The 50,751-nt window shown below is 31.6% G+C and overlaps 8 protein-coding genes and 1 long non-coding RNA gene across 16 annotated transcripts; 3 read left to right on the forward strand and 6 right to left on the reverse strand.

The window, feature by feature from the left end:
* The first annotated feature begins 1,781 nt into the window (after window positions 1-1,781).
* LOC137829832 (probable LRR receptor-like serine/threonine-protein kinase RFK1) lies at window positions 1,782-4,603 on the forward strand. 2 transcript variants are annotated; one of them, XM_068636789.1, is made up of 5 exons: window positions 1,782-2,020; window positions 2,142-2,205; window positions 2,296-2,366; window positions 2,523-2,594; window positions 4,344-4,603. In XM_068636789.1, exons 1-5 carry the CDS (start codon window positions 1,905-1,907, stop codon window positions 4,405-4,407), a joined length of 387 nt encoding a protein of 128 aa, XP_068492890.1. In that variant the 5' UTR covers window positions 1,782-1,904; the 3' UTR covers window positions 4,408-4,603. The 2 variants fall into 2 exon arrangements, 1 of the variants encoding a protein (XP_068492890.1); XR_011084091.1 differs by lacking the exon at window positions 2,296-2,366.
* A 2,206-nt stretch (window positions 4,604-6,809) lies between these two features.
* LOC137829837 (NADPH-dependent aldehyde reductase 1, chloroplastic-like) lies at window positions 6,810-8,343 on the forward strand. The gene is made up of 4 exons (XM_068636796.1): window positions 6,810-7,143; window positions 7,273-7,649; window positions 7,723-8,081; window positions 8,175-8,343. Exons 1-4 carry the CDS (start codon window positions 6,838-6,840, stop codon window positions 8,195-8,197), a joined length of 1,065 nt encoding a protein of 354 aa, XP_068492897.1. The 5' UTR covers window positions 6,810-6,837; the 3' UTR covers window positions 8,198-8,343.
* A 690-nt stretch (window positions 8,344-9,033) lies between these two features.
* Window positions 9,034-13,669, reverse strand: LOC137829835 (amidase 1). 7 transcript variants are annotated; one of them, XR_011084092.1, is made up of 10 exons: window positions 13,401-13,669; window positions 13,122-13,274; window positions 11,960-12,084; window positions 11,673-11,798; window positions 11,044-11,226; window positions 10,673-10,820; window positions 10,345-10,556; window positions 9,631-9,765; window positions 9,371-9,532; window positions 9,034-9,166 (listed from the first exon to the last, which is right to left on the reverse strand). XR_011084092.1 is itself a non-coding variant. In XM_068636792.1 (10 exons), the coding sequence occupies exons 1-9, from the start codon at window positions 13,508-13,510 to the stop codon at window positions 9,398-9,400; spliced, it is 1,284 nt and encodes a 427-aa protein (XP_068492893.1). In that variant the 5' UTR covers window positions 13,511-13,669; the 3' UTR covers window positions 9,034-9,166; window positions 9,371-9,397. The 7 variants fall into 7 exon arrangements, 4 of the variants coding, with proteins under 4 accessions (XP_068492893.1, XP_068492894.1, XP_068492896.1 ...); XR_011084094.1 differs by having other exon boundaries at window positions 10,295-10,556; window positions 13,401-13,629; XR_011084093.1 differs by having other exon boundaries at window positions 10,363-10,556; window positions 13,401-13,601.
* Window positions 13,670-14,289: 620 nt separating this feature from the next.
* LOC137829839 (uncharacterized) lies at window positions 14,290-16,560 on the reverse strand. The gene is made up of 7 exons (XM_068636799.1): window positions 16,363-16,560; window positions 15,949-16,043; window positions 15,547-15,626; window positions 15,411-15,466; window positions 15,171-15,283; window positions 14,857-14,921; window positions 14,290-14,780 (listed from the first exon to the last, which is right to left on the reverse strand). Exons 1-7 carry the CDS (start codon window positions 16,490-16,492, stop codon window positions 14,483-14,485), a joined length of 837 nt encoding a protein of 278 aa, XP_068492900.1. The 5' UTR covers window positions 16,493-16,560; the 3' UTR covers window positions 14,290-14,482.
* A 260-nt stretch (window positions 16,561-16,820) lies between these two features.
* Window positions 16,821-19,479, reverse strand: LOC137829840 (root phototropism protein 3-like). The gene is made up of 4 exons (XM_068636800.1): window positions 19,282-19,479; window positions 19,105-19,174; window positions 17,422-18,525; window positions 16,821-17,313 (listed from the first exon to the last, which is right to left on the reverse strand). The coding sequence occupies exons 1-4, from the start codon at window positions 19,419-19,421 to the stop codon at window positions 16,945-16,947; spliced, it is 1,683 nt and encodes a 560-aa protein (XP_068492901.1). The 5' UTR covers window positions 19,422-19,479; the 3' UTR covers window positions 16,821-16,944.
* A 5,413-nt stretch (window positions 19,480-24,892) lies between these two features.
* LOC137829841 (increased DNA methylation 2) lies at window positions 24,893-26,968 on the forward strand. Its single transcript, XM_068636801.1, has 2 exons — window positions 24,893-25,901; window positions 26,462-26,968. Exons 1-2 carry the CDS (start codon window positions 24,998-25,000, stop codon window positions 26,698-26,700), a joined length of 1,143 nt encoding a protein of 380 aa, XP_068492902.1. The 5' UTR covers window positions 24,893-24,997; the 3' UTR covers window positions 26,701-26,968.
* Window positions 26,969-28,989: 2,021 nt separating this feature from the next.
* LOC137828188 (nuclear transcription factor Y subunit C-3-like) lies at window positions 28,990-30,823 on the reverse strand. Its single transcript, XM_068634653.1, has 2 exons — window positions 30,557-30,823; window positions 28,990-29,952 (listed from the first exon to the last, which is right to left on the reverse strand). Exon 2 carries the CDS (start codon window positions 29,949-29,951, stop codon window positions 29,166-29,168), a length of 786 nt encoding a protein of 261 aa, XP_068490754.1. The 5' UTR covers window position 29,952; window positions 30,557-30,823; the 3' UTR covers window positions 28,990-29,165.
* A 5,303-nt stretch (window positions 30,824-36,126) lies between these two features.
* On the reverse strand, window positions 36,127-38,943 carry LOC137829842 (heavy metal-associated isoprenylated plant protein 34). Its single transcript, XM_068636802.1, has 3 exons — window positions 38,514-38,943; window positions 38,279-38,354; window positions 36,127-37,931 (listed from the first exon to the last, which is right to left on the reverse strand). The coding sequence occupies exons 1-3, from the start codon at window positions 38,541-38,543 to the stop codon at window positions 36,376-36,378; spliced, it is 1,662 nt and encodes a 553-aa protein (XP_068492903.1). The 5' UTR covers window positions 38,544-38,943; the 3' UTR covers window positions 36,127-36,375.
* A 5,356-nt stretch (window positions 38,944-44,299) lies between these two features.
* Window positions 44,300-45,111, reverse strand: LOC137829843 (uncharacterized). The gene is made up of 2 exons (XR_011084095.1): window positions 44,852-45,111; window positions 44,300-44,753 (listed from the first exon to the last, which is right to left on the reverse strand). It is a non-coding gene; the product is annotated as an uncharacterized lncRNA (long non-coding RNA).
* Between the last annotated feature and the right edge of the window lie 5,640 nt (window positions 45,112-50,751).

Raw genomic sequence — 50,751 nt, forward strand, 5'->3', positions numbered from 1 at the left:
CAACATATTTAGGACAACATTTATAATTAATCATCTATTTTAAAAATATATAATGTTTTTAATGAAAAGGTTACAAGAATCCCAAACACAAGACTTTTGGCAAAGAAAAGTTGTCTTAAAACTTCATATTACTTGTGAGCAGGTGAAAATATGTGATCTATTTAATGTTTTGGTATCTGCTTCATTTTAAGTGTTTTTATTTCTTTATATATATATATATATATATATATATATATTGTTTTTACGATTGTAATGGACATTTCTTTCTTCACCTCTATATTTTTATCCTTCATCCCATAACATAAATATGTAAATTTTCATTTTGTTATTCTCGTATGTATAATCTAAAAATTAATTATTATTCTGGTTTGTATAATCTAAAAATTAATTATTATTCTCGATTATATAATCTAAAAATTAAGGATTTTTTTTTAAAAATTTACAATTTAAAAATATTTTTAAATTGTACAATTTAAAATAATTTTAAAAATGTATAATTTGAAAATTATTTTTTCATTATCTAAAAGTTATTTTCTTTTCTTTCAAAAAGTATTATAAAATGCATTACACAACTAAGAAGTTATTTTGTAGTTAAAAATCATTTTTGAATTATAAAAAATAATTTCTAAATTATATAATCCAAAAAATTATTTTTAAATTATAAAAAATAACTTATAAATTACACAATTCAAAAAGGATAAAATGAAAATTTTCATATTTCTAGTGTAGAACGAATAGAAATATATGAACGTAGAGGTGGAGGAAGAAATTCCTCACTATATACATGCATTCTTTATTTTCTCTCTTTTACCATACATTTGCAATGATCCTCCTTATCATTAAGTTTTTCTCACACACAACTTTAGTTACCTCGTTTCACCTTGTACCTTTTATCACTATGTCAGAGCTTTCAAAATTATACTATGATCATACGCAATACACAATCATAACCTACATTGACTGATAAGAATCTACATGATATATATATATATATATATATATATATATATATATATATATATATATATATAATATGCATATAAAATATGTATGTATTACAATACTACCCCATTTTCTACAAAAATTGTCTAATAATAACTAATTTAGAAACTAAATAATAGTTTCTATAGTAACTAATTTAGATATCATTTTATAAACTAAAAATTATTGGATACTAAAATGGTATCTATTATTAGTAAAAAGTTATAATTAATTAGATACTATATTTTTGTTGCTAATAATAAAAATAAAAATAAAATTATTTTTAGAGACATTTTTTTAGTCTCTTATTAAGTATAATTGGAAATATTTTTTAAGTTACTTTTAATTTATTTTAGTGACTAATTTTTGGTTTATAAAAATAATTAAATTAGAAACTAATTTTTTAGTTTCTAATCTATACTTAATTTTTAGTCATTATTATTTAAATTTAGATACTAATTTTAGAGTGATTAAATTTTATAAAACTAATTATTAATTTATAAAATATTTTAAATTAATATGAATAAATTTACTAATTTATTAATTTTAGTATAATATTAAAATAATTAATAACAATTTAACAATTACAATTAAAATAGTATTTTAACTTTTTAATTTTACTTAAACATAAACATAAATTAATAATAAATTCAAAATATTATTTAAATTAAAAAAATTATAAATTAATTTAAATAGATATCCATACTTTCTAAAAACTTATTTAATTTTTTTAAATCTGAAGAAACAGTGCTTTGAATTTCTAAATTTATCTTTCTTTAACCCTTTCTACTCATCTTTCACTCAGCAAATACACTAACTCACAAACACACTCTGCGACGGCAACCGCAACGACAAGGCACCTTGCGGCTCTGCAATACTCTGCAACAGAGACGGCAACGACGACGGCAACACACCCTGCAGCAATGGCGACGACAACGCACTCTGCACGGCAACGACAATGCACTCTGCACGGTGACGGCAACGCACTCTCGCACTCTACAACAATGGAGTTTCTCTGCTCCGAAGAACCTCTTCAAGTGTCAGATTCGATTCGTGTTCATTCTCTCTCTTTGTTTTTATTTTTTTGCTTCGAAGCTCCGCGTAAGTTTACTTACAGTGTATCTTCCCCATCTTCAACCCTAAATTTATTCTGTGGACAGAGATTTTGCTTACAATTGCTTCACCGATTCAAGAGGAATGGGCTTCAATGAAATTAGCTTCAATGTGAGTCTGAGTCTTTTCCAACTACTGCAAACTTTTCGTTCTACAATTCTTATTTTATATTAGTTATATATTACGTAAAACTATGTGCAGTTCTCTTCTTGTGAATCCCTTATCTGGAAAATTCCAAAGCATCTAGGAAATTTTACCTCTCTTAGATACCTGTATGTTCCCAGCTTTAATTCAATTCCTTCCTATGTCCTAGATATTATCATGTTTATAGAAATCCTCAAGAATGAGGTATACTTTGAAAGTGTTATTGTGGTAGTATGTGGTTTATCATCCTTACTAACCTCTTCATTTGTCTTGTCTCCAATTAGGATGCTTGAAGCAAACCAATTTTCTGGTGCTGTTCCACCGGAGCTTGGGAAACTAATTAACTTGGAGACATTGTAAGACACCAATTCTTTCATTTTTAATATTATTATTATTTTTACTTTCTCTTAAGATATCATGTTTTCCTATGATTTTTTTCTGCAATTTTAACACTGAAGCTTTGATATTTGACCTTCTTCTTAATTATAACCCAACTACTTAACTCATATACTGCATCTCATGCATACAATTCATTATCACACTGCAGTAGAATAAATGATAACAATTTACTAGAACAATACCTAGTTTCATACAGAGCAGGCAACTTCTCCAAAGACTGTGAGATTCTAATTCTTTCTTTGTTAAATGATTTGACTATGCAATTTTTCTACTGGATAATTTTCAACCAATTTTCATGATTCCAGAATCATGTAATGTACACAATTTTTATAATGAAACTAAATATTTGTTTTTATGTTAAATTATTGACACAATGAATTAAACAGTAGCATGTAAGTTTCTTGTGGTTCAAAATTCTTTATCTATATTAATTTTCTGCAATGAAGGTTTTACTCTCATAGATTTGGAGTGTTTAGTATAACTCGATAGATTTTTTAGTCACTGAGTATGTGGTCACTGCAAAATAGAACTGGCATAAAAAATCATGATGAAATTATTTCCTAGCAATAGCAATTGCAAAATATAGACAATTCCCGGTTGATTCATCTTTATTCTAGAAGTAATTCATACTTTAAATTTATATGTGATTTACTAAATGTACTTAATATGAGAGAAACCTTAGAGAGAAAAACCTAAACTCAGTCATCTAAATCTCAAATGGTATTTCAAAGAACTTAGTCTGTCTAATGTGAAGCTAAAACACAAAAGAACTTACTTCATTTTGGGTTGTACACAAAGGACAATAGGATTTCTATTTCATTTTTACGCTTAGAACATCTCTAATATAGAGATCTTATGAAGTATCTTAAGTTTAAAACTAAAATATTATAAAAACATTATTGAAACAAGTTTATATAATATAATTGGAGGTCTTAAAATTAAGAACTCTGGCTTTTAACAATAAAAGACAATATTTCAATATCAACAACAATCTTTATAAGAAATTGAAATGCAGATAAAATATTATAACTAGGGAGTTCTAATAAAATGTCACATCAGAACAAACTTGTAAAAATTTAGCGTTAATTGCATAAAAAATGATGTAGTATATTCTTGAATTGTAAATGGTTTTATTGTACCATTCCACTAATCAATGCTTGTGGAATCAGAGTAGAAAAGCACTGAGAAAAACTGGGACGAAAGTATATCACTGGTTAACATGCCAAAAAATGCCAAAATTATCATGATGGGGCATTCATTGGTCTTCCTCATAAAGAGGATAGATGGAGCACTGCTATGTGTTGCTGTTTTTGGGGTTTCATCCAAAGGGCTGTCTTTTGTCTTTTTAGACCACCTACAAACAGTTCTTGTTATTACCCTCCCCACTTCTAGGGAAATTAATTAATTATTAGTTGTGAGTAAATTTGTACAATCTCCACTTAGTTCATCATCATCCCTTTGTTGCTTGATAGTACTAGATTGTTTAGTTGTTAGTACTAGAGATTATAAGAGATTCACTCAATAACAATTGTGCAAGAATATGAATTATTCATCATCATGGTATAATAATAGTAATGAGAAACAATCATTCATGAAATAATAATGCGTGTGTATGGTGATTTCTGTTATTTGTTCTTTGATCGAGGCTTTGTCTTTTGAGACTTGTACTTATATATATTTTTTTCTTCCCTCTTTCTTTTTTGTAGCATGAAAAGCAGATTGAGAACAGAAGAAAATGGAGAAATTGAAAAACAAAAAAAAAGGGAATAAATTAATACTCTGCATGCATGCTTGGATAATCCGAGTTAAACTCTTTGCTTTTTTTTTAGTTTAGCTCACGGATCCAAGTAGCCCGATTCATTAATTATCATGTTAAAACATGATGATAATATTCTATTGCCATGAATATTCTATTGATGTTAACAGTATAAAGAAGAAAAAAAGTATAAAATTTTTCTATTTTCTATTTTTTGTCCACCTGATATTAATTTGTGATATTCTTTTATTCATCTCGGTATACATCTAGGCTATTTTTTATTCTATTTAAGCAGTAATAACTACAGTGAAGAGAATGCATAAGTTATGAATAGATATTGTTCATCTCGGTATACATCTAGGCTATTTTTTATTCTATTTAAGCAGTAATAGCTACAGTGAAGAGAATGCATAAGTTATGAATAGATATAAAGAAAATGAAGAATATTAATTTTTTTCAATAACACTTCTTATTATATATTTCCATTTTTAATAAAAAGAAGTAGTAGTTGATGCCACTAAGCATAAGGTTATAAATAAATATAAAATATGACTTGAGATGATGAATTTTATAAATTTATTTTAAAATTAGTGAACTTAAATATATAAATAAATAAATAAATATTAAAGAGTAAGTAGGTAAATAAAATAATATTTTATAATAAATTATATTATTTAGAGACCAATATAGTGACCATTTTTTGGTATTTATATATTTGGTCACTAAATAAGTTTCTATATATTTTGGTTACTAAATTAGTTTCAATGAAATTGGTTGTTAATTTGGTTTCTATATAATTGGTTACTAAATTAGTTTCTATATATTTGGTCACTAAATTGGTTTTTATTTAATGGTAACTAAATTGGTTTCTAAATTAGAATCTAAATTGGTATCTAAAATTAGCGACCATGATTTTAGCCACTTAAGACTATTAGTTTCTAAATTAGTCTCTAATTAAGTTAGTGACTAATTTTGTCATTTTAGAAACCAATAATTTAGTTTCTAAAAACACTTTTTCTTGTAGTGCTAGTTTATTCTTTGAATTAAAAACATATCTCTTACCTATCAAAACATTTACTCACGAACAAAATGAAACAATCACAACTAGTCAAACAATCAATAAACTTAAAAATAAAATAATGATTCAAAATTAACAACTCAAAGGAAAATATCATGCTTAATTAGTAGACATATAATCACATAATTTTAACATATTCATATGTAATAAATAACACAATAAATAACACGCGCAATCAAAATATCTCTAGGAAGATACAACTATACCTAGATTCAGTCACTAGAAATAATAATTCTTTGGGAATTTATGAGTTATAGTTATAATTATTTTTTCCTTCTACCAAATCACTGTCAAGTGTATTTGTTTTATTACACTTCTCAAAGTATGTGAAATAAGTTTGTGTCGCAATCAATGTATTTTTTTGTGGATAACGACAACGCGAATAAATCCTAAATTGGTATGTGATAGTAAAATAATAGAATAATGTATACACACTTTTGACGCTCCAAACGTGGAAACGGTGGGTGGTAAGGGTATTATTTTAAATGTCATAATGGTGATGTGGTTTTAGAAGATAGAAAGGGGAAGAACATAGGTTTGAAAATAGTGTGAGAAGTTGTCAAGGCGATAAGTTCCTCCCAGATCACCAACGTTGTCGTTCTCGACCTTGACGCCGTTAAGAACCTCCGGTGTCTCATCGAAATTGTTATTGTCACGTTCGACGTGACAGCGCACCGGAAACAAATCTGGCGCTAACAACAAGGACCGCATGCGGTCACTGTTATGGATGATGGCGCGGAACTGGTCAGCGTGAAAACCGATCCACATGACTCTCAGAACACTGTCGGAAAGGCCAGTATAAGACCCTTCGTCGCGAGGATCGAAGGCGAAACACTCCGATCCAACATCACCATCAATCGAAACAACCTTCCACGTCTTCTGAATATTATAATGTGTTATTTTGAGTAAAAAAATATATTACATTAATTTTTACTAAGAACCGATGTAATGTGTTATTCTAATAAAAAAATATATTATATCGATTGTTACTAATAATCGATGTAATATAGCAATCTCACTCTACTACGTCATTATCACGTTGCAGCGTTAATTGTGTGTTAGTTCAGCGTTAAAAATGTGTCGGTGTAAGAAGGTGTTAATATATCATGATTGAAATATATTTATGATATGATGAAATCTATTAACATTTTAAAGCAACTTTTTTTTAGAGCGAGCACCTTTCAAAATAAAATTTGTTTTAGTAAAAATGTCACAAAGAAAATATGAAAAGTTATAATAAATGTTTAAGAAACATAGAGTAAATAAAAAAAGAAAGTGGTGGACTAAAAACATAAAAGGAAGATGTAGAGAGAAGCAGAAGCTTTTGTCGGTCGAGAATGTCCGTTTCCTCAGACGAGTCCAGTGCATGCGAGTGGAAGGACACGTGAAGACCTCCTTATGCCACTCTTCACCACGTTGCATCTTCAAATCCCTTTTCATCAACACATCACCCTCACCTCTTCCCACCTTCAAATACAATCCTTTATATATGCATGCATCTTTCACTCTTTTCTATCATCAACCTCCTTCCAAAACCTTCTTTCCAACAATGGCTTCTGCTGAACAAAAATTTCCCCCTCAGCAACAGAAAACACAACCTGGCAAAGAACATCTGATGACTCCACCACCCCAATTCACTAGCCCTGACTACAAACCTTCAAATAAACTCCAAGTAGGCACTTACATCTATAACCTTGTTTTCTATTATATTTTGTTTAGAATAAGATGGTGCGCATGGACGTTTTGTTTGTTTGGTGAACTGCTATTGATTCTGTATAGAAAATTGGATTTCCTTTTTCAGGGAAAGATAGCATTAATCACTGGTGGTGATTCTGGGATTGGACGAGCAGTGTCTAACTTGTTTTCCTTGGAAGGTGCTACTGTGGCCTTCACATTTGTGAAGGGGAGCGAGGAGAAGGATGCCAAGGAGACCCTGGAAATCATAAAGAGGGCCAAGACTGCGGAGGCCAAGGATCCAATGGCCATACCAACTGATTTGGGTTATGATGAGAATTGCAAGAAGGTGGTTGAAGAGGTGGTGAGTGCTTTTGGTCGTATTGACATTCTGATCAACAACGCAGCTGAGCAATACGAGTGTGGAACTGTGGAGGACATAGATGAGCCTAGGCTCGAGAGGGTCTTTCGAACCAATATCTTTGCGTATTTCTTCATGGCCAGGTAAAATAATAAATAATAAATTATGAATGATAAATGATGTGATAGAAAAATGATGTGTTTTTGTTATATATAGGCACGCTTTGAAGCACATGAAGGAGGGAAGCAACATAATCAACACAACATCAGTGAATGCTTACAAGGGACATGCAAAACTACTGGATTACACTTCCACCAAGGGAGCAATTGTGGCCTTTACGAGGGGACTTTCCCTTCAGCTGGTTAGTAAGGGAATTCGTGTCAATGGGGTGGCTCCAGGGCCCATTTGGACTCCATTGATACCAGCATCTTTCAAGGAGGAGGAAACTGCAGAATTTGGAGGTCATGTGCCAATGAAGAGAGCTGGTCATCCTATTGAGGTTGCACCATCTTTTGTTTTTCTTGCTTCCAACTCCTGCTCCTCTTACATAACTGGACAAGTCCTTCACCCCAATGGTAACACTGCTTAAATTTCACCTCCAACATATCTAATTATATAGTACTCCACTCTAGTTGACTTACTAATTAACATTGCATGTGAATTTTCAGGTGGAACAATTGTCAATGGTTAAAGTGCATCAGTGATACTCTAATGTAGTATGGTGGTACCTTTTGTCTGAAACAGCTTCTCTCTCCACTGTTTTCGAGTTGGGGATGTTATCCACTTTTGAATCTAGAAGCTACCCTAATAAAATAAGTTTCTTCAGTATACCAACAACTTAAAGATCAGTATACCACAATTTGATTAATCACAAAATTTCTGCGCCTTCCAACTGTTACATTCCCAAATAAAATTAAATTTTCGTTAAACAAATGGATTGGTTACATATTCTGTCTTAGCAGTGGATTGAGCTGCAATATTCAGTTAACATAAAAAACCACTGCTAGTTCTCTCTCTCCGAATGAAAAAGAAAATGTACTTCAGGATATTATTTCGTTTTAGTCTAATATTTTTTTTCTAAATATTAAATATTTAATGATGGCTACATTTTTAATAACTTTCTATTCATTTTCAATGAATATATTTAAAAAAAAATGAAATTAGTTAAATTAATAATGATGTCAAGTTTTATTTAGTTCATGCCATCAAGCTTCTCGGTCTAATAACTATCAACACTCCAAAAACTATTCATTTTTACTTTGCTTATACTAGATTCCAAGTGGATAGTGCCTTTCTAGTACCTAAGATCATGTATGGATGAAGTGTATGTGGTAAAGTTCCAATTAAACTTCACATTTGATGACATGCCAGCCAAATTCAAGAGAAGTCTGTTGGTGTGTGAGGTTACCATAAAACTTATTTCTCTGTAGCTGACACAGCTGAATATCAAATGCGTCAACAACTGATAACTTGTTAACATGATGTAGTACTACTTTTCATAAGCAAGCAAGCATAAGAAGAATGGTATGACTTAACGAATATTTGAACTTTATAACATCTGAAAGAAAATTCAGATAAGCAACAATTTCCTCTATACAATTTCCAATTCCCTCTTGTGATTTATGTCCATAGTTCAGGTTGTGCTTCTCTCCCAAAGCATCTGAAAAGATGGGAACATATTATTACGCATAGGTTGTGCTTCTCTCCCAAAGCAAAAGATGGAAAACATATTATTGCGCATAAACATAAGAATGTACAGAAAAAAAAAAACAGAAAGCAAGCATCTAGTTTATCTCTTTCATAGCACAGAGATCTCAAAGCTTCCATAATTTTTTTTCCGGTTTTGTAAAAATATTGAACTTACATCTATATCAGTAACTGATGCTCTCAGCTATGCTGCTTTCTGTTCTTTGATACTAGCATAAAGACTCTCAACAAGGTGAAGCAAAAATCTATCTGCACCATGTCTGGCCACCAGAGAAATTGATAGGGGAAGATTATTATACATCCCTAGTGGTATGCTTACCTACATAATGTCAGGAAATACCACATTGAGATGAAGTTTAATTGATTAAGGAAAATATAGGAGTCCAAGTACTTCATAAACTCAGAGGAAGGGACAACCTGACAAAATCCAGATACTCCAGCAATGGACAGCAGACTAAATGCCCTTGCACGAAAAATTTCTAATTCAGACGAATTTGTTTGTAGTTTTGGGGGAGGCCCTGGAACTGTGGGGATCATGAGAACACCAAAATCCTGAAATTTTCAAACACGGTATTATAGTAACTTGTACAAAAGTCAAGCTTACAAAAACAAATGTGTTGCTTAATGACTACACTCCTTTACTTTTACAAAAAAATTCAGAGGGAGAATCTATAATCTTCATTATGGAATTAGTTTCCTTTACTTTTAAAAAAAGATTCAGAGGGAGAATCTATAATCTTCATTATGGAATTAGTTGTTTCGAAAACAAGCACAGTCAAACTAGATGATAAAAAACAAAAGTACAGAGTAATTGTTACTTCTGACAAATGAAAGGTTTGCTGAAAAATGTTTAGAAGGGTCTCAAAATGGTATTTTCAAAAGCAAACTTGATCTATGTTTGATCAATAACAAACATGTTTGAAATTATTTCTCCCTGAAAAAATAAATAAAGGATTGTGAAGACTTAAAGAGAGAATCTATGTCAGGCGGAATGGCTTATGCATATATATATATATATATATATATATATATATATATATATATATATATATATATATATATATATAACTCATGTTCATACGTTGAAATATGCTGTTTATCAGTAAATTATGGTGATTCCAAATATCGTACTATGGTCTGTGTGCATGCCTCGTGAGTCAAAGAGAAGGAATACCCCAAGAAGAGCAGCAAGGGCATCGTGAAGTTCTCTTTTTACCGAATAACAGGTATCAATGTTCTCCCCTGTTGTCCTTAAGGCATCTAATACACGTTCTGAGATTCCAGGACCAAAATCTGGTTTGACTGCTGTGATCCATTCACCATGGTTATTCTTGAATTCATACCTACATTACAAGTGAAAAATAAAGCTAGAATCAAGTTACAATCTAAGGCAATCCACAATCCGCTAGAAAATTACAATTATATGTACTGAAAACCAGGGATTAATGGTGAGCTATACCTTTGAAGCAACCTCATGGCACTTGAAAGTGCAGACAGTGATGGAATGTTATATATTTGGTCTGTAGTCTCTTTACTCATGAAATGTTTCAAACTTGGAACATTGGTCTTCACATAGTCTCCAAGGATTTCCTGCTTTAACACATCCCCTGCAATAGTGGATAGAACAAAAAACCTTCTCACCTAGTAAAATAAACTTGTTCCAAAATACATATCATACATCATTAGTGGATGAAACCACAAATAGATTTATAATTAAATTACATGGGGTAGAACAAGAATTCCTATTAATTTAGAACTTATATCTTGAAATCTTTAGTTTTATGATTAATAACATTGAATTGACAGCAATGGATCTATCCGATTATTCACCTCCATATAACTTCTCTACTGCTTTGACGACAGGTTGTGTAACTACATCATAAGGAATGACTGAAAGCTGGAAACAGTCCTCTGCAATGATGAAGCAAGAAGGTCTAACTGGGGCTATATCTGGCAATTGTACAATTATACCACCTACTTTGCTCAAAATCATTGGATCCCTGGCAAACCATCCTAGATATAAAGATGAGGAACAAGGAAGTGAGTACCGAGAAGAAACGGTCAACAGCTAGTGAAGCTATAATTTCAACACCACTTCTTGTACACCATATCACTTGGAGATGGAATGTACAAAAGGGAAAATTCAAACATAAAATTTGGAGGAAAAAATTCATAGCTAACGTTGTATTGCTAAAGATCTTGAATACCTTTTAACCAGATAACTAGAGAAAAACAAGTATTAGAACCATGAAGGTAAATGTTTTACATAGATGGTTATGTAAATTTCAAAGCACTCGATTGAAGACAGAAACTTATTCATTGTAAAGTTTAAGAGAAACTTATAACTAACTCCCCTAGAAACTATCTAATCACAATGTCACTATGATACGTTTATGCTTTATAATAAATATTATGAAAAGTAGAGATTTAACATAGTCATCAAGTTAATGGATTATTACCCACAGTGTCAAAACTTTGTGCCATAGGGATAACTCCTGATACTGAGATAGCTCCATGAGAAGGACGAAAACCAAAAATCCCACAGTATGATGCAGGCACTCTTACACTCCCTCCGGTATCAGTTCCTATGATTTAAAAAAGCACTTCAAATTATTAATCAAGTGATGTCAAAATGAAACTCAACGGGAAAAAAAGAATAGCTCACTGCTGAGGAAAACGTAACAGCACTTGAAATTATTAACAAAATGTTGCCAAAAATAACTAATGGAAAGGAAGAATAAATCACCTAGTGAGAAATCAACAAGCTTTGCACCAACTGCAACAGCAGAGCCACTAGAAGATCCTCCAGGAACCCGGTCTGGTGCACAAGGATTTCTAGGCGTGCCATAATGTATATTCTCCCCGTTTATACTGCCACATAAGAGTACTCAGTCATGTGAGTAGCAGAAATATGTACATATCTGAGACAAAAAATAAAAATAATCAGAAATACTTTCGATGAGGAGAAAGCTCAATCAAAATGAGCAGAAGTGAGCAAGTATCCATTTAAATGAAGTGCAACCTTACTTGCATACTTTAGAGACATCTTAATTATTGGGGAAGCTTGTCCTTTCCATATGATCTAAATAGTGAGTGAAAGCTAAGAAATTTATATTACTTCCAACTCTAAGATTTATCCTAACAAATCACAGTTTACACGAAAATGATAGATAATAGTCACTCAGTTATTTGATATTTTAACCATGGCGACAATTCTTTTTGTTTGAATAAAAAAATTCGCTCTTCTGATTCTAAAATCGAAGAGAATAATCATGTCCCAAAAGTTGCCTAGTGCTCAACCAATTTTTATCTAATTTTGGTACATAAAAGAATATTATGAATCACCTTACCTCCTACTTGGTTGTAACTCCAGTGCTTTCTTAGTCTTTTATGCCAACATATTTTTCATTGCCTAATTTAAATTTTCAGGCAAACGAATAATCTATGTAAACAAAAACTTTATGCTTCTACAAATTCATCATCACCTACAGAATACTCACTACTCAATCTGCCATAACAACTTTTTCTCATAGCTAAGTGATCACATCATCTTAAGCAGTTATGTTGACAAGTCCTTAGTTTCTTATATAACAACTACTATATGATCAAATTGTTCGGTGGAACTTTATTTGATTCACCAATTTAGACAATGTATTGAAGTATTCATTCAAACATTCATTTTCTTTATTTCTTTCATTCTCAAAATCTCTTTTTAAGAGATTGAATTTTGACTGTCCTCGCCTTCAAATTTCTTTCAAATTCTTGTTAAAAAGTTTCTCATATTTGTAAACACTCTTGTAAGGTTTTCATTAAGCATTCAAATTCCACTAAGTAGGCACATCATTCAATATTGTTTAGAACCCTATGGGTTTTGGAATGAGCCAAAATATGAGCAAAGAAAGCCCAACCTGTAAGCCATTTCATCCATGACAGTTTTACCAACACAAGTGGCACCTGCTCCAAGAAGAGCCAAAACTGTTGGAGCAGTAGAAGTGGCAACCGGATGAGTCCTTGCCCAGTCAGGATTTCCCATGCCGGTCACATATCCTTCCACGTCAAATCTGTTCATACAAACACCTCCTTCAAGTTCAACATGCAGAAGCATGGATCAAAGTCTAGCTGACTTAGGCATCAGCAAAGTAGAATTTTGACAACAGAATATTGTGGCGCGAAAGGAAAATACATACATCTCTTTGATAGCAAAGGTGAGTGAATTGAGGGGAAGATCCTGTGCAGATTTTGGTGGTAAAGTGAATTTCTCCATGAATGCTCCGTAGTCACCTGAAGCTGTCTCCATACCTGTTGTAAAGTTCCTCTCTCACGTTTACAAACAACTAATGGCAACGATTGAAGAGAGTCTCAGGTCAGTATAAATTTCACAGCATTTTATCTTACTCTATGATACTTGTCAAGATAAGGTTAAACTTTGATTGGCCAATCCAAATATCAGTCACACACCTTTTGTTTTCTACTAACCAACCATTTAATATATTTTATTTTCCACTCCATTCATTCATTTTCTTGTACTCCTTTCCACTTTTGCTACTTCTATGTTTAAAAACATTTTATTTTTCATTTTTGGCATCATTCATTCATTTGTTATAATAAAAGGGACGGAGACATAAGTATCCACCAATTGAATAATTGAATTTACTTCTTTCGTCTTTTCGTTCTCCTTTCTTCGATTGTTTAAAATTCAACTCTAGATCTTCGAGAAGGCATTTGTAAATGTTATTGATCACATTACCTAATTTCCATGCAATTTAAGTACCATTAATACATACGTCTAAATTTGTATAGTTTTCCCAACAGTGAGACTTTTCTTCAACCTACGCACCTTATTCACTTCATGTTAAATTTCTCGCACCATTCATTCGTGTTGATTCATTTATGCATTCCTATTTATAATGCTTTTTTAAGTGTTTCCAGCAGTCAGCTTTTCTTCTGTCGCATATTGGAGATGATTACATGCTTCGTTTATTTATTTATTTTTGAAAATGAGCTAGTAATTGCTTAAAGAATCGAGCTTTTAACATGCTGGAAAAGGAGACTCTGTTTTGTTATAACTGCATGAAATTAGATAATGAAAATTGTTATATCAATAACAAGCATGTGTCAAACAACTTTACACTCTTGGGTGGAGAATTCCACCTTCTGCGGTAGCTGAAGAGGATCAATACCACTACCACTCATGGAAGCGTGAAAAGGTTCTCCTATGCTATCCAGGAAGCAATTACAGCAAATACATGAGAAGAACAGAACAAATAATCTACTCATTTTCATTAGAGTCACCATCAAATATGTACAGGTATGGAATCGCAGTTGTGCGATCAACTAATGCACTGTTGGAAACCTCAGTGTTTATCCCGGGTGAGCTCCAACCTAACCGTTGTACGTACACAGCATCATAAGCTTCAATATTCATTCCTGAAGCAAGAAATAGTTGAATCTCATATACAAATCTGTCCGCTCTTGCCCCTAGAAATCGTATTGCAGCTTCATAGACTGACTTCTTGAACTCTTCCTGTTTCTTTTCGGGTGCAGTCCAGTGTGGCGTCTGCTCTCTCCTGTAATTCAAGAGTTATTACTAGTCACGATCCATGTTTTCCACACTAATGACTTAAAATGCACAAAGAAACTTACCTTGTACATAATACTGCTTTGATCACGCCAATTATATGTTGCACAATGATGTCAACATCCTCCTCCTTTAGATTCAGCACAAGAAGGTTTAAGTCAAGAATTAACACAGCAATGCAATTACTATAGCAACCCCCTCCCCCTTTTTCCTCCTTACCCAAGCAAAAACTGATTAAAAGACAGAGAGGACAGGATATGAAAGAATCAGAAATTTCATCTATGATTAAGCACATATATACACAAAAGAAAAAATGTGTAACACACAAATCACACTGTTACTGGATATTTTCCAGTGTCAAGGCCTGAGAGAGAATAACCTGAATAAGAGCTTGAATTTCTCTTCTTAACCAACTTTCAAGCCAGCAGTTTGGGCGAAGGTACATTCGAGATCTCCAATATTGTGATATATTGAATACTTCATCTAACAAACCTGCTCACACCGAGTTCATAAAAAAGTAACACAAATATCAATAACGAACATTTGACACAAACCACAGGACAGACAGACACCATTATCTCATAGAAATTTGTTAAACGGAAGGCAGTAGGACGAACACCTTGGTCAGTGTAATAGCATTGTAATCTATATCTGTGCGCTCTTGATGAGATAAAACTGCACACACAGACAGAGGAGCAAAGTATAAAAGGATAACTCTACCAAAAAAATAAAACTTGGACTGAAACTAGACAAACCTATCCTCAAAATCCTTATTCACATAGTGCCGCTGAAAGCAACCTCCTTCCACTCCATACACGATAGAAATATTGTCTGTCTGCAGATTAAGCACAAACTAAGAAGTCAGCAGCACACTTGATCCAACTTGATACTAACTTCTACTATCATTCACCCACTTGATTATCACAAATCATCATCCTTAATGTTTCGCAAATTTCGACATCCATAAGAAGCATTCAGGGAGCAGTAATTTGCGAGCACTTAAAAGTCCTGAATTGAAATTCCTTTTAAAGGGAGTAAAATGGAGGGAGTAATTTATACTTCATCAAAAGTCCATATGGCAAAACAAAAACAACAACAACAATAATGCAGAAAAACATATGGTGTTCAAGTTAAAAAATGAAGGTATTTAACCAAACCTTGCAGAGGGGGCATTTTACAGAAGAAGGAAGAGAACGGGGATTGCCAGCAGCCACCTTGGTCCAGCGTAAAATGCAATTGAAGCAAAACTTATCTGCCACAAGAATAAGCTCATTATAATAGCAGTAAGAATGCTATATGGTACATTTGCCTCTTTTGCTTCTTGAATCTCAACTCTCAAGTAATGATCCTGATAAAATAAAGCTGTTTCTAGATATAAAATTTGCGAGGGTGATTTTCGAACAAAAGGGTTCCCTAATCATCAATCAATCAGTCAAACCCAATAAAGGGTCTATACCACATGCAACAAATTTATAAACTTTGGGATTAAAAAGACATCATCTTGCAAAAAGAAGGTAGAGAAGAGATGATTATCAAGAAACAGAGTAAGAGGGAATAGTTTGAGGGCATACGAAAACATCTATCGAGGTACGAAAGTTGAAGGAATGGCCCCAAGCAGATTGGACAACAGCAACTTGAATCCTCCTTGTTCGACTCCGACGAGACATGGTCGCTCACCCCAATCGCTGCGTCATCTTCCATCGTTTCCAACCCTACTTTTCCTTTCCAATGCACACGCTTTACTCATAAGTACTATTAGACAAAAGGATAGATATGATAAATTATATATTATAGTTAAATATATTTTTTATTATTATATGCAAAATTTCAGATTTTAAGATTATTAGATTATATTTAACTATTTTTTTACTTATTTTAAATGTAATGTTTAAATAATATTGATGTGAGATTATATTCAGAGAGTTTTATTTTATCACCTCTTAAGACGTGAGAATTGTAATTTAAACTTATTTTATGATTAACAAATATTAGTCATGTAAATGGTTTCAGGAATGGGGTTGGAATACAGTGAAAGAAGACAATTAATTGAGATTTATATTTGACATCATGGTCATTATTTGCACTGTACATCATTTTATTAATCTATGAAGAAGGTTCATAGAAGTGTTTTTACATAAAGAACTAACTCTCTTTCAACGAATGCATCCCTTTAGTTGGTTTTGGAGCTTTAATTTGCAGCTATACACTTTCAAGAGTTGTGATTTTATGATTTCAACGTCTTTTCTCATCATGTTTATCTCCTGGGCATTTGTTATTTCCCTTCTTTTCAAATCTTTGTTCACTCTCATGATTGTCTGAGCATTTGTCCTACGGTAACTTGATCCATTACTTGTCATTGATGTTGTCATATTCACTTGCTCTAAAAGCACAAATTCCGTAGTTAATTTCAAGGGCAGCCTTTCATTCTGCATCACATGCTTACGTGCTTCTTGTGACAATCTATGGTATTCCAAGTTTCTACAAATATCTGTTCGATCTTCTTCTGTTAAATTTGGATGTGCCTGCAAAATTAAGTGAATTGAATGAATCTCAGTGATCTACATTCAACAAAGATAGATCTTTAGCTAGAGATTTAGAATATGAAATGATGTAAATATTATCACTGTTACCTTGAGGTACATGTCAACGGCTCTATAGAGGTTGTCATCACAGTGTCTAGCATTTTGTGGCAATGCTTCAACAAGTGATTTGAAACTTTCCATTGTGAGATTCTCATCCCTTGCAACTTGTATGAGATACCCATCAACTAACCTTCCAACACTGTTTGGTTTTGGTTTTGCTGAATGATTACTTGACATACCACAAACATAAAACCGTAACACCCTGAGTACAACAGTTACATCGTACAAAGAACATTTTTCTTCTTGATTTTTAACCAAGAGATCAGGAACACCACATTTCTCCAACATTAAAGCTACCCTTCTTTCTAGGACACACAACAACTCAGAATTTATTTTCAGCATCACCCCTGCCTTTAGGAGATGAAGCAAAAAATTGCATGTTACTGAATTTTCTTCTGTAGGAAGTATGTTAATCAAACACTCAATGGAAATTCTGTGTAGAGTTAAGGATTTAGGAGTCTCCTTGTCAAGTCCAAGTGTGACTTGAGAAAACCATTTTCTTGTCCAACGTTCTATACAAGAACCTACAAGCTCAGGTTTGATTCCACATCTTCTGATTGATTGAATCACTTCAATGAAATGGTCTATACGTAGAAATGACACATCTTCAAACCACCAATCATGAACACTATTATTAGTTTTACTTGAGGGTCTTTCACTTTGACAAGTAAAACCAGATGCATTTGGATTTGCACATACTTTCAAAGCTATTGCCTGTGAACAACGTTTGACTATTTGCAAGTCCTTGGCCCAATAGGAAATAGATTCAGTGGCTTTAAGTATTCGAAATGTGTCTTTCCAAGAAGATAATATGAGAAAAGTGAGAAATGCTTCTGTCTTGGATATGAGATTTCCTTCTTGGAGCTCTTCACTCATTTCCAAGAAATGTGCAGCACAATACAATGGGGCAATGTTGGATGCAGTTATATCAAATTTCCTTCCATAACAAAAATTGACTATGGATTCAAAAGACTTTTTACCACCTGGAAGGTTTTTAATTTGGATGATGAGGCTATCACCAGCACTTTCTCTGTTGCTTCCCCTCTCAAATACAAGCCGTTTCAAATATTCGCTTCTTGAGGCCATGACAAGCTGAAAACCAACCACATCATAGACAGTTAAAATTTTAAGAATATTAATGGAACATCTTTTATTGGGCAACTTTTAAGAATAAACTTTATTTAATAAAGATTTGGTTAGCTTATTCATACTAGGGTGTACATGATCTTAAAGAGATGAAAAATTGCTTTGACATGTGTTTAAAGAGATGAAAAATAAGATTTTGTGGTTGGGAGGATGTTGTTATGCAGATACACAATCCAATGGAGTATGAATCTGCAGCAGCTAAGTGTTTTCTTTCATACAGATTGTAACTTTATGGTGGATATATAGAGTTCATAAGCCAACATTGGATTTTTATATGGGATTAGTATTGATGCTAGAAGGAACTTACTCCGTTTAAAGTTTAACTGTAAAGTACTAGGAGAAAATTCTCTCAGAGTTTACAACTTATGTTCATTCTCAAATTCTAAACTATGTAAGCTACTATTAAAAATAATCTTCTTTTCATTATATTTATAGATTATCAATGCATTTTATAAAGTGGTGTTAGTTAATTATTGGACAAGAAAACATGCAAATTCCATATAGTGAAAGGTGTGATTGGCCCACCTTGTGCAAGTGGAAGCTAGAATCACCAATTTGTATAATTAGATCAGTGGGGTAATTTGAACTAGCAACCCTGCATCAAGTGAATGATAGTAATTAAATACTTGTAAAAAGATAAATTTACAAACATTTAAGAAAACATTTGACTTTGTTTGCCTGAGATTGGAGAGAATAGTTTACCTGTTTCGTTGAGTGCGTTTTAAGGAATGAGCAAGAATAGGAACAATAGGTGGTAGAAGGTTACATGGGTGACACTTCTCTCCCAAAGGACTTTCCATTGTGCCTCTATCAAGCACTGCAAACTCAAACCCATTCTTCATCTTTCCTCAAGAACTTAAGTGGTGGAAATTATATGAAAAGGTGCAGCATGGATTGTATAGAATATATAGAGAAAAAGTCTCATGGTTTTAGAATAAGAGTAGAAGGTGTCATTGTTCCCTCATTAATATGATGAATGATGATGTTATGTATGCAAATTCAATTGGTTGAAAGTTATTTTGCAGACAATATAGAAACATTATAGCAATTGGAGAATCTCATCCACTTATTGATAAATACAAAACTACACTTGTTCATGGTGTCACCTTCACCAGTTAAGAAGCTGTTTCCTGCAGGTTGTACCAAATTAATAAGACACCCTGAACCGATTCCAGCCTCATCATTGTGTGGTCAGGAAACTTGTTCAAGCTTCTCACCTACATTTTCTTTTTTTTCTTCTTTTACTTTTCAAAAGATAACCATGACCAGAAAAAAAATATGGAAGGCTTTTTTTCATTGGGATGCACTTTTTCTTCATTGTCAACACAATGCTACTGCAATTTGTGGATAACGTTTCTTTTAACACTCATCTTTGAAAAATTCTGAGTTGAACACTGTCCCTGATGTGATTAAAGGTAATTTAATAAATGTCATATAAACTTAAAAAATTACTGGTTGTTAAATGAGAATGTGTTGATACAGTGTCAACTTATCAAGCAGTGTCCTTGTTTAAGAGATGGTAGATTTTTCAAAACATTGAGGAAGTTTAAAGAAATGTTTTAGGTGCAAGGTTCAGAATTTATAAAAAAAATTGTTAAAATGAACTTATATAACATAGTAGAGCCCTAAATTTAAAAACTTGTCTCAATATTTTTAAGTTAAGATTGAAGGTAAAAATAAAATAAAATTAAAAAAATGAGTTTCCTAATATTTTTTGAAAATATAATGTGAATTGTTAAAAAAGCAGTGAGACACTTTTAAAATAAAATAACATCTATGTAAAAAATTTATAGGACCTTTCCATTATTGGTCTTTTAAGTATTTAATATTTTGATCATGTATAGATGGCACCTGAATATGGCATTCCTGTTATGTGGTCATTGATCAATTTGAGAAGGGATGATGTTGAAATCAATGAGAGAAAGTATGATGTATAGCTACTTCTATCAACTCATAAGTATACAAATTTAATGAATTTATTAAGTATTTTTAAAAATGGAAAAGGACTAATGAGATTGTATAAATTGGATAATGATACATTATCTATCTATATTTTTTATACAATCAAATTAAAACTTCTAATATTATTATTTTAATATTTTTTATATATTATTTAATTATAAATTTATTTTTATTATGTATTTATTTTTAAATTCATCATTACATCAAAAAAATTGTATATTTTTATACAATTACATTACAATTTTTAATATTACTATTTTAATATTATTTAATTATAAATTTATTTATTTTTAAATTCATCACATTAAAAATTATATATAATTTTAAAAATGATCAAAACATCCTATAAATTATTTAGAATGTTGAAAGATTAATCTATAATATACATTCACACTTTAATAAATTAATATAAATTTTAATTTTTAATTAAAAATATTATTATAATCACTTTTAAATGTATGTGTTTTACTCTTAACTGCATAAAAAACTTTTCTCAGTTATTTACTATGTCGGATGAACATGTTTCTTTTTTTCAACTACATGTTAATGCATTTTCAAGAGATGAAGCTGCACCGTATAAACTTTTGAGAGAAAGAGTGCAAAAATTCATGTGTTTCATTGTACTTCAATATAAGGAACTTATTGTGAGAGAAAAAGATTAATGATTATTAGCATTTAATATAAATTATTTAACTTAAACACGATGATCAATACTATTTATGAAAAATTAGTAAGATTTAAAAAATAATTATAATAAAATTAAATTTCCATGTGTTTGTTTTCAAAACCGGTGCATTTATCCCATGTATATATACACTATTTTATTATTTTAATTTAATTTATATATATAGATATTTAAAATAAAATTATGTCAACTTTATGCTATGTATAATATTCTTTTTAATTTAGATCTATTTTTAATTTGAAATGCATTGGGAATGGTAGAAGAAGAAAAAAAACTAATTTTACATTTTAAACATTTAAAAAAAATTAAAAAATTCCTCTCAAAATCACTGTATCACTCATGAACATAATAAACACTTTTACAAATATTTTAACATATTTCATGCTCATAACTTAAATTAAACGTTCATAACTTAAAATAAATAAGTAAATAAAATATATTTTTAAAAGAAAAAGACCTATTTATCCAGGAGAATTTGTGATTAAATTTGAAAATAATTCAAAAACTGAATTTGGGGTTTAAGAAGCATATGCATTTCTTCTTTCTTCTAGTACTCTTTTTGTGAGATAAGAGTCATCAAAGGAGACAATGGTGAAAGTGAAACCCTACATTTGCAGTTCCTTCTCAATTTCAGATCAGCCTCCTCCATTTCCAATTTCCCTACTCCATCTCAATTCTCACATTCTCAATCCTATTTCGTTTCGCCTCTCGCAATCTCATCCAGCTCTCACAATCGCATGCGCTAAAAGGCGTGATTCCTCTCAATCATCCAATCAAACAATTCTTCAATTGGCTTCCACACTCGCCTTCAATCTCAAGATCTTACCGGAGCCTTTCAATTCCATCGCCGGTGAAATCGCGCGGACTGATTCTAATACTCTGACTCGCCTTGTAGGTGGTCGGAGAGGGAGAATAGCCGGAAAATGGAGGGCAAGGAAGAAGAAGTCGGTGTGGTTTGCATTAGTTTTGATTTGCATTGCAGGCGGTTTGTGGTCGTGGAGGATTCAAGAATTTTCCCTGTTTTTGAGGGTTTTGTCGTTTTGTGTAGCAGCTATTACATTGGTTCGGCGCTTTGAAAAGAAAGCTGTTAAAGAATGGTTTTTAGGGTTTTTATTTGGGATTTTTCTGATTTTAAGTTTCAAATTGAAGAAAGAAGACATGAAATTTTGGGTTCAGAAACTGGTGTTTTCTCCTGTTAGTGAAATTGTAATGAGGAAGAGAAGGAGAAACAGAAATTGGAGAATATTCAAATGAGGGCGTGACATAGGCATGTAGTTTCATCAGTCTCTGTAAAAATCTCTGTTCTTTTGTTCAAAATCTTGCTCACTGGTTCTTGCATGTTGCTAATGAAATTAATGGGTATGTAATAATCAATAAAATGTATTTCTGTTTTGCCTATTATGAAAACAAAAAAAGTAATAGACATACAAATCAATCTTGAAACTTAGGTATACCTAAAAAATACAAAATATAGAAAATATAAATACAAAATTTATATCTATACACTCAAAGTCCACATATTTTCAGCATACATATAATATAAATAATTGGTTTCTGAATGATTACTATGCTAAGAAAATCAAATCTTAAATAAATATTTTATTGAAGTCGTTTTATTTGATATTTCTCTTTTGTCATCTTCAGTCAATTTTATTGTATAAATATAAGATTTTTAATAAAATTAAATAAAGTAGTAATTTGGATTTATGTAAAATATGATTAAGTAAAAGAAAAAAAATCTTGAAATTTCTTAAAATTCTGTTTTATTGAAATAAAATTGAATAACATTGTGGAACAATATTCATTCAAGGATCAATATTGAAGTTAAAGTACACCTATTTCTAGATTATATATGTGAAAAACAGACAAATTTTTAAAAAAAGTTGAATTATGATTAAACTAATTTATAAAAACTTTTTGTAAGCATGATCTAAATATTAGACTTCAGGCTAAACTTTCAGTTAATATGTCATATGATAAGTGTTTAATTTTATAAACTTATAATATGTCATATGATATATGATAAGTGTTTAACTTTATAGTAGTAGACTGATATGATGAAAAGAATTGAGAAATTTTTATAAATGATTTTTAATACATTGTGTCTAGTGAAATATTGACAATTCAACATTAACCAATAATAACATATTTGGTCAGATAAAATATTTTATTTTTTTTAAACTCAACTCATTTGTTTAAGGAATTACATTAGATAAAAACTTTTGTATCCTAGTTGAATCACTTGATTGACACAATTTTTATTATTACATAAAAGTGATTAAATTATAGTTCTAAACAAATTAATCACTAGTTTAAATACTTAGTTTTAAAAACATTTTTAAGAAATCACAAGTACTCTCATAGTAAACCTCATTTTGGATTAGTATAGATGATAAAATAATATAATATAAATGAGATAAGAAAAAAAATATATATTACATTTTATACTAATTCAGAGTTACTCAGAGTTCCTTAAATAACACATATTTTACAACTTTCATATGCAGAACAATATATACGGAAAAATAATAAAGAAATAAAATAAATAAATTTTTGGTTTTTATGGTTTTTTTAAGTTAAAAAAATCAAATATAAGAAAAATCATATTCAAAATAAAAACTAATAATATGTTAATTCTTTGAAGAGTAACACAATGATAGATTTTTATGAATTCCGTCACTTAAATCAACCAAATCTTAAAAAAAAATCAATTATTAGATAAATCTCACTTGGTATATTTTCTTTAAATTAAAAAAAAATTATCTTAGAAATATGATTTTTTAAATAAAACTAAACTAATAATAAAGTAAAGATTATTTAAAACATAATTAAATTAAAAAAATTAAAAAAAACGAGTTTCTTAATATTTTTTTACTGTTGAACTAATGTTTCTTAAAAATGATGTAAGTAAAATCTATTTGAAACCTTTAAAATAAAAATAAAAAATGTGAGTTTCTTAAAATGTTTTGAAATTCCTTTCTATTAAAAAAAACTATATGCTAGAAACATTCTCGCCTCATAGGAACCATCATCAAATATAATGCTAATATTATAAAAGTGATTTTACAGAATTTTTTAAAGAATTCTTGTTCACTCTTGGATTCTTGCCTGACAATTTTGTTCCTGAAAAATTTAACCAAAAATCTTTAAAAATATTACATTTTAAAATGTAAATTAAATATAGAAAATATGATTTTATAATCTTAAATTTTGGTATAACTAAATATCACTTTTTAAGTGAATCAGGACTTGTAATTGTAACCAAATATGTTCTTACTAAATGTAAACAGAGTAAAAAATTAATAAATACAAAATTGAAGACGAAGTTGAACAGAATAAAAAAAACATAAAAATTACACATCTTATTAATTTTATTTTATTTTCTTCTAATTAGTCATCCATCAATTAATTATTATTATTATTTTTTTTATCCAGTCATACAAACCAATTTATTAACTTATTGTTTAAGAATAAAATAAATTGTGCATACAATGTAAATTTTTTAATAAAGGAAAATAATAAAAATAAGGTGAAAGCTTAGATAGTGGGTAAGCTTGCGGCGCAAGTTTGGTTATTGGTTGGATAATCGTTTGCAGTAACCCAGGCCCACATCGAAATCCCAAAGAAAAATAATTAGGATGAATGATAATATTAAGTTCCAATTGCATTGACTCTTCTTCTTCTCTCTCCTTCTCTCCACTCTATGCTGTGCTATGCATTGTGTCTGCTGCTCTGTTTCTCACTGTGACAAACCAACAAGGGTCGTGCGTGATGGTTTCCGAGGCTGATCTAAAAAATGTGACCCCTAATGATGATCAGTGCTTTTTAATGTATTTCATCGTGGGAACCTACTTTGGTCCTGACATCAAAACCGAATCAGCCACAAAAAAATCAATTTTGCAGAGAGTAGCAGAAGGGTTTCCTCCATACACATTGAACCAATTGACCAATTCCTTCATCAAAGTTGTCGAATTGGAGCGTGTCTATTACTATATCCTCAGGAAAAGTGATAAATCAATGATCCTTAAATTGACCTTCCTGCGTCGATTCTTTCAAGGCCAGGGTGGAAACAGCAATTACCCCCACTTTCTCGATTTGTTCCCGCCCCACTTGCACCCTCAATCCCGCTTCAAAAACCGCTATAAAATCATTCACAACATTGTGTTTATTGACAACCCTGATAGCAGTTACATAAAGCCAGAGGATGTTGAGAGGTTCAAGAGACTGAGTGGGGTGGAAGAGTTGCATGTGGACATAGAGGCTGCCGGATTGCAACTGGGTGCTTCTTCTTACGACAATTGTGTTCTCAGCAACTCTAACATGCCCATGAGGAATTTTGAGAATGAGTCCTGTGGTGGTTTTTATAAGTTTAGGGACAATGTTCATGGTGTTGGACGTGTGAGTGATGCTACAAGTCATCGTTATCATGTTGGTGGTATTGAAGATGAGGAGAGTGATGAAGAGGAAAAAGTTGGGCCAGCTATGTTGGTCCTTCCTTCGCGTCCTTCTAGGGAGGAATTGTATGACATTGTGGCTGCTACAAAGAATGGATTTGCTTTAACTGGAACTGTGGCCAAGACTCAATTTGGTCCCAGCATAGGACTTGTGGACATTGGAGAGTCAGAAGACTCCTATCTGTTTCGTGTCTCTCTTCCAGGAGTCAAGAGGGATGAAAGTAAGTATCTTGGTAAATATATTTGTATAATGGTTTTGTTAACCCAATTTTTTTTTTCATAAAAATTATATGAGATTGCATATTAAATTCAAGAGAACACATCTTAACATATTTTAATTCTTTGACCAGATTTGGGTACTGTTTACCCATTGCCTTGAAATATTTAGTGTGTTATTCTTTTAATTCTGAGCTTTTATGCTGTATGTACCTGAGTTGTGGGAATGTCTCTTTTGTGTCTGATTTTGATTGATGAAATGAATTTGTTTTAAATTCCATGCTAGCTGAGATGGATCTTAGTATATAAAGGGATCCACTCGCTATTCTAGTAGGAATCTACACTTTTGGATGCTTATTTTATCTAATTTTTTGTTATTTGTTTTCTTGGATATGGTCAATGCTTTTAAATGTGCTAAGTAATGCTTATGTATGTCAAATTTCTAAATTGGCCATGAAGAATGTATAGTTTGTTGTTAAATAGTAATTTGTGTGATAGTTGTTTTTACAGTTGTGTTTCAGATCTAAGTACTGTTAACTAACATGGCTGGAATTTATAACTGCAGAGGAATTCTTTTGTGATGTTGAGCTTGATGGGAAAATATTGATATCTGGAGTAACTATAACAGGAGAGAGGGTAGTATACAGGTACTCTAAGGCGTTTGAAATGCAAACTCAAAACCTTTGTCCACCAGGTAAATTTGGCATGTCCTTCCAGCTGCCTGGGCCTGTTGATCCGCATCAATTTTCAGGTAATTTTGGCACTGATGGAGTTCTTGAAGGAATTGTTATGAAAGCGAAATGAGGATGAAAAAGTTGTTTGGTTAGAATCATCTCTTTTATTTCACTAGGCACCAACAAAAATTACTATGAAAAGTTGTTTGGTTAGAATCATCTCTTTTATTTCATTAGGCACCAACAAATGTTACTATGAATTGAAACAATGTGTCAAATAGGAGCTGGAATTAGTGACAATATTCAGTATGGTAGAGACAATATCTTCATGTTGAATATCCAATTGTCAGATGATTAATTAATCCATTTCATCCACATATGAAAGAGTGATTTAATTTTGTGCTGACTACCCTGCAACTTAAACACACAATTCCTCTCCATTTTGTAGTTCTATATGTAACTATACTGTTCTATAGAACTTGGACTTGGCCATCAGCCACTGCACATGGTAGTAATAACTAAGATTTCTCAGGTGATTTGATCACATTAAAAGTTGAGTTCTTCCTTATTTTTATGGTTTCAGAATTGATTTCTGGTATTTTCCTACTTTTTTCATACTGAACTGAAGGTACTGGGTGATTGATTAGCTTTGTGTTGTTCTTGAGGGTCTCGATTCTTGATATTTGCAAAATTTGTATTGTTCCATGTTAGTATTATTTAACTCCATTCTTTATAGCTGACACACAATTCCATCCTGATCCCTAAATAACATTCTCAATTTGGTTGGAAAAACATGTAGAAACTGAAATGTCAATGATTTGAGTGATTAGAAATTTCCAGTCTTACATTCATTTTACTACTTGATTCCTATACATATTTTTGTACACCTTCTTGTATGAACTATTTAAATCTGTCAGCATACATTTATTTGTGGTTGAATATGCAAGTTGTTCTTTTTATTTAATATCCTAATGTTTTCAATGGACATCTTAAAACATTGTCTTTGGTCCTTTTTGATAAGAAAATATATATTATAAAAATATTATAATTTATTTTTTTGGTAAAAAAGACTAAAGATAGTAGTATTTCTGTATAATACTTCAACCACATCTTATAAATATAGTGTTTTGAAACTTTATATACCAATACAATCATAATTAGATGGGTTGAGTTGACATTTTTTAAGTAATGGTTTTCATCATTAAGATAAGATTCATTTGATATTTGTGTTTTATGCTGTTAATTTTATATCTCATTTTGGTCTCCACTCCTGTGGTAACTGTAAATCAATCTTCTTTTTTCAAAGTAAATAAATACAACAATTTGTGTCTATCTAATCTGATAAATAAATATATATTCCGAGTTTTATACATGGTATTATAATCGTATTACCTCATAATTTTTAAAATTATGTTTTAATTTTTTTAGGATGTATATATCATAAATATAGTTTATGTCTCTGTGACAGTATTCACATTGGAAAGTAGAATGAAATAACCAAATAACTGATTTAGTGTCTAATCGAATCACAATTGGCGTGGTTAAATAATATGATGTACTAGTATAATTCAACAAATAAGATTATTATTTTTTAAAATAATTTCATTTCAAATATTTACACCTGAAAATAAAAATCCATGATAACTGTGATTAAAATTACTTTAAGATAATTCTTGTTCACGCACAAATGTACTTCTTTCTGTTTGTTCTCCTCTTTTTTTCAGTGTTGAATTTTTAAAAAAATGTGTTTATTGCCATTTTGCAAAAAATCAATATCACATTAATTGTATCCTATACATCTTCAAATAAAAATTATACAAATGCTTTATTTTATAATAATTTTTTACTGTTAAACAATAATAAAAAATATTATTTATATACTTTATATATATCATTAACAACATTCACAATGGATTAACTTATGTGGAACTTAAACAAAGTATATGCCTATTCTCAGAAGAAAATAACAGTAACTTGCAATGTGTATTTAGCAGAAAAATAAATAATCAGTGTTAAATTTTTTGAAATTTAGAATGTATATTATTAAGTTGTTTTTATATATTTTATTGAAGTATTATTTTATTTATAGATTTGAGTATTGAAACACTCAGTACTTTAATATGTAAAAGATTGGGAAGGCAATGGTGAAGGACTATTTAAACTTGGGCGGGAGTAAAAGAACATTCAAATGTTCAATCACAACATCCACTTCATGTTCAATACAAGACAGGATAGTTATTATTATTAATAACATTCAAAAGCCAGATGCTTTAACCAATGCAAAGTCAGGTTGAAATAACTAGCCAAACCATAATGCAGTTTTGAAACCAACATCATAGACAAAACTGATAAATCATAGACATTGTGGGCCATTAATTAATTTTGTATATTTGTCATAATACATATTAAGAATCTCTATGACAGGGAATAGGAATTCAATAAAGAAAAAGAGGGAAAGTAAAACTCAAAAAACTGCATATTTTTTTTTAGTAGAATGTACTGAAATGAACAGTCCAACAAAAAGGTTAAAATTTAAGTCCTTCAAACACTAATTAACAAGAGAGAAATAGAGGAAGATCCTTTCATAATAAGCAGCTACTGGTCTGGAGATGATTGTTGTTGCTCTGGTGGCTGTGGCCACATTTGCGGTGCCATGCTGTATTGATGAGACTGTTGAGCATAAGGATCCATCACAGGGTTATTACCCATCATGACAGCAGCAGTTCCAACTTGTGCATGTTGAGGTGGCATATAACAGTAAGGAAGTGCCTCAGGGGCCCCTGTAACTGGTACAGTTCCTCTTGGCATTGATGCAAGCACTTCATCTTTATAGTCCTCCCTAGGCACAATGTCAACCAAGAAATCAAAGATATCAGTTCTTGTGATGGCTGCTGCAATATCATTCTTTTGAAGTGTTTTCCTTTTGTTCTCTTCAGTATGGTTCCAAGAACGCAAGGTTAGCTCCAATATGAACATTTCACATGCCCTTGCAAATATGACAGGTGCCTCAGCTGATATCATTCTGACATCCTCATCGGCCTTCATAATCTTTTTTATCCTTGCCAAGGGAAGGCTGTGGTTCTTGAAATCAGTCACCTTCTCAATTTCTTGATATTGATTTGTCCAGAAGGCTTGAAGTCTTTGCTGCAGCTGCTGCTGTTGTTGCTGATGCATGTGCTGATAAGCAAGTTGATGCTGTCCTAGTTGAGTTGCAGCTGGTTGACCAGTGGATTGAATGGTCCCAGGTGATGCAACAACCATCCCAGGTGAGGCTGTTATGTGGCTGGCCTGGTATGGATTAGAACCATAGGTGAGTTGAGGTCCACTTCCAACAACTCCCAGAGATGGGTTCTGACCATGCCCATGCCCTTGATGATCCATCCTGCTTCATGTAAAATCAAACAAATCAATGTCTACACTTTACATGCTACCAAAACAATGTATGCAAATGCAAACAATTGCATCTCTGGATTACCATTATATTCCTTCTAAATGTACATCCAGAATAAAAGCTACAAAAATATCATTCTCTAAAACTACATTCATCACTTGAAAGTACGCTAACAACCTTTATTCAAATAAGCATTATGTTGTACATGCAACAAAAGGTGGAATCATAAAACATATAGAACCAGATTCTTTATACAGGGAATACTAGAATTGGAGGGAGAAAACAAGGCACGCCCTTCTCTCTGTATGCATTAAGCAAAACTATATAAATTCATTCCCAGATCTTGATCTTCACTCAATTACATATTCAGAAGCAAATCTGTTACCAGCCGCATCCATCATAAGAAAAATGCTATATATATACACATGTTTCATGGTTTTGGTAGATAGATAAGGCTATACATGTTACAAGTACTCATCCAAATTTCGGGTTTGGATTGACAACAAGATAGGGAATGACACAGGGTTTCACTACACCTAAATGCATGAACAAAAATTATAGTAGATGTGTGTATTCCTATGACTAGAGTTACTACCTTCGTTATGACAGGTGGTGCTTTGTTCTGCAAATATTAAGAATCTGTAAGGGATTACAAATGAAAATGAAAATGAAAAGGAGAGGAGAAAGGCAAAATCATCAGAAATTCTCTATCATTTCACAGATCTGTTACCCCCAGAGTTTTAGTGCACCAAAAACACATTGTGGAATGTTTTCCCGCAGGCCCAAAGATCCAAATCCTTTTTCAGGGATTCATATGAAAAGACAGAGCTTTATAACTATTAATGATGTTTTCTTCGACCAACGAAACTAGGAGGGCAAGAACCAAAAAAGAGAGTGTGATCTATTCTGATTTTCATTTTAATAGTAATAGCTAACTCTGTTTTCTTTCTTTAGTGAAACCAACAAACTTATTTTGTTGTTTATATATAATAACTATATATTTATAAAAGAAAAGGGTTTTTAGTTGTTGTTTATATATAATAATTATAATTATATATAAATGATGCATTGTTTTGATATATATTTTATTCCTATAACTATTACTATTATTCCTCTTTATAATATAACCATTTTTCACATAAAATAAATAATATCAATTTGGTTAATTATTGTACTAGATGAAATCAATATTTCTTTGTGTTGTATGAAATTTTTGATAGAGTTTATTGACAGAAGTTACAACTTTGTGCTAATTATATATGTATGTGGCATTCAAATATTCCATCTACATTATTTTTCTATATTTTTTTATCATATTATATCAAATACTATATCAAAATCTGCATGATAGTATCATGTATCATTATGATAATTTAATTTGAAAGCAAAGAAAAAAAATAACAGATAAAAAATAGAAGTTAAGAAAAAAATTAAAAATATCTGGGATAGAAGAGTTTAATTTTTTTTTTTTATCTTCAGTATAGATATTCTAATTTAAACATAGTGAGAATCATCTAATACTAATTCTGTCATATAACACATTTGTACTTGTAGTTTTGTTTTAAAGGTTTAAAGGATAATTTTCTTTTATAATTATCTTATTCATCTTTATAATTTATAAATAACAGATAAAAAATAGAAGTTAAGAAAAAAATTAAAAATATCTGGGATAGAAGAGTTTAATTTTTTTTTTTATCTTCAGTATAGATATTCTAATTTAAACATAGTGAGAATCATCTAATACTAATTCTGTCATATAACACATTTGTACTTGTAGTTTTGTTTTAAAGGTTTAAAGGATAATTTTCTTTTATAATTATCTTATTCATCTTTATAATTTATATTTATGATTAATATTCAATTTTGTATCGTGATTTAAAAAAAAAATATATTTAAATTCTTTATTTTCATTAAGTGACACTTTATAGCGTAAAATATTGTTTATATAATAAATGTGACAGAGAAAAGATGAGATTAAGGTGTAAGTGACCATAGCGGCGGCGACATCTCCTCCCACCGGCTGAGGTAAAAAATCGCAGGGCGGGTTGATGTTTTCAACCTGCTAACCCGCATTAGCCTGCCCTGCATAACCCATGGTTCGCGTGGGCCAGCAGCGGGGCGGGGCGAACTGACCTGCTAGCCCGCAAAAAATATAAAAAATAAAAAATAAAAAAATTAATTGATTTGACAATAATGGTCCAATTGAGGAGTGATAACTTTGAGTGAAAGAAAATTAGGTTTTCACTCCAAATACAACGCAGTTCTGCTGTTCCAAAAAACACACACGACACACTCTCCTTTGCAGTGTTGTCGCTCGCTCACCTTGCGATTTTGCATGGCTTCGCCTGCAATTGTCGTGCGCTACTGTCGTTCTGCTGCTACACACCACTGCTGCCTCCACCCCTCCTCTACATTCAAAAAAAAAAATGGGCTAACCCACGGACCAATCCACTTGCGAGGCGGGTCATGAAAATCAGCCTGCATTTTGCATGTGAAGCAAGCCAACCCATCCCACATTTTGCGAGCCTAAGCGGAGTGGCCGACCCTCTTTCACACCCATATAATCCGCAAGAAAACCCAAAAGTTATTTCAATAATAGCATCAAACCAAAACCACTTGAATAGTAGTTCTCGTTGTTTGAACACTAACTGACTAGTTTTCTTACTATGTGTTTTGTATTTTGTTCATATTGCATTATCTCGCTACAAATTAATGTCTTGTCTTACATAATTAGATGTGCTCAACACTTTATAGTGAGTGGCCAATATATCAAAACTTATTATTGTTTCATATAATTCTTCCTATTTAATTTAATTTATATTATATTATATTATTTAATTTATTTTATATTATTATTGCTTTATTTATTCATATGCTAATAACATAAAACCATGTTGATAGTTTTTTTTAACGAGTTGCATGTTTAGTGTAGCATCCACATAATTGTAGAATTTTTTTATCACTTTAATATTGTTTATTTTGTCCTTATTACCACGTTATTATTGTTTATTTTCTACTTATTCTTTTAACATCTGATGATGATTATATTTTTGCCACTGTGTTATTGCTTACGTGTTGGATATAATTTTATATGTTCAACACAAAATACTTGTTCGAATAAGAAACCCACATAATAATTTCTTTTAATCTTTTAATATTTCTATTTTCTTTTAAGACATGAACCTGATTCAATAATTTCAAACCTGTATCCAGGGAAGAAACTTGTGTATAGGGAAGAGTATGATGTACTGCAGTTGGAAGGCAAAAGAAATACTTCGTCATTATTTTATATTGTATTGGTTGTATAATTTTATTTCTATACAAATTGTATACATAGAATGTAACTTTGTGTTGTACAAATTCTAATTCAAACTTTCCAATTTAATATTGTTTAGAAATTCGTGTTTATAATTTTAATAATAATATTTAAAGTTAACAAAGTCTCATTTATAGTCTTCTAACCAATTTTAATAACCATTATAATGATCATTAAGTGAATAAAACCAAGAATATAATTCTAAATTCATACATAGAATGAAAATTAAAAATTCATTATCGAAAATTATAAACCATTACATTGCTATAAACATTAATATATTTATATTAACAACCTGCATTAAAAATTCTACGTAAATGTACTTAAAATGACAAATTTATCAATACTGCACATTTTATATATAAAATTAAGAACCTGTATAAGTCTTCATTCATATACTTAAAATGATAAACATAATAAATGTTATTCTTTTCTAACAAAAAAACACAATCCACAAGCAAAAATAATTATTTGTTTCTATATGCAGTCATATAATCTTATTTTTTTGTAAGCACAAGATTTTGAAATGGTATTCGTTCAAGATTTCAATATGCAGTCATAATGAAAATATCAAATGAAATTTATTTATTAAAAAATATATGTTATACGGTTTTGTCTAACATTAATAGCATTTTAATTAATTGCTCATTTACTCACATAAAATTTCTAGAAAGGTTACTATTGAAAAGAAATAATTTGAAACATTCCAACTCTTGAAACAGTTCACCCTTTGAAAATACATTAAATTGAATTTTTGGTTGCAACAAACAAATTAATTGTTTAAATTTCTAACATCACATTTATCACCACAAATTATTCCTCAATTAAGAATTACCCTTTTATAATCAATAACATATTACATTTGTATTTGAATCCTTTTTTTACCGTTTATTGTTACTTTCTCCCCTTCAAATTTGTATAATTTTTGTTATACTTAAACAATTTCGTTATATACGTGTACTATTTATTTTTATGAATTGTTTATACTAATTTTATATGGTTTAGTTTTTTTATTTAATTATATATGCAAATTTTGTATTCATTTTCTATTTACATTTAAATTTATTTTTATTTATATATATTCTTTTTTATATTTAGTTATATAAATTGTTTGTTTACTTCTTTATAATTAATATTCACATGATAATGAAATTCCTAAACATCTACATAGTCCAATTAATTAATTTAAGTATTTATTTATCTTTTATAAAAATGATTAATTAATATATAAATATGTTAGTTAAAATTAAAAAAATAATACTTAATAAATAATTAATAGTCCTGCATGCATTTTCCCTGCGGGTTAAAAAACTAGTACATACAGAGAAAAATACTTCTTCATAACAGTTAGATTTGTGTAATGTGAAAATGTTGATTTTTTTGTTTTGAGATTTTACATTATGATTGTAGTTACTTGATGCTTGAGATGAGATGATGGAATTTGTTAAGCAATTGTTTGGAACTTTTTAATCTAAGAAATTATATCACAACAGTTAACTTAATCGAAACATACATTTTCTAAAATGAGTTTATTTTATTGTTTTTCAAACTAGGTTTGTTTAACTTCATAGTCTGTCTTCTCTTATTCTTCAAACCTGAAAAATAACTTTTTTATAATATTAAGCGAAGTAAATAAATCAATGAAGGAATATTCTTACCATATTTTATAAAAGGATGTTGTAAAATAAATAAAAATGAAACAAATTAATTAACAACATCTTATTTATCTACTTAACATAATTTTAATATTTTTTAAAAAAAATGTTATATATATTAATTAAAAACATATTTAATCATATAGATTTTTTTAAGTCTGTAATTGAACAATTAATGTATTGAATCAGAAAAATTAAAATAATTATTATCTACATATTTATATATAATAAAAAAATATTTGTTGTATGTTTTTTTAATTAAAATATTGGCAAATCGTTCAGCCTGTCCCAAGTGGAATGAGAAACAAGTTAAAAACAGAAACGAACTAACCAAACCAATATTTGACTACGACCAAAACCTACTTTATCACTTTACATCTTTAACAAACCAATACTTGACGAAGACCAAAACCTAATTTAACACTTTACATCTTTATATGGGCCAATAGAATTTGGAGCCCACTCAAAGGCAGCACTTCAGAAAGAAAGCCCACTTACTCCGACAATAGCAATATCTATTTATTAATAGCCAAATGTTAAAAAAAATATTTATATATTTATCATTCTCCAAGTTATTATTAGGATATGAGTATGCGAGGTCTCTACATTCTCTTTGATCCCCTTTCATGGATCTCTTTCATTCTCTTTTCTTTTTTCTTTTGCTTTCTGTTTCTTGGATTCACGAGAAAGTGAATACTTTACGTACCAAGTATCATTCATATTCCACACAATTTTGATTTGAACTTAAAAGAGAAATATAATGTATTACAATTGTTTATTCCTTGGCATCTCATAAGTATTGGTATTATAATTTCGGGCTGAATTAAGGTGATTTTTTTTAGCTTTTTGATAATGTTGCAATCATGCAAAAAAATTGATTATAAATTTGGTGATCATCACACCTAGAAATATTATTTGATGAGTATATTATTTGAAAGAAGCATTTAAGAAGAAAGAGAGTTTTGAATATAAAGAAGGGTGCGGTCCCACCACATAAGGCTTGGGTTTTAGAGTTGAGAAGAAGGAATATTTTAGTTGAAGAAGTGTTGTTGGTGTGTGTGTTGGTAAGGCCCCAGATAAAGAGGAAAAGAAAAGATGTGTATAGTTGAACTAATTATTTAGGTAAGAAAGTAGCATGATAAACAGCAACTTATGGGTTTGAGCACAAAATATGTAGAATATTGTGAGAAGATATTTAGCCAGCAGAATTTGATAGATTCATATGATATGGCTCCATTTAAGTTGGGGAAATTAAAAGAACATGTGAGAGTCTGTGATGGCCTTGCAATTGGCCTACTCATCATCCATGGGGCTGTTTTGAAGCATTCTAGTACCCCTAAAATGTTGTACTAGGACAAAATTTAATGAACCCCCCAAAACAAAATACTACAAACAAATACAAACAAACCTAATTAAACACCAACTACTCACCATACTAATAATTTACATCACGCTGCAGCTCTCAGTGTTCTCGTCACTGAAAACATGTGTGATAGGATCCGCCATCGGGTGTGACGGCATTGGTGGCGGCGGAAAGTAGTTCATGGAGGCTTGCCTTCCATACAGCATATGCGGTGGGTACATGCTCATGTTTGCTTGCTGTTGCTGCTGTTGTTGCTGCTGCTGCTGTTGGTGTTGTTGGTTCATCATCATGGCCATCAATTGCTGTTGTTGCTGCTGTTGTTGGATGTTGTAAAGGTTTGGTTGTTGCATGTGCATCCCTTGCATCCCTTGGTAGTAGCCGCCATTCATCGCCGCCGCAGCTGCTGCCGCCGCCGGTAATCCTTGCACCGCCGGGATATTCATGTTCATGTTCCTCATATGCTCCATTTGACTCATCTGATTCATTGGGCCTCTCTGACCCATGGGGCCCACCTGATGGCTCATTGGACCCATGGGCCCCACATTGCCATTATTGCCACCGTGACCCTTGCCATTATTGTTTTTACCATTATTGCTACCCTTGCCATTTTTACCTTTGGGAGAGATATCAAAATCCTGGAAGTCAAACTCAAGTTTGTCTAATTTACCTCCTCCTGCTCCTCCGTTTTTCTTTCCTTTGTTGTTGTTGTTTCCACCTCTGTTGTCTTTATTCTTGTTTGTTGTTGTGTCGGCTGAACCTCCTCCCTTCTTGTTCTTTTTCCCAAGGCCTAGGAACCGAACCAGGAAGCCACCGCCATTTTTGGCTTTGGAGTTCTTTTTCTTGTTCTCACTGTTGTGAGTGTTATTTCCCCCACCGCCACCACCCTTTTGCTTTCCACCTTTGTTCTTTTGACCGTCATCTCCATTGCCTTTTTTTCCTCCATTTCCATTTTTACCCTCGTTGAAGTTTCCACCTTTGCCCTTCATTTGTATGGGTAGATCAATGACCTCACCCTTCTTCACACTCCCGTAATTCCCACCCCCTTTATGGCTGTTCATGCCAGACCCATTCATCATTCCGCCAGGCCCATGAGGCCCACGCCCGTTCCCCATCTGGCCCATCATCTTGTTGTGTTGCATTGGATGCCCCTGCCCCTGCCCCTGCCCCCGGCCATGTCCATACTCTTCCTCCTCCTCATCCTCTTCATCAAAATCATCATAATCATCTTCAAACTCGTCATAATCATCATCAAATTCACCAAAATCTTCATCACTCTCATCAAGTTCATCCTCTGATAAGTTGAAGTGGACAGATTTCTGATTCTTAGGGGGTACTTTTGAGCCTTCCTTGGTATTTTGGAAGTGTGCTAGTTGACCACCACCTCCACCTTTCTGAGGAGCACCACCCTTGTGATTCTGAGGCTTGTTGTCCTTGCCCCCTTTGGTGTTATCTATGTGCAAGTTCTTGAACTGAGGGTAGGTGGGGTAGTTTTGGTTGTACATCATGCCTCTCTGCCCGCCCCAAACTTCGGCATGCTTCCCTGACCTCTTCAGCTTTTTTATCAGCTTAGCTGGATCTATGTGCCCTGACACCATTACCTTCCCCCGCTCCGCATCTATGTTCACAGAATACACTCCTGCACAACAATAACTCACCATGCTTAACGACAAAACTAAATAACACTCTACAAAAGTAAACTGTCAAATCTGATATCTAATTATCTTTGCTTGCAAATACAGAAACCGTGCTACCCAATAAAGTAAAGTTCTAAGCTATGTACCAAGAAAAAAAAATGCAAACTGGGTAGCTGCGTACCAAGAAAAAAAGAGTAAAGTTGGAAGCTTGAAATATATTATAGAATAATAAACACCAAAATAAGTGGGATAAATTAAGTGGCACAATAAAGTCGAGTAATGAAGCGAATTAGCATGACATGAAAATTTGAAAAAAGAAAAGGCAAAAGGGTGGGTGCTGGAGATGTACCATCAATTTTCTGGAGGATTTTCTTTACTTTCTGTTCACAGCCATCGCAGTGGATATTCACCTTGAGAAGGCAATTCTACAGGGGGGAATATAAACACAACACAGATCAGTTAGCATAAGTTGGGAACTGTACGCATTCAACAGAATAACAAAGAAAGGACGGAAACAGATTTGTCTTTTGAACTAGTTTAATTAAGCTATGAAAAGAAGAGTGAAAGTGGTAACAAGTGAGCACCTGAACTTTGAGCATGTCTTGTTTGCTCATCCTGGCTGGGTAGCTGGTGATTCACACACACAGCGCAGAGATGTGAGTGAAGAAGTAGAGAACAGACAGTGAGAGTAGTGTTATGAGAATTGTTTTTTAGAGAGAGGAAAGGGTGTTGTTGTTAGGCATTGGACACTTCTATATTTGTTCCTTTCCTCAAGTATCCGTACTGTTTAGGCTCACACACAAACACACACGTACAAGAACAGCAAAGTCACATTTTAGAGAGAAAGAGAGGAGATAAAAGAAGAGAGAAGGTGAATTTGGAACCAGGGTAGATAGCTCCTATGACTATGAGTTGGCTTTATGTTTTATGCTTTATAATATTATACATATATAAATAAGAAACTCGTGAACCTTTCAAACTGGTCTCCCTGACAGCTTAATACTGCCATTGCTCCACCTAAATAATTAGGACCAAACTATCTTTTTAATATCTCTTGTTGACTTACTTTGACCCCCTCTTTTAACCTATTCGGCCCGTTAACTTCTGGGCCGGCCCTGTTCATTTGGGCCTGTGAACATGCATATTTTAAATAACTAGTCAAAACTTATGCAGCATGTGAGCTTGCGTGAAAGTAGAGTACAACTCTCCCTATCAACTTCCTTAGCTGGCTTACTTAAAAAATTGTCAATGAAATACTTGAGAAGTTCAATTCTTCAAAGGGATAATTTGGGCTGCATATTACGTTACAATCCTCTGCACTACACTCTAGTCAAGTCACCTTATAATTTGTAATTGGAATCTATTTCTTGGTGTCGTGGGAAACTTGTTTACATGGGACATTGATTTTGGAATTTTAGTGAAGAATGGTTTGTTTGTGTTTGTGTAAAAGAATTAGTTTTTCTAACTTTATAGTGCTTATGGATTAATGTTCCGTTGTGAAACTGAGAAATAAGAAGATGGTTTTGGACTTTCACAAAGGAAGGAAGACAGCAAAGAGCAAAGAGGTGTCAGTGAAGGTAGAAATAGTGATTCGGAAATTTAAAGATGGGATTTGGGTTTGTGTGTAAAAGCAACCAACACAGGGACCTCTCAAAACCCATCCCAATGGTACTGACATATAATACAGCCAATCACTACACTCAAATAATGCATAATTTTTTAAAGTTGGAGAACACTGAACATTGATCTTCTGCGAGTTAGGACCCTGCTTTTGCAACCAAAATCATTGTTTGTCTTCATTAAAAGTCCAACCTGCTGCAAATTTGCTGTCCCCATGTCATCTTTTCTTTATTGTTATCCTTTCAAATTTTTAAAAAAATGCCTTAAAAGATTTCAGTAATCTACAAAAGAACCACCCCACCACCACCATGGGAAACACCTTCCCAAAAAATCCAAAGTTTATCAAAATACTTTTGTTTTTGTAGGCTGTGGGGTTGATTTAGTTTCAGATCATTTCCACCACTTTCCATTTATCTTTTCTTTTCTGTCTCCTTTCCTTTTTTATAGTTTGCTACTACTTGCTATTCAACTAGTGTGTATACTAAATGGATAAAAAAAATAGTGTATATGCTAATCAATCTTTGTTTTTGTAGTGCTGTACAATTATATTATATGAACTGTACTTGTTTTCTTTTCATGGTCTAATAGCTAATGGACAACTCCTTCCCGTTATTGAGTTGAACATCTTGTGTTATGAAAGGAATAGAAGATTCGTTTCTCACAAGCTTTCCACTTCAGATTTTTCTTATTCATCATTATTTGACCCTTTAATCAGGGGCGGTGCCACTGACAAGGACACACACAACACAACTGCCTGCTCTTTTTTAAGTTTACTCACATCTTAATTACATTACACATGATCCAACATAAAATAAAGCATCGTTTCTGCAATTTCAAAATTATTAAAATAACTTCTGGTTTGATATTTAAAGTCTCTAATTTATTCCAATAACTAAGCATGCAATGTTTGAGGTAAAGAATTTACCAATTTGTTCCATTATTGATTGTACATGCAGATAGGAATAGCTTGATAAATACCTGGCTGTCAACTAACTCATCACCCCCATTACTGAGATACCAGTCTTTGGTTTACAGATCCACTGACCCAATTGACATAAATATATACCTATTTGACAAGAGTGTTTGAAGCATATATTTTATCACAACATGTGCTATTTAATGTCTCATTTATTGGATTACACTCTTCTCGTGTCTAAATTTTAACAATTGATATTTTCATTCTTTTTTTACCTTATGGGGTTAGTTTAAAAATATTATAAAAGTGGGTAATTTTTATTTTGAGAAAGAGCAATCCAAGTTTAAGAGCTTTGCCTTTGAGCATAGAATTTTAATTGGAGAGGAAATACATATTCTTGGAATATTTAACTTACTGTAATGCTTTAAAACTTATGAAATGGTCTTTTTCAGGTTGACTTAAAATCCAAACTTTGCTGGTAGTGTTACCAAGAAATAACAAGCAAAATGGGCAGAAATGTGAAATCACAATGAGGAAAGGGATGGGGAAGTCCATCACATGGATGGAAAACTTAACTACTGTAAATAATCAGCTAGAATTTAGCATATAGATGTTTCATTCCAAACAAAAATAATTCATGGGATTCAAATTTCTGTCTAAAGCAGCCAATTTATATTAATCCTTTCTGTCTGGAAAGTGACCCAATTAAACTTAATGCCCATTTTGAATTGATGTTTCACCTCCTCCATTGTTATACAACAACACATGTATCTGCCAAATTATGAAACCATGGAATCTAACATATCAAACTCCTGAAAATTATTGAAGATATGTTATAAAATCAGCAAGACGTCGCAATCCAATAATTTATTTAACAGTAAAAGTCATTTGATATTATGAATATTATTTTGAAATGTTTTATTTTTCTTTATTCAACTATTATTATTACGGCATGAGGGTATTGAGTCCCTCGTCATAGTAAACAAGGAAATCAATAATTAAAAAGTGACACTTGCTTAAAGGAAAAAGGGAAAATCTTAGTGGGATGGTTTCTCTTAAAATCTTATGTGTGAATTCAATGGTAGATATTTGTTTGGTTGGTTACCTGGTGATGGTCACATACAGAATTGATATAACATAACTTTGGAAAGTGGAATAAAGAAAAAAACTGACTTCTAATCCCAAGATTGTAGTCAAATAACTCACGCAAAATGTATAAAGTTGTTCAATTGCTAGATTGTATCACTACATGGCAAAAGTACTATTTATATTGCCAAACTTTTGAAAGATAAAGATTACTATTGTGCAATTAACCCTCTTGACCCAACTTGAGCACTTCTACAGCAGATTAAGACGTGCTTGATCATGTTCACACAGGATTTGATTAGGGGTTGTTTAACTTTTCATATTTTTTTATTTTGTGATGATTTTGTATTAGAGTGTGAGATTGACATAACAAAAGACATCCTACACCACTTACGGGGGTTAATTTAATCCTAAAGAAGGATAGTGATGGGTGTTGGGTGGTGGCAATGAGAACTGAAGTGAGGTCCTTATCAGAAGAAAATAGGCTACCTTTCATGGAGGGACATGTGCCCCAGGGAGGCAGGGACTAGTTTATGAACTTGACAGATAAATTAAGAGCTCGGGACCCCAAACAGAAGGCCCAGGTTGGTACAGTGGAGTTGTTGGGTAATCACTTCAGAGTCATAAGTGCTTTTATGAGATTGGAGGAATCAAAACCAAAACCTAACCTCAATTCAATTTCTTATTCATTTTCCAAAAACAATTATGTTCAAAAACATGTTTTATTGTGAAATGCTAAATTTCTAACAGACTGAGAAAAACACTTTAAAACATAACAAAAAATGCTAAACTGAAATCTTGTTTTTCATATGGTGAAATATTAAATTTCTACTAGATTCAACACTGTTTGGTTTGAAACTGAACTGAATTATTGGTTCTGTAAACGGGTAAGGTGGTGTTGACACTGACACCATGTGTGGCTGTGGGAGTGGAACCCAGATGCTACACATCCTAACCTAATAAAGGATCAATCGGAGTAGCATGGTTCCTTGGAGACCCGTACCCGACCCATAAGACAGTACGCATGCTGAAGCTGAACTCATGACATTCTAGTTTGCTAATTATGACAGTTGACCATGATGTCAGGTTTCAGTGAAATTTCAAGTCAGAAAGTTTGATCCTGCAATGCAGTAATACAAAGACCAAAGACAAATTATACTATTACTAATTTATTATAGTGTACATACAGTAGTATCAATTATATAAAAGCAGAGTTAATTAATACATTGAAATTGATGGAAGAGGAAGCAGCAATCCCCAGAAGGTGAAAATCCTTGAGGAGAAAGAAAGGATAGAATAGGATGGTTAGTGTCTGTTGTGGTTGGCTTTGCTTTAAGACAGGAATTAAGAGTTTCAGACATTGAGATTTGAGAGCACAGAGTGGAGTGTGCTTTATTTGACCTCAATATTCGAAACTCTGAGAGGGTTGGATCCAAATTCAACTTTAATGTAGATAATAATACTAAGATGCCAAAGATACTGTGGTTTTACGCTTGCTTGTCGCGGTTGATATTCTATATTCCCACTTTTGTTCTGCCTTTTTATTCTCTTGGGACCGTGTGCAGGGGACACTTACTACAGAGTTTACTTCATCTGTGATATACTTCCAAGCAACCAACACACACACAAACACAAGGAAAGAAGAGAAAAAGAAAATACATGACATTAATGCTATGCTCCCTCACAGACCATTTTGACTGATGTGTTCTTTACCTCACTTTCTCGAACAACGATGCAATGTAACATAACATGATTGACAGCTTTGAAATTATCCTTCTCTGCCTCTGCTAAGTAACTCACCTCCTACTTCAATCTCCCTCATTCTTCTCTCACTGTACCATACAATTTTTCTTTAAACAAGATAAAAGTGGACAGATACATCACCATAAATGCCCCCACTTTCTAATAAAGGTAAAATTGAACTTGTCCGATATTATTCACCATTGTGCAAAGTTCACAATAAATCTCAGACTCCACTCTCTTTGAGCACATTGAAAAGATTGTTATAAACCACAATAGTTCAAGTTACTTCAAAAAAAATTATCAATATCTAGTACTATAGTTTACATGCTATGTATGTGTAATTCCTTTCAGCAAATTGAACCCATATTCAAGATATTCACCTTATTCACTGGAGTAAACAAGTATGCACAAAAACATTTTTATTTTGTATTAAAGATAGACTGGGATAAACAACAAATGAGCAAGAAAAAAATATTGATATTTATATATATTCTTATTTATTGTATCTTGATATTCTGTTAGAAGTCAGACTAGAAGATGTGGTGACAAATGGATGGAACAGTGCAAACCTGTGCCAAAGAGATAATAATCTCATTCCCAATTTGGCAACTTTGACCAAAGAAACTTATCAAAGATCATAACTTACCAGGCTAACAGTTATGCATTCATTTCACTTGCTTCAGTTGAAGCAAATATCAATACCAGTGTATATTACTTATCACTAGTGTTAATTGTCTTCTCATAAGCTGCAAGAAATTCTAATATACAGGAATTGAAATGATTAGTTCTTTTTAATTATATCTGAACTAGTATTGTTATGTATGTTCTATTATATTGTGATTTTCATTGTTTACTTTCTTACTACAAGCTCCTCTGTGATACATCATGCCAAAAAGTAAATTGGTTCTGATTATATTAAAGTATTGGAAGAGAAAAATATATTTTTAATCAATATTTTCAGTCAAATGTAAAAATATATAAATTTAATTATTTTACTAAAAGAGAGACTAAATAGATATTTTACTATATCATTGTAATTTGCTGTGAATGGTGTTTCAGTCTCTTGTCTCAACCATTATTTACATTCTGATAGGGGACAAATAAGGTTCACATTTCAAGAACATTACAAAAATATAGTTGTACAAATCACATGTAAATGAGAAAGCATAATAGAGTAGCTCCTAGGGATTAATTCATGACATCAACTTTGATGCAAAAGTCTTAAGCCAAGATAAGAAACACACCTTTCTCAGATTTTACCTACAAGGTAGTTCCACACACAACAGACAGGTCTTCAATTAATTGTAATAATCAGAAATCAAGGGTAGAATATACAATAATTTTAGTCCTTACCCTCAACTCAACTAACATGTATAGGGACTTACCATTGCAGGCTCAACATCAACACAGTCCACATCAAATGCTAACAATGCCAACTTTAAAGATGATTCAACTGCATCTATATCATTCAGGGATTAGTAAAAAAGTTAAAAAAGAATGACTCAAAAACACAGAATCAGCATCTTCTTCACACATTCACCACCAACTCCACCTTACCAATACAATTGTCATCTGAAAAGATAGACACAATGTTACTACTATAGACTGATTGGATTCTCAGCTATTGAGAGGGGATGAGAATGTTGGCTATGGATAGAGGGGTGAAGAAATGAAACATGTTGAGTATATATTGACTAATACTGAAATATTACAAAGATATAAAATAATCTCTTATCAACAACCAAATTGATTCTTTGTCAAAGGGATTGGAAACAAGAAATAAACAAAAAGAGTGGTGTCTGTAATGATTAACAAGACAAAACATAAAACCATTAGAAAACAAAGAAGTAAAAAGAGAAAAGAGAAAGATAAAGGAAAAAGAACACCATATTGTTCTCTGATCTACATACAAACTCTCTACATCCACTATTAAAAATTTCATAACACTTGGTATACTATTATTCAAAATACAAAATTTACTTTACTAGATTGATGCCAAGTCCAAGTCAAATGGTTAGTATAATGATATTATCCTCTTAACGTCATTGTAACCGCACACAATTTTAGCTGCTAGTTACTAAGATTATGTTAAATTTGTCCGAACCTGATCACGACTCCTTATTTCAACCATGCCCAAATTGTAATTCTAGATTTGTTAAAATCTATCTTGATTAGTTTAGAGTTTAAAATTTAGGGTAGTTTTTTTAGTGTGATTAGAAAGTATTTAGAAATTTCAAATTTAACCAAACTAAATACACCAATAAACGACACAAGCCTTGATGATTCACTGGAGGACTTGTTCTTGCTTTTGTGGGAATAGAGAATTCCAAGAAAAAAAAATGTACCCACCTTCTCATTATTCAAATGGATCTTGGGTCATGTGCTCCCACCAAGGGAGTTTCAAGAACACACTTCTGTCTCATTAGTGTTATTTTCCACTAGTTCTTTTAGATGTATAGAATCTAGTTAAACCATTTATGTCACATTGGGAACAATAAGTTTGTGGTCTATAATGGTTGCTTTAATATATGTGTTTTAAAGAGAAAAGAGAAAATATAACAAAATTTTGGAAGAGCTTCCAGTTGTGGCTCATTTAACACTGCTTTCAGACAGTACATTGTTGCATCTATTATTATAATTTATAGTTATTGTTTATACTAAAGTAAAGGACTCACTATAAATTTTAAAAACCAATTTGTCTTTATAGAGTTGGTAAAATATTTGGTCAGGCCTAAAAACTCGTGCTGAGATCAATTCGGTGAGCAAATATTTTGGATAATGAATCTTTGGAGCGTCTGCTGGTTGGGAGGTCTTGGTTCCCCCAACTCATCTTTTCCTCCTCTACCCCTACACTTCATAAAATATCAAAATTATCTTTTTTGATTTTTTAATTCTAAAATGTCAAATTTTAAAAAAATTCTCATTAAATAATCTAAAGTTAATAGTTAACATTTTTTATTTTTTTGAATTGTAATATCTAGAATACGTGTAATCTTTGAATTATACAATATAAAATAAAACAGATTGAATAATCTAAAACACTATTTTTGAATAAAAAATAATATAATTTGAAAAGTACTTTTGAATTTAAATATAATCCGAATTTAAATATACATCTCAGTGTAATCCAAAGTGTATTTGAAAAATATAATATGTTCTAAATTATTCAATTTGAAGCAATACAAAAAAGAAATATGTTTTACCAAACTCTAGAGCCGGTACAAGCAACACAGTGTGAATGTGAATATGATCTCAAGCAAATAGGTGCAGAAGTACTCTCCAACACTGGATTTTTTTCTATTAAGGGTAAAACGGTACTTTTACCACCCCATGGGAGTATTGGATGAAACCATGGAGTACAGAAAGAATTTGCCGTCTTGTGCCATAGGCCCGTGACTGCAGCCCATGGACTTTTTTTGAGTAAACGTTGTACATAATATAGTAAGGCAATTGCTTCCTGCACCATATACACCCAATCACAAGGAAAAAACCAAAAATACCCTTAAAAAAAGGGATACATATAAAATTACATTCCAAACCTCCTTTTCCGGAACACAATAATTTCTTTCAGATAAATTTTTTCATAATGTATTATTTTCAGTTCCAAATCTTTTTATTCAGAATGGGATTTTGATTTTTTTTTCTCTGAATTTTTATATCCAAAACACAAAAATCTCTTCCAGATTTTTATTTTTTTTCCAGAATGCATTATTTTCAATTCCATATTTTCATTTCCAAAATAAAGAGCATTTTCAAAAATTTTGAAATTATGTTGGGTGGATGTTCAAAAGTGTTGGATGAAGGGAGTATAGTAAATATTGTTGTAGCTCTCTTGCAACCTTTTAAGAGTAAAGTATTGAATTAGAATTTTATGGTTGAATTTATTAATGATGTCAGATTCTTTAACAGTAACTAGTAGATACTTTATTTTTATAAAATGGTAGCTAAAAAACTTACTCTTTATATCAGATAAGGTTTTGCATGTTAAATTTATGTGGTCTTTTTCTTTCTTTATACTTGTGTGTATTGAGAAAATTGGTGATAAAACTTGTCTAGTTTGAAACATTATTCTAAAGTATAGAATTAAAAACGTTGTTATTTTACTTGTAACCTAATAACTATCATCCTTATTATTAACTAATTAGGAGAATAGGTTGATTGGCCTATTTGGTGTCCATATTTTAGGGTTGTGTTTTGGTGGCATTGTAGACCATCTTTGCTGAGATTCTGTTGGCAACTTGTGATCAATTATGAGCATGTCTGCACTTTGCATCTTGTCTCTTTTGCATGCATCTCACTTATAAAACAGTAATCTATTTTCAACCTTGTCTCTCGCTATGTACCCTCCAATTCACAACTGTTAGCTGTCACGACAATCATATTTCATGTCCTTTTCCTTTACAACAAAACTTCCTCACAAAATCTTTGGCTCAATGTAGCAGAGTGCATGTGTTTAGAGAGCAAGGTATAAGTGACTGCCAAAGAACATTATCACAAGCTGCCAACAACGTCTAGCAGGTGATGAACTTAGTAACATTTTACTACAAATATCTCAAACTGAGAAGTGGCAACACATTAATTCTTCATAGTTTATGGTTGGTTATGATGATTAAAAGAGGGGATAATTACTCTTGATTTTCTTACAAAATCATGGTAAACATCACAATCAAATTTTAACATTTCAACTAGATTCACATTTTAAAGCTCCTTCAAGAAGTTCTTACAAGACCTAACTAACATTCACAAGACTCTAATGAGGGTATTCCATATGCATTGAGACCTCTTTGTTTTTTTTAATGTCTTCTTTTATTGAGTCAAAATGTCTGTTTCCTTCATTAGAGGTGAATGTGTTTGCAAAAATACTTCAAATTTTAAATATAAATAAGTCACAAGTGCTTAATAAATTAATAGTGCATAAACTTTGATAGTGTCCTAATGTAATTTCTATACTTAATTAGCCTATAATAATTAAGTAAGCCTATATATTTACTCAGTAGAAGAATGTAGTTGAAATATACCTCATTGTTTCTACTGAGTGAGACATTAATTACAGGATAAATTAATTGATTCATTGAATAATTGAATATTTGAGACACTATATTTAGGTTAAACCTTTAAATTAATTGTACATATAAACGAAGGTTTAATGAAGAATTATCAAACTTTACCTATTGAATTTAGAGAAACAAAACACTTGTATTGTATTTACCCTTAAACTCTGAATTAAAGTATAGCAGATCAGGTAGAAATATAAATTATCTTCTTTTCTAAGTGTGATGCTATTCAAGCATTCCTAGATTTTCCAAATGAATATAGAAAATTGTGGAAATACTTTATAATAAATTACCTAGAAGAGTTAAATCCATTTCACTGTAAATATTTTTTTTTCTTCTTGAGGACATCATCATGACTCTTCAAACAATGGGGTATCCAGATCAATACAAAATATTCACGTAAATCATATTTATTAAATTTGAATTTTTCACTATTTTACTTTTAATTTATTTCAAATTAGTTAATTTCTAATGTCGAATAGTTTACATTTTAACTTAGTTATTTAATAATTATATTTATTTTATATACTTCTCCTGTTTATGTTCCGCGTGTAATTTTAAAGTGAAACTTTAACTTTCTCTGAACTTTAGGTCATACTCTCATCAGATAAGAACGTTCAGCTTATCTGGCCCACACAACAATTCAAATTTGAAGAACACAAATAAAATGATTTTACTTTATGCACCCCGATTTTTTAAACTGCACCCCCATATTTTAACCTACACTCCATAATTTTTAAAATTACTATTTTACAATTTTCTAAATTAACTTCTAGATTATCATTATAGAATTTTTTTCTGAAATACACTTTCGGAATTTATGAAATATATTTCAAGACAAGCTTAACACAACAAAATAAGATTTAAAAAAAAGATTTTTGGAATAAGATTTTCAAAATACATGAAATAAGTTTTCTAGAATAGGATTCGAGAACAAACTTCTGAACATATATAATATCTTCTATAATGTGTTTTCTAGAATGAGTTTTCCTAAACAAGTTTTTTAAACACATTTCATGTGTTGGAGAAAGAGCTTTATTGAACAAGATTTTTTTTACTCTTCTGACTGCATCGTTCTCTTCCTCTAGTTATTCTTCTATCACGATGATTATGGTGCAGTAGCAGCAACAACAATGGTGGGTTTCAATAAGAGAGAAGCAGATGGAGAGCAATTGTCATTTTATGCAGGTTCAAAAATGGGGAGATACAGGAAGTAATAGACCAAATAAAAACAAGGCACCCAATTGGTTTCTCAATTGGACTAGAGATTATGGAACCATTTATCTGGTTTCTATAAACAGGAAAATTCATCCTACACCTCTATGGGATGGTGAAATTTTCATTTTATCTTTAATAAATAAACCTTACAACACACATTCTTCGTCTTCTTCGTCTTTTCAGCCACAACCCTTACATTCTTCGTCTTCTTCGTCTTTTCAGCCACAACCCTTAGCTCCCTCCCGTAACTTTCTCAACCTCTCTTCATCACTATAACCAAACCTTCTTGTAAAATCAACACAAAAATGTTCAACCATTTTGAACAACAAGCCATTGAACATCATAATTATTCGGTGTGGGATGAAGAGAGAAACATAGAATAGAAAATGCAAGAGAAGAAATGTATTATTTTAAGAAAAAATATTTGAAAATCCAAAGGATAAGAACAAAATATATACATACAAAAATCGTCTAGGGAAGTTTATAAGGAGACCGTCCAACATGTTTGTAAGAAGACCATTCAATGAGTATGTAAGGAACCATTTTGGTATATTATGTGACTCATCATTCTTTACACACAACAACTCTTTGAGTAAATCTTTTAAAGATGTTAAAGAATTTTGTTAACCCTAGTGAAATTGACTAGGCTGTGTAGTTAAGAGTTAAGAATCAACTTGCTTTAGAAAACAAGGTTATTTTCTTTGTATAGTTAAGAGAGAAAACATGTATTCAAATATTCTTTGTAAACTTTCTTCCTTGATCCGATGAGGATATTGTTTGGATTCCCTTTATGTATCTGCGTGCTTCTCTGTACCTAAATTATTTCATCTCCTTATTCCTCCATTGCTTAATTGCACTAAACGCTCGTTAGTTTGGTGTTAGAAACTCACCTATTTTTCTGTTAGACGATTCTCAATCTTTAGACTCCAATTTCCATTATACCATATGTTTTACTTCAATAAAAATACACAAATCCTTTACAACAATAACCTTATAAACATTTTCCAAATACTTATACTAAAAGTACTCGTACAACACTACCCTATCCAGAATACCAATTTTATATTTTGGATTGTAAAATCTGAAATACAAATTTACATTATGAATTGTATAATTCAAAATATAAAGTTTTTATTTCAAATTATGCATTTTAAAATAAAAATTTTATATAAAATCATAAATGTT

The sequence above is a fragment of the Phaseolus vulgaris genome, chromosome 7 (genome assembly GCF_000499845.2).
Source record: "Phaseolus vulgaris cultivar G19833 chromosome 7, P. vulgaris v2.0, whole genome shotgun sequence".
Classification (NCBI taxonomy): Eukaryota; Viridiplantae; Streptophyta; class Magnoliopsida; order Fabales; family Fabaceae; genus Phaseolus; species Phaseolus vulgaris.

Coding starts and splice junctions, on each gene's coding strand:
- LOC137829832 (XM_068636789.1), top strand. CDS start 1,905: ATGGCGACGACAACGCACTCTGCACGGCAACGACAATGCACTCTGCAC. Junction 2,206..2,295: donor TCAATGAAATTAGCTTCAAT/GTGAGTCTGAGT, acceptor AACTATGTGCAG/TTCTCTTCTTGTGAATCCCT. Junction 2,367..2,522: donor TTTACCTCTCTTAGATACCT/GTATGTTCCCAG, acceptor GTCTCCAATTAG/GATGCTTGAAGCAAACCAAT.
- LOC137829837 (XM_068636796.1), top strand. CDS start 6,838: ATGCGAGTGGAAGGACACGTGAAGACCTCCTTATGCCACTCTTCACCA. Junction 7,144..7,272: donor AACCTTCAAATAAACTCCAA/GTAGGCACTTAC, acceptor TTCCTTTTTCAG/GGAAAGATAGCATTAATCAC. Junction 7,650..7,722: donor GCGTATTTCTTCATGGCCAG/GTAAAATAATAA, acceptor TGTTATATATAG/GCACGCTTTGAAGCACATGA.
- LOC137829835 (XM_068636792.1), bottom strand. CDS start 13,510: ATGGAGACAGCTTCAGGTGACTACGGAGCATTCATGGAGAAATTCACT. Junction 13,275..13,400: donor ACCTTTGCTATCAAAGAGAT/GTATGTATTTTC, acceptor TTGTATGAACAG/ATTTGACGTGGAAGGATATG. Junction 11,227..11,672: donor ACAAAGTTTTGACACTGTGG/GTAATAATCCAT, acceptor CTTTATATCTAG/GATGGTTTGCCAGGGATCCA.
- LOC137829839 (XM_068636799.1), bottom strand. CDS start 16,492: ATGGAAGATGACGCAGCGATTGGGGTGAGCGACCATGTCTCGTCGGAG. Junction 15,467..15,546: donor AATAAGGATTTTGAGGATAG/GTTTGTCTAGTT, acceptor CTGTGTGTGCAG/TTTTATCTCATCAAGAGCGC. Junction 14,922..15,170: donor AAATTCAAGCTCTTATTCAG/GTTATTCTCTCT, acceptor CTGAATCTAAAG/GAGGAGGATGTTGACATCAT.
- LOC137829840 (XM_068636800.1), bottom strand. CDS start 19,421: ATGAAGAATGGGTTTGAGTTTGCAGTGCTTGATAGAGGCACAATGGAA. Junction 19,175..19,281: donor AAACGCACTCAACGAAACAG/GTAAACTATTCT, acceptor CACTTGATGCAG/GGTTGCTAGTTCAAATTACC. Junction 17,314..17,421: donor CCGTTGACATGTACCTCAAG/GTAACAGTGATA, acceptor TTAATTTTGCAG/GCACATCCAAATTTAACAGA.
- LOC137829841 (XM_068636801.1), top strand. CDS start 24,998: ATGGTTTCCGAGGCTGATCTAAAAAATGTGACCCCTAATGATGATCAG. Junction 25,902..26,461: donor AGGAGTCAAGAGGGATGAAA/GTAAGTATCTTG, acceptor TTATAACTGCAG/AGGAATTCTTTTGTGATGTT.
- LOC137828188 (XM_068634653.1), bottom strand. CDS start 29,951: ATGGATCATCAAGGGCATGGGCATGGTCAGAACCCATCTCTGGGAGTT.
- LOC137829842 (XM_068636802.1), bottom strand. CDS start 38,543: ATGAGCAAACAAGACATGCTCAAAGTTCAG. Junction 38,355..38,513: donor AAGACATGCTCAAAGTTCAG/GTGCTCACTTGT, acceptor TCCCCCCTGTAG/AATTGCCTTCTCAAGGTGAA. Junction 37,932..38,278: donor AATCCTCCAGAAAATTGATG/GTACATCTCCAG, acceptor ATTGTTGTGCAG/GAGTGTATTCTGTGAACATA.